General features: G+C 40.5%; 2 protein-coding genes across 2 annotated transcripts; both read left to right on the plus strand.

The window, feature by feature from the left end:
- Positions 1 to 23951: 23951 nt before the first annotated feature.
- On the plus strand, positions 23952 to 26911 carry LOC136350055 (uncharacterized). Its single transcript, XM_066301578.1, has 3 exons — positions 23952 to 24141; positions 24244 to 26581; positions 26655 to 26911. Exons 1-2 carry the CDS (start codon positions 23952 to 23954, stop codon positions 25953 to 25955), a joined length of 1902 nt encoding a protein of 633 aa, XP_066157675.1. The 3' UTR covers positions 25956 to 26581; positions 26655 to 26911.
- On the plus strand, positions 25982 to 35010 carry LOC136350056 (uncharacterized). The gene is made up of 4 exons (XM_066301579.1): positions 25982 to 28960; positions 31927 to 32209; positions 32312 to 34649; positions 34723 to 35010. The coding sequence occupies exons 1-3, from the start codon at positions 25982 to 25984 to the stop codon at positions 34021 to 34023; spliced, it is 4974 nt and encodes a 1657-aa protein (XP_066157676.1). The 3' UTR covers positions 34024 to 34649; positions 34723 to 35010.
- Positions 35011 to 72089: the final 37079 nt, after the last annotated feature.

The raw sequence follows: 72089 nt of genomic DNA on the forward strand, positions 1-72089 counted from the left end.
CACACATCTTTCGTGACTTTTCAAGCTTTGAACCTCCGTAACTTCGGTAAATGTGCTTCAAATTGCTTAAAAAATTGATCATAGAATCATCTCGGTGAGCTCTTCATAATGACTCATAAGGCTTCATTGTATCTTGGTGAGTTATCTAGAAAACGAGTAATTTATGTGCACGAACACACTTCTTTCGTTACTTTTCAAGCTTTGAAACTCCGTAACTTCGGCAAATGAGCTCCAACTACCTTCAAAATTTGACCACAGAATCACCTCGACGAGTAATTTGACACGACTAATAAGGCTTCATTGTATCTTGGTGAGATTTCTAGAAAACGAGTAATTTATGTGCACAAACACACTTCTTTCGTGACTTTTCAAGCTTTGAACCTCCGTAACTTCGGCAAATAAGTTCCAAATACCTTCGAAATTTTACCTCACAGTCAGCTCGACGTGCTCTTTAACATGACTAATAAGGCTTCATTGTATCTTGGTGAGTTTTCCAGAAAACGAGTAATTTATGTGCACAAACACACTTCTTTCGTGACTTTTCAAGCTTTGAAACTCCGTAACTTCGGCAAATGAGCTCCAAATAGCTTCAAAATTTGACCACAGAATCACCTCGACGAGCACTTTAACACGACTAATAAGGCTTCATTGTATCTTGGTGAGTTTTCTAGAAAACGAGTAATTTATGTGCTCAAACACACATCTTTCGTGACTTTTCAAGATTTGGACCTCCGTAACTTCGGCAAATGAGCTCCAAATAGCTTCAAAATTTAACCACAGAATCACCTCGACGAGCTCTTTAACATGACAAATAAGGCTTCATTGGATCTTGGTGAGTTTTCTAGAAAACGAGTAATTTATGTGCTCAAACACACATCTTTCGTGACTTTTCAAGCTTTGAACCTCCGTAACTTCGGTAAATGTGCTTCAAATTGCTTAAAAAATTGATCATAGAATCATCTCGGTGAGCTCTTCATAATGACTCATAAGGCTTCATTGTATCTTGGTGAGTTATCTAGAAAACGAGTAATTTATGTGCACGAACACACTTCTTTCGTTACTTTTCAAGATTTGAACCTCCGTAACTTCGGCAAATGAGCTCCAAATAGCTTGAAAATTTTACCACAGAATCACCTCGACGAACTCTTTAACACAACTAAGAAGGCTTCATTGTATCTTGGTGAGTTTTCCAGAAAACGAGTAATTTATGTGCTCAAACACACATCTTTCGTGACTTTGCAATCTTTGAAACTCCGTAACTTCGGCAAATGAGCTCCAAATAGCTTCAAAATTTTACCACAGAATCACCTCAACGAGCTCTTTAACATGACTAATAAGGCTTCATTGTATCTTGGTGAGTTTTCCAGAAAACGAGTAATTTATGTGCTCAAACACACATCTTTCGTGACTTTTCAAGCTTTGAACTTCCGTAACTTCGGCAAATGAGCTCCAACTACCTTCAAAATTTGACCACAGAATCACCTCGACGAGCTCTTTAACACGACTAATAAGGCTTCATTGTATCTTGGTGAGTTTTCTAGAAAACGAGTAATTTATGTGCACAGACACACATCTTTCGTGACTTTTCAAGCTTTGAACCTCCGTAACTTCGGCAAATGTGCTTCAAATTCCGTCAAAAATTGATCATAGAATCACCTCGTTGAGCTCTTCATCATGACTCATAAGGCTTCATTGTATCTTGGTGAGTTTTCTAGAAAACGAGTAATTTATGTGCACAGACACACATCTTTCGTGACTTTTCAAGCTTTGAACCTCCGTAACTTCGGTAAATGTGCTTCAAATTGCTTAAAAAATTGATCATAGAATCATCTCGGTGAGCTCTTCATAATGACTCATAAGGCTTCATTGTATCTTGGTGAGTTTTCTAGAAAACGAGTAATTTATGTGCACAAACACACTTCTTTCGTGACTTTTCAAGCTTTGAACCTCCGTAACTTCGGCAAATGTGCTTCAAATTCCGTCAAAAATTGATCATAGAATCACCTCGTTGAGCTCTTCATCATGACTCATAAGGCTTCATTGTATCTTGGTGAGTTTTCTAGAAAACGAGTAATTTATGTGCACAGACACACATCTTTCGTGACTTTTCAAGCTTTGAACCTCCGTAACTTCGGTAAATGTGCTTCAAATTGCTTAAAAAATTGATCATAGAATCATATCGGTGAGCTCTTCATAATGACTCATAAGGCTTCATTGTATCTTGGTGAGTTTTCTAGAAAACGAGTAATTTATGTGCACAAACACACTTCTTTCGTGACTTTTCAAGCTTTGAAACTCCGTAACTTCGGCAAATGAGCTCCAAATAGCTTCAAAATTTGACAAGAGAATCACCTCGACGACCACTTTAACACGACTAATAAGGCTTCATTGTATCTTGGTGAGTTTTCCAGAAAACGAGTAATTTATGTGCTCAAACACACATCTTTCGTGACTTTGCAATCTTTGAAACTCCGTAACTTCGGCAAATGAGTTCCAAATACCTTCGAAATTTTACCTCACAGTCAGCTCGACGTGCTCTTTAACATGACTAATAAGGCTTCATTGTATCTTGGTGAGTTTTCCAGAAAACGAGTAATTTATGTGCACAAACACACTTCTTTCGTGACTTTTCAAGCTTTGAAACTCCGTAACTTCGGCAAATGAGCTCCAAATAGCTTCAAAATTTGACCACAGAATCACCTCGACGAGCACTTTAACACGACTAATAAGGCTTCATTGTATCTTGGTGAGTTTTCTAGAAAACGAGTAATTTATGTGCACAAACACCTATCTTTCGTGACTTTTCAAGCTTTGAACTTCCGTAACTTCGGCAAATGAGCTTCAAATTCCGTCAAAAATTGATCATAGAATCACCTCGTTGAGCTCTTCATCATGACTCATAAGGCTTCATTGTATCTTGGTGAGTTTTCCAGAAAACGAGTAATTTATGTGCTCAAACACACATCTTTCGTGACTTTTCAAGCTTTGAACCTCCGTAACTTCGGCAACTGAGCTCCACATACGTTCAAAATTTGACCACAGAATCACCTCGACGAGCACTTTAACACGACTAATAAGGCTTCATTGTATCTTGGTGAGTTTTCTAGAAAACGAGTAATTTATGTGCACAAACACACATCTTTCGTGACTTTTCAAGCTTTGAACCTCCGTAACTTCGGTAAATGTGCTTCAAATTGCTTAAAAAATTGATCATAGAATCATCTCGGTGAGCTCTTCATAATGACTCATAAGGCTTCATTGTATCTTGGTGAGTTTTCTAGAAAACGAGTAATTTATGTGGACAAACACACATCTTTCGTGACTTTTCAAGCTTTGAACCTCCGTAACTTCGGTAAATGTGCTTCAAATTGCTTAAAAAATTGATCATAGAATCATCTCGGTGAGCTCTTCATAATGACTCATAAGGCTTCATTGTATCTTGGTGAGTTATCTAGAAAACGAGTAATTTATGTGCACGAACACACTTCTTTCGTTACTTTTCAAGCTTTGAAACTCCGTAACTTCGGCAAATGAGCTCCAACTACCTTCAAAATTTGACCACAGAATCACCTCGACGACCACTTTAACACGACTAATAAGGCTTCATTGGATCTTGGTGAGATTTCTAGAAAACGAGTAATTTATGTGCACAAACACACTTCTTTCGTGACTTTTCAAGCTTTGAACCTCCGTAACTTCGGCAAATGAGTTCCAAATACCTTCGAAATTTTACCTCACAGTCAGCTCGACGTGCTCTTTAACATGACTAATAAGGCTTCATTGTATCTTGGTGAGTTTTCCAGAAAACGAGTAATTTATGTGCACAAACACACTTCTTTCGTGACTTTTCAAGCTTTGAAACTCCGTAACTTCGGCAAATGAGCTCCAAATAGCTTCAAAATTTGACCACAGAATCACCTCGACGAGCACTTTAACACGACTAATAAGGCTTCATTGTATCTTGGTGAGTTTTCTAGAAAACGAGTAATTTATGTGCTCAAACACACATCTTTCGTGACTTTTCAAGATTTGGACCTCCGTAACTTCGGCAAATGAGCTCCAAATAGCTTCAAAATTTAACCACAGAATCACCTCGACGAGCTCTTTAACATGACAAATAAGGCTTCATTGGATCTTGGTGAGTTTTCTAGAAAACGAGTAATTTATGTGCTCAAACACACATCTTTCGTGACTTTTCAAGATTTGAACCTCCGTAACTTCGGTAAATGTGCTTCAAATTGCTTAAAAAATTGATCATAGAATCATCTCGGTGAGCTCTTCATAATGACTCATAAGGCTTCATTGTATCTTGGTGAGTTATCTAGAAAACGAGTAATTTATGTGCACGAACACACTTCTTTCGTTACTTTTCAAGATTTGAACCTCCGTAACTTCGGCAAATGAGCTCCAAATAGCTTGAAAATTTTACCTCAGAATCACCTCGACGAACTCTTTAACACAACTAAGAAGGCTTCATTGTATCTTGGTGAGTTTTCCAGAAAACGAGTAATTTATGTGCTCAAACACACATCTTTCGTGACTTTGCAATCTTTGAAACTCCGTAACTTCGGCAAATGAGCTCCAAATAGCTTCAAAATTTTACCACAGAATCACCTCAACGAGTAATTTAACACGACTAATAAGGCTTCATTGTATCTTGGTGAGTTTTCTAGAAAACGAGTAATTTATGTGCTCAAACACACATCTTTCGTGACTTTTCAAGCTTTGAAGCTCCGTAACTTCGGCAACTGAGCTCCACATACGTTCAAAATTTGACCACAGAATCACCTCGACGAGCACTTTAACAAGACTAATAAGGCTTCATTGTATCTTGGTGAGTTTTCCAGAAAACGAGTAATTTATGTGCACAAACACACTTCTTTCGTGACTTTTCAAGCTTTGAACCTCCGTAACTTCGGCAACTGAGCTCCACATACGTTCAAAATTTGACCACAGAATCACCTCGACGAGCACTTTAACAAGACTAATAAGGCTTCATTGTATCTTGGTGAGTTTTCAAGAAAACGAGTAATTTATGAGCACAAACACACTTCTTTCGTGACTTTTCAAGCTTTGTACCTCCGTAACTTCGGCAACTGAGCTCCACATACGTTCAAAATTTGACCACAGAATCACCTCGACGAGCACTTTAACAAGACTAATAAGGCATCATTGTATCTTGGTGAGTTTTCCAGAAAACGAGTAATTTATGTGCTCAAACACACATCTTTCGTGACTTTTCAATCTTTGAAACTCCGTAACTTCGGCAAATGAGCTCCAAATAGCTTCAAAATTTTACCACAGAATCACCTCAACGAGCACTTTAACACGACTAATAAGGCTTCATTGTATCTTGGTGAGTTTTCCAGAAAACGAGTAATTTATATGCACAAACACACTTCTTTCGTGACTTTTCAAGCTTTGAACTTCCGTAACTTCGGCAAATGAGCTCCAACTACCTTCAAAATTTGACCACAGAATCACCTCAACGAGCTCTTTAACACGACTAATAAGGCTTCATTGTATCTTGGTGAGTTTTCCAGAAAACGAGTAATTTATATGCACAAACACACTTCTTTCGTGACTTTTCAAGCTTTGAACTTCCGTAACTTCGGCAAATGAGCTCCAACTACCTTCAAAATTTGACCACAGAATCACCTCAACGAGCTCTTTAACACGACTAAGAAGGCTTCATTGTATCTTGGTGAGTTATCTAGAAAACGAGTAATTTATGTGCTCAAACACACATCTTTCGTGACTTTTCAAGCTTTGAACTTCCGTAACTTCGGCAAATGAGCTCCAACTACCTTCAAAATTTGACCACAGAATCACCTCAACGAGCTCTTTAACACGACTAAGAAGGCTTCATTGTATCTTGGTGAGTTATCTAGAAAACGAGTAATTTATGTGCTCAAACACACATCTTTCGTGACTTTTCAAGCTTTGAAACTCCGTAACTTCGGCAACTGAGCTCCACATACGTTCAAAATTTGACCACAGAATCACCTCGACGAGCACTTTAACACGACTAATAAGGCTTCATTGTATCTTGGTGAGTTTTCCAGAAAACGAGTAATTTATGTGCTCAAACACACATCTTTCGTGACTTTTCAATTTTTGAAACACCGTAACTTCGGCAAATGAGCTCCAAATAGCTTCAAAATTTGACCACAGAATCACCTCGACGAGCACTTTAACACGACTAATAAGGCTTCATTGTATCTTGGTGAGTTTTCCAGAAAACGAGTAATTTATGTGCTCAAACACACATCTTTCGTGACTTTTCAAGCTTTGAACCTCCGTAACTTCGGCAACTGAGCTCCACATACGTTCAAAATTTGTCCACAGAATCACCTCAACGAGCTCTTTAACACGACTAAGAAGGCTTCATTGTGTCTTGGTGAGTTAACTAAAAAACGAGTAATTTATGTGCTCAAACACTCATCTTTCGTGACTTTTCAAGCTTTGAACTTCCGTAACTTCGGCAAATGAGCTCCAAATAGCTTCAAAATTTTACCACAGAATCACCTCGACGAACTCTTTAACACAACTAACAAGGCTTCATTGTATCTTGGTGAGTTTTCTAGAAAACGAGTAATTTATGTGCACAAACACACTTCTTTCGTGACTTTTCAAGTTTTGAAACTCCGTAACTTCGGCAAATGAGCTCCAAATAGCTTCAAAATTTTACCACAGAATCACCTCAACGAGCTCTTTAACACGACTAAGAAGGCTTCATTGTATCTTGGTGAGATTTATAGAAAACGAGTAATTTATGTGCACAAACACACTTCTTTCGTGACTTTTCAAGCTTTGAAACTCCGTAACTTCTGCAAATGAGCTCCAAATAGCTTCAAAATTTGACCACAGAATCACCTCGACGAGCACTTTAACACGACTAATAAGGCTTCATTGTATCTTGGTGAGTTTTCTAGGAAACGAGTAATTTATGTGCTCAAACACACATCTTTCGTGACTTTTCAAGATTTGGACCTCCGTAACTTCGGCAAATGAGCTCCAAATAGCTTGAAAATTTTACCACAGAATCACCTCGACGAGCTCTTTAACATGACTAATAAGGCTTCATTGTATCTTGGTGAGTTTTCCAGAAAACGAGTAATTTATGTGCTCAAACACACATCTTTCGTGACTTTTCAAGCTTTGAACTTCCGTAACTTCGGCAAATGAGCTCCAACTACCTTAAAAATTTGACCACAGAATCACCTCGACGAGCTCTTTAACACGACTAATAAGGCTTCATTGTATCTTGGTGAGTTTTCTAGAAAACGAGTAATTTATGTGCACAGACACACATCTTTCGTGACTTTTCAAGCTTTGAACCTCCGTAACTTCGGCAAATGTGCTTCAAATTCCGTCAAAAATTGATCATAGAATCACCTCGTTGAGCTCTTCATCATGACTCATAAGGCTTCATTGTATCTTGGTGAGTTTTCTAGAAAACGAGTAATTTATGTGCACAGACACACATCTTTCGTGACTTTTCAAGCTTTGAACCTCCGTAACTTCGGTAAATGTGCTTCAAATTGCTTAAAAAATTGATCATAGAATCATCTCGGTGAGCTCTTCATAATGACTCATAAGGCTTCATTGTATCTTGGTGAGTTTTCTAGAAAACGAGTAATTTATGTGCACAAACACACTTCTTTCGTGACTTTTCAAGCTTTGAACCTCCGTAACTTCGGCAAATGAGTTCCAAATACCTTCGAAATTTTACCTCAATGTCAGCTCGACGTGCTCTTTAACATGACTAATAAGGCTTCATTGTATCTTGGTGAGTTTTCCAGAAAACGAGTAATTTATGTGCACAAACACACTTCTTTCGTGACTTTTCAAGCTTTGAAACTCCGTAACTTCGGCAAATGAGCTCCAAATAGCTTCAAAATTTGACCACAGAATCACCTCGACGAGCACTTTAACACGACTAATAAGGCTTCATTGTATCTTGGTGAGTTTTCTAGAAAACGAGTAATTTATGTGCACAAACACCTATCTTTCGTGACTTTTCAAGCTTTGAACTTCCGTAACTTCGGCAAATGAGCTTCAAATTCCGTCAAAAATTGATCATAGAATCACCTCGTTGAGCTCTTCATCATGACTCATAAGGCTTCATTGTATCTTGGTGAGTTTTCCAGAAAACGAGTAATTTATGTGCTCAAACACACATCTTTCGTGACTTTTCAATTTTTGAAACTCCGTAACTTCGGCAAATGAGCTCCAAATAGCTTCAAAATTTGACCACAGAATCACCTCGACGAGCACTTTAACACGACTAATAAGGCTTCATTGTATCTTGGTGAGTTTTCTAGAAAACGAGTAATTTATGTGCACAAACACACTTCTTTCGTGACTTTTCAAGCTTTGTACTTCCGTAACTTCGGCAACTGAGCTCCACATACGTTCAAAATTTGACCACAGAATCACCTCGACGAGTAATTTAACACGACTAATAAGGCTTCATTGTATCTTGGTGAGTTTTCTAGAAAACGAGTAATTTATGTGCTCAAACACACATCTTTCGTGACTTTTCAAGCTTTGAAGCTCCGTAACTTCGGCAACTGAGCTCCACATACGTTCAAAATTTGACCACAGAATCACCTCGACGAGCACTTTAACAAGACTAATAAGGCTTCATTGTATCTTGGTGAGTTTTCCAGAAAACGAGTAATTTATGTGCACAAACACACTTCTTTCGTGACTTTTCAAGCTTTGAACCTCCGTAACTTCGGCAACTGAGCTCCACATACGTTCAAAATTTGACCACAGAATCACCTCGACGAGCACTTTAACAAGACTAATAAGGCTTCATTGTATCTTGGTGAGTTTTCAAGAAAATGAGTAATTTATGAGCACAAACACACTTCTTTCGTGACTTTTCAAGCTTTGTACCTCCGTAACTTCGGCAACTGAGCTCCACATACGTTCAAAATTTGACCACAGAATCACCTCGACGAGCACTTTAACAAGACTAATAAGGCATCATTGTATCTTGGTGAGTTTTCCAGAAAACGAGTAATTTATGTGCTCAAACACACATCTTTCGTGACTTTTCAATCTTTGAAACTCCGTAACTTCGGCAAATGAGCTCCAAATAGCTTCAAAATTTTACCACAGAATCACCTCAACGAGCACTTTAACACGACTAATAAGGCTTCATTGTATCTTGGTGAGTTTTCCAGAAAACGAGTAATTTATATGCACAAACACACTTCTTTCGTGACTTTTCAAGCTTTGAACTTCCGTAACTTCGGCAAATGAGCTCCAACTACCTTCAAAATTTGACCACAGAATCACCTCAACGAGCTCTTTAACACGACTAATAAGGCTTCATTGTATCTTGGTGAGTTTTCCAGAAAACGAGTAATTTATATGCACAAACACACTTCTTTCGTGACTTTTCAAGCTTTGAACTTCCGTAACTTCGGCAAATGAGCTCCAACTACCTTCAAAATTTGACCACAGAATCACCTCAACGAGCTCTTTAACACGACTAAGAAGGCTTCATTGTATCTTGGTGAGTTATCTAGAAAACGAGTAATTTATGTGCTCAAACACACATCTTTCGTGACTTTTCAAGCTTTGAACTTCCGTAACTTCGGCAAATGAGCTCCAACTACCTTCAAAATTTGACCACAGAATCACCTCAACGAGCTCTTTAACACGACTAAGAAGGCTTCATTGTATCTTGGTGAGTTATCTAGAAAACGAGTAATTTATGTGCTCAAACACACATCTTTCGTGACTTTTCAAGCTTTGAAACTCCGTAACTTCGGCAACTGAGCTCCACATACGTTCAAAATTTGACCACAGAATCACCTCGACGAGCACTTTAACACGACTAATAAGGCTTCATTGTATCTTGGTGAGTTTTCCAGAAAACGAGTAATTTATGTGCTCAAACACACATCTTTCGTGACTTTTCAATTTTTGAAACACCGTAACTTCGGCAAATGAGCTCCAAATAGCTTCAAAATTTGACCACAGAATCACCTCGACGAGCACTTTAACACGACTAATAAGGCTTCATTGTATCTTGGTGAGTTTTCCAGAAAACGAGTAATTTATGTGCTCAAACACACATCTTTCGTGACTTTTCAAGCTTTGAACCTCCGTAACTTCGGCAACTGAGCTCCACATACGTTCAAAATTTGTCCACAGAATCACCTCAACGAGCTCTTTAACACGACTAAGAAGGCTTCATTGTATCTTGGTGAGTTAACTAGAAAACGAGTAATTTATGTGCTCAAACACACATCTTTCGTGACTTTTCAAGCTTTGAACCTCCATAACTTCGGCAAATGAGCTCCAACTACCTTCAAAATTTGACCACAGAATCACCTCGACGAGTAATTTAACACGACTAATAAGGCTTCATTGTATCTTGGTGAGTTTTCCAGAAAACGAGTAATTTATATGCACAAACACACTTCTTTCGTGACTTTTCAAGCTTTGAACTTCCGTAACTTCGGCAAATGAGCTCCAACTACCTTCAAAATTTGACCACAGAATCACCTCGACGAGTAATTTGACACGACTAATAAGGCTTCATTGTATCTTGGTGAGATTTCTAGAAAACGAGTAATTTATGTGCACAAACACACTTCTTTCGTGACTTTTCAAGCTTTGAAACTCCGTAACTTCGGCAAATGAGCTCCAACTACCTTCAAAATTTGACCACAGAATCACCTCAACGAGCTCTTTAACACGACTAAGAAGGCTTCATTGTATCTTGGTGAGTTAACTAGAAAACGAGTAATTTATGTGCTCAAACACACATCTTTCGTGACTTTTCAAGCTTTGAAGCTCCGTAACTTCGGCAACTGAGCTCCACATACGTTCAAAATTTGACCACAGAATCACCTCGACGAGCACTTTAACAAGACTAATAAGGCTTCATTGTATCTTGGTGAGTTTTCCAGAAAACGAGTAATTTATGTGCACAAACACACTTCTTTCGTGACTTTTCAAGCTTTGAACCTCCGTAACTTCGGCAACTGAGCTCCACATACGTTCAAAATTTGACCACAGAATCACCTCGACGAGCACTTTAACAAGACTAATAAGGCTTCATTGTATCTTGGTGAGTTTTCCAGAAAACGAGTAATTTATGTGCACAAACACACTTCTTTCGTGACTTTTCAAGCTTTGAACCTCCGTAACTTCGGCAACTGAGCTCCACATACGTTCAAAATTTGACCACAGAATCACCTCGACGAGCACTTTAACAAGACTAATAAGGCTTCATTGTATCTTGGTGAGTTTTCAAGAAAACGAGTAATTTATGAGCACAAACACACTTCTTTCGTGACTTTTCAAGCTTTGTACCTCCGTAACTTCGGCAACTGAGCTCCACATACGTTCAAAATTTGACCACAGAATCACCTCGACGAGCACTTTAACAAGACTAATAAGGCATCATTGTATCTTGGTGAGTTTTCCAGAAAACGAGTAATTTATGTGCTCAAACACACATCTTTCGTGACTTTTCAATCTTTGAAACTCCGTAACTTCGGCAAATGAGCTCCAAATAGCTTCAAAATTTTACCACAGAATCACCTCAACGAGCACTTTAACACGACTAATAAGGCTTCATTGTATCTTGGTGAGTTTTCCAGAAAACGAGTAATTTATATGCACAAACACACTTCTTTCGTGACTTTTCAAGCTTTGAACTTCCGTAACTTCGGCAAATGAGCTCCAACTACCTTCAAAATTTGACCACAGAATCACCTCAACGAGCTCTTTAACACGACTAATAAGGCTTCATTGTATCTTGGTGAGTTTTCCAGAAAACGAGTAATTTATATGCACAAACACACTTCTTTCGTGACTTTTCAAGCTTTGAACTTCCGTAACTTCGGCAAATGAGCTCCAACTACCTTCAAAATTTGACCACAGAATCACCTCAACGAGCTCTTTAACACGACTAAGAAGGCTTCATTGTATCTTGGTGAGTTATCTAGAAAACGAGTAATTTATGTGCTCAAACACACATCTTTCGTGACTTTTCAAGCTTTGAACTTCCGTAACTTCGGCAAATGAGCTCCAACTACCTTCAAAATTTGACCACAGAATCACCTCAACGAGCTCTTTAACACGACTAAGAAGGCTTCATTGTATCTTGGTGAGTTATCTAGAAAACGAGTAATTTATGTGCTCAAACACACATCTTTCGTGACTTTTCAAGCTTTGAAACTCCGTAACTTCGGCAAATGAGCTCCAAATAGCTTCAAAATTTTACCACAGAATCACCTCGACGAACTCTTTAACACAACTAACAAGGCTTCATTGTATCTTGGTGAGATTTCTAGAAAACGAGTAATTTATGTGCACAAACACACTTCCTTCGTGACTTTTCAAGTTTTGAACCTCCGTAACTTCGGCAAATGTGCTTCAAATTGCTTAAAAAATTGATCAGAAAATCATCTCGTTGAGCCCTTCATCATCACTCATAAGGCTTCATTGTATCTTGGTGAGTTATCTAGAAAACGAGTAATTTATGAGCACAAATACACTTCTTTCGTGACTTTTCAAGCTTTGAAACTCCGTAACTTCGGTAAATGTGCTTCAAATTGCTTAAAAAATTGATCATAGAATCATCTCCGTGAGCTCTTCATAATGACTCATAAGGCTTCATTGTATCTTGGTGAATTTTCTAGAAAACGAGTAATTTATGTGGACAAACACACATCTTTCGTGACTTATCAAGCTTTGAACCTCCGTAACTTCGGCAACTGAGCTCCACATACCTTCAAAATTTTACCACAGAATCACCTCGACGAGCTCTTTAACATGACAAATAAGGCTTCATTGTATCTTGGTGAGTTTTCCAGAAAACGAGTAATTTATGTGCACAAACACACTTCTTTCGTGACTTTTCAAGCTTTGAAACTCCGTAACTTCGGCAAATGAGCTCCACATACGTTCAAAATTTTACCACAGAATCACCTCAACGAGCGCTTTAACACGACTAAGAAGGCTTCATTGTATCTTGGTGAGTTATCTAGAAAACGAGTAATTTATGTGCACAAACACACTTCTTTCGTTACTTTTCAAGCTTTGAACTTCCGTAACTTCGGCAAATGAGCTCCAACTACCTTCAGAATTTGACCACAGAATCACCTCGACGAGTAATTTGACACGACTAATAAGGCTTCATTGTATCTTGGTGAGATTTCTAGAAAACGAGTAATTTATGTGCACAAACACACTTCTTTCGTGACTTTTCAAGCTTTGAACCTCCGTAACTTCGGCAAATGAGTTCCAAATACCTTCAAAATTTTACCTCAGAGTCAGCTCGACGTGCTCTTTAACATGACTAATAAGGTTTCATTGTATCTTGGTGAGATTTCTAGAAAACGAGTAATTTATGTGCACAAACACACTTCTTTCGTGACTTTTCAAGCTTTGAACCTCCGTAACTTCGGCAAATGAGTTCCAAATACCTTCAAAATTTTACCTCAGAGTCAGCTCGACGTGCTCTTTAACATGACTAATAAGGCTTCATTGTATCTTGGTGAGTTTTCCAGAAAACGAGTAATTTATGTGCACAAACACACTTCTTTCGTGACTTTTCAAGTTTTGAACCTCCGTAACTTCGGCGAATGAGCTCCAACTACCTTCAAAATTTGACCACAGAATCACCTCAACGAGCTCTTTAACACGACTAAGAAGGCTTCATTGTATCTTGGTGAGTTAACTAGAAAACGAGTAATTTATGTGCTCAAACACACATCTTTCGTGACTTTTCAAGCTTTGAACCTCCATAACTTCGGCAAATGAGCTCCAACTACCTTCAAAATTTGACCACAGAATCACCTCGACGAGTAATTTAACACGACTAATAAGGCTTCATTGTATCTTGGTGAGTTTACTAGAAACGAGTAATTTATGTGCACAAACACATATCTTTCGTGAGTTTTCAAGCTTTGAACCTCCGTAACTTCGGCAACTGAGCTCCAACTACCTTCAAAATTTGACCACAGAATCACCTCGACGAGTAATTTAACACGACTAATAAGGCTTCATTGTAACTTGGTGAGTTTTCCAGAAAACGAGTAATTTATATGCACAAACACACTTCTTTCGTGACTTTTCAAGCTTTGAACTTCCGTAACTTCGGCAAATGAGCTCCAACTACCTTCAAAATTTGACCACAGAATCACCTCGACGAGTAATTTGACACGACTAATAAGGCTTCATTGTATCTTGGTGAGATTTCTAGAAAACGAGTAATTTATGTGCACAAACACACTTCTTTCGTGACTTTTCAAGCTTTGAAACTCCGTAACTTCGGCAAATGAGCTCCAACTACCTTCAAAATTTGACCACAGAATCACCTCAACGAGCTCTTTAACACGACTAAGAAGGCTTCATTGTATCTTGGTGAGTTAACTAGAAAACGAGTAATTTATGTGCTCAAACACACATCTTTCGTGACTTTTCAAGCTTTGAACCTCCATAACTTCGGCAAATGAGCTCCAACTACCTTCAAAATTTGACCACAGAATCACCTCGACGAGTAATTTAACACGACTAATAAGGCTTCATTGTATCTTGGTGAGTTTTCTAGAAACGAGTAATTTATGTGCACAAACACATATCTTTCGTGAGTTTTCAAGCTTTGAACCTCCGTAACTTCGGCAACTGAGCTCCAACTACCTTCAAAATTTGACCACAGAATCACCTCAACGAGCGCTTTAACACGACTAAGAAGGCTTCATTGTATCTTGGTGAGTTATCTAGAAAACGAGTAATTTATGTGCACAAACACACTTCTTTCGTTACTTTTCAAGCTTTGAACTTCCGTAACTTCGGCAAATGAGCTCCAACTACCTTCAGAATTTGACCACAGAATCACCTCGACGAGTAATTTGACACGACTAATAAGGCTTCATTGTATCTTGGTGAGATTTCTAGAAAACGAGTAATTTATGTGCACAAACACACTTATTTCGTGACTTTTCAAGCTTTGAACCTCCGTAACTTCGGCAAATGAGTTCCAAATACCTTCAAAATTTTACCTCAGAGTCAGCTCGACGTGCTCTTTAACATGACTAATAAGGCTTCATTGTATCTTGGTGAGATTTCTAGAAAACGAGTAATTTATGTGCACAAACACACTTCTTTCGTGACTTTTCAAGCTTTGAACCTCCGTAACTTCGGCAAATGAGTTCCAAATACCTTCAAAATTTTACCTCAGAGTCAGCTCGACGTGCTCTTTAACATGACTAATAAGGCTTCATTGTATCTTGGTGAGTTTTCCAGAAAACGAGTAATTTATGTGCACAAACACACTTCTTTCGTGACTTTTCAAGTTTTGAACCTCCGTAACTTCGGCAAATGTGCTTCAAATTGCTTAAAAAATTGATCAGAAAATCATCTCGTTGAGCCCTTCATCATCACTCATAAGGCTTCATTGTATCTTGGTGAGTTATCTAGAAAACGAGTAATTTATGTGCACAAACACACTTCTTTCGTGACTTTTCAAGCTTTGAAACTCCGTAACTTCGGCGAATGAGCTCCAACTACCTTCAAAATTTGACCACAGAATCACCTCGACGAGTAATTTGACACGACTAATAAGGCTTCATTGTATCTTGGTGAGATTTCTAGAAAACGAGTAATTTATGTGCACAAACACACTTCTTTCGTGACTTTTCAAGCTTTGAAACTCCGTAACTTCGGCAAATGAGCTCCAACTACCTTCAAAATTTGACCACAGAATCACCTCAACGAGCTCTTTAACACGACTAAAAAGGCTTCATTGTATCTTGGTGAGTTAACTAGAAAACGAGTAATTTATGTGCTCAAACACACATCTTTCGTGACTTTTCAAGCTTTGAACCTCCATAACTTCGGCAAATGAGCTCCAACTACCTTCAAAATTTGACCACAGAATCACCTCGCCGAGTAATTTAACACGACTAATAAGGCTTCATTGTATCTTGGTGAGTTAACTAGAAAACGAGTAATTTATGTGCTCAAACACACATCTTTCGTGACTTTTCAAGCTTTGAACCTCCATAACTTCGGCAAATGAGCTCCAACTACCTTCAAAATTTGACCACAGAATCACCTCGACGAGCACTTTAACACGACTAATAAGGCTTCATTGTATCTTGGTGAGTTTTCTAGAAAACGAGTAATTTATGTGCACAAACACACTTCTTTCGTGACTTTTCAAGCTTTGAAACTCCGTAACTTCGGTAAATGTGCTTCAAATTGCTTAAAAAATTGATCATAGAATCATCTCGATGAGCTCTTCATAATGACTCATAAGGCTTCATTGTATCTTGGTGAGTTTTCTAGAAAACGAGTAATTTATGTGCACAAACACACTTCTTTCGTGACTTTTCAAGCTTTGAAACTCCGTAACTTCGATAATGTGCTTCAAATTGCTTAAAAAATTGATCATAGAATCATCTCGGTGAGCCATTCATAATGACTCATAAGGCTTCATTGTATCTTGGTGAGTTTTCTAGAAAACGAGTAATTTATGTGGACAAACACACATCTTTCGTGACTTATCAAGCTTTGAACCTCCGTAACTTCGGCAACTGAGCTCCACATACCTTCAAAATTTTACCACAGAATCACCTCAACGAGCTCTTTAACACGACTAATAAGGCTTCATTGTATCTTGGTGAGTTTTCTAGAAAACGAGTAATTTATGTGCACAAACACACTTCTTTCGTGACTTTTCAAGCTTTGAAACTCCGTAACTTCGGCAAATGAGCTCCAAATAGCTTCAAAATTTTACCACAGAATCACCTCAACGAGCGCTTTAACACGACTAAGAAGGCTTCATTGTATCTTGGTGAGTTATCTAGAAAACGAGTAATTTATGTGCACAAACACACTTCTTTCGTTACTTTTCAAGCTTTGAACTTCCGTAACTTCGGCAAATGAGCTCCAACTACCTTCAGAATTTGACCACAGAATCACCTCGACGAGTAATTTAACACGACTAATAAGGCTTCATTGTATCTTGGTGAGTTTTCTAGGAAACGAGTAATCGATGTGCTCAAACTTCAAGCTTTGAATCTCCGTAACTTCGGCAAATGAGCTCCAACTACCTTCAAAATATGACCACAGAATCACCTCGACGAACTCTTTAACACGACTTATAAGGCTTCATTGTATCTTGGCGAGTTTTCTAGAAAACGAGTAATTTATGTGCACAAACACACATCTTTCGTGACTTTTCAAGTTTTGAACCTCCGTAACTTCAGCAAATGAGCTCCAACTACCTTCAAAATTTGACCACAGACTCACCTCGACGAGCACTTTAACACGACTTATAAGGCTTCATTGTATCTTGGCGAGTTTTCTAGAAAACAAGTAATTTATGTGCACAAACACACTTCTTTCGTGACTTTTCAACCTTTGAACCTTCGTAACATCGGCAAATGAGCTCCAACTACCTTCAAAATTTGACCACAGACTCACCTCGACGAGCACTTTAACACGACTTATAAGGCATCATTTTATCTTGGCGAGTTTTCTAGAAAACGAGTAATTTATGTGCACAAACACATATCTTTCGTGAGTTTTCAAGCTTTGAACCTCCGTAACTTCGGCAACTGAGCTCCAACTACCTTCAAAATTTGACCACAGAATCACCTCGACGAGTAATTTAACACGACTAATAAGGCTTCATTGTATCTTGGTGAGTTTTCCAGAAAACGAGTAATTTATATGCACAAACACACTTCTTTCGTGACTTTTCAAGCTTTGAACTTCCGTAACTTCGGCAAATGAGCTCCAACTACCTTCAAAATTTGACCACAGAATCACCTCGACGAGTAATTTGACACGACTAATAAGGCTTCATTGTATCTTGGTGAGTTTTCCAGAAAACGAGTAATTTATGTGCACAAACACACTTCTTTCGTGACTTTTCAAGCTTTGAAACTCCGTAACTTCGGCAAATGAGCTCCAAATAGCTTCAAAATTTTACCACAGAATCACCTCAACGAGCTCTTTAACACGACTAATAAGGCTTCATTGTATCTTGGTGAGTTTTCTAGAAAACGAGTAATTTATGTGCACAAACACACTTCTTTCGTGACTTTTCAAGCTTTGAAACTCCGTAACTTCGGCAAATGAGCTCCAACTACCTTCAGAATTTGACCACAGAATCACCTCGACGAGTAATTTGACAAGACTAATAAGGCTACATTGTATCTTGGTGAGTTTTCCAGAAAACGAGTAATTTATGTGCACAAACACACTTCTTTCGTGACTTTTCAAGCTTTGAAACTCCGTAACTTCGGCAAATGAGCTCCAAATAGCTTCAAAATTTTACCACAGAATCACCTCAACGAGCTCTTTAACATGACTAATAAGGCTTCATTGTATCTTGGTGAGTTTTCCAGAAAACGAGTAATTTATGTGCTCAAACACACATCTTTCGTGACTTTTCAAGCTTTGAACCTCCGTAACTTCGGCAACTGAGCTCCACATACGTTCAAAATTTGACCACAGAATCACCTCGACGAGCACTTTAACACGACTAATAAGGCTTCATTGTATCTTGGTGAGTTTTCTAGAAAACGAGTAATTTATGTGCACAAACACACTTCTTTCGTGACTTTTCAAGCTTTGAAACTCCGTAACTTCGGTAAATGTGCTTCAAATTGCTTAAAAAATTGATCATAGAATCATCTCGATGAGCTCTTCATAATGACTCATAAGGCTTCATTGTATCTTGGTGAGTTTTCTAGAAAACGAGTAATTTATGTGCACAAACACACTTCTTTCGTGACTTTTCAAGCTTTGAAACTCCGTAACTTCGATAATGTGCTTCAAATTGCTTAAAAAATTGATCATAGAATCATCTCGGTGAGCCATTCATAATGACTCATAAGGCTTCATTGTATCTTGGTGAGTTTTCTAGAAAACGAGTAATTTATGTGGACAAACACACATCTTTCGTGACTTATCAAGCTTTGAACCTCCGTAACTTCGGCAACTGAGCTCCACATACCTTCAAAATTTTACCACAGAATCACCTCAACGAGCTCTTTAACACGACTAATAAGGCTTCATTGTATCTTGGTGAGTTTTCTAGAAAACGAGTAATTTATGTGCACAAACACACTTCTTTCGTGACTTTTCAAGCTTTGAAACTCCGTAACTTCGGCAAATGAGCTCCAAATAGCTTCAAAATTTTACCACAGAATCACCTCAACGAGCGCTTTAACACGACTAAGAAGGCTTCATTGTATCTTGGTGAGTTATCTAGAAAACGAGTAATTTATGTGCACAAACACACTTCTTTCGTTACTTTTCAAGCTTTGAACTTCCGTAACTTCGGCAAATGAGCTCCAACTACCTTCAGAATTTGACCACAGAATCACCTCGACGAGTAATTTAACACGACTAATAAGGCTTCATTGTATCTTGGTGAGTTTTCTAGGAAACGAGTAATTGATGTGCTCAAACTTCAAGCTTTGAATCTCCGTAACTTCGGCAAATGAGCTCCAACTACCTTCAAAATATGACCACAGAATCACCTCGACGAACTCTTTAACACGACTTATAAGGCTTCATTGTATCTTGGCGAGTTTTCTAGAAAACGAGTAATTTATGTGCACAAACACACATCTTTCGTGACTTTTCAAGTTTTGAACCTCCGTAACTTCAGCAAATGAGCTCCAACTACCTTCAAAATTTGACCACAGACTCACCTCGACGAGCACTTTAACACGACTTATAAGGCTTCATTGTATCTTGGCGAGTTTTCTAGAAAACAAGTAATTTATGTGCACAAACACACTTCTTTCGTGACTTTTCAACCTTTGAACCTTCGTAACATCGGCAAATGAGCTCCAACTACCTTCAAAATTTGACCACAGACTCACCTCGACGAGCACTTTAACACGACTTATAAGGCATCATTTTATCTTGGCGAGTTTTCTAGAAAACGAGTAATTTATGTGCACAAACACACATCTTTCGTGACTTTTCAAGTTTTGAACCTCCGTAACTTCGGCAAATGAGCTCCAACTACCTTCAAAATATAACCACAGAATCACCTCGACGAGCACTTTAACACGACTAATAAAGCTTCATTGTATTTTGGTGAGATTTCTAGAAAACGAGTAATTTATGTGCTCAAACACACATCTTTCGTGACTTTTCAAGCTTTGATCCTCCGTAACTTCGGCAAATGAGTTCCAACTACCTTCAAATTTTACCACAGACTCACCTCGACGAGCACTTTAACATGACTTATAAGGCTTCATTGTATCTTGGCGAGTTTTCTAGAAAACGAGTAATTTATGTGCACAAACACACTTCTTTCGTGACTTTTCAAGATTTGAACCTCCGTAACTTCGGCAAATGAGCTCCAACTACCTTCAAAATATGACCACAGAATCACCTCGACGAACTCTTTAACACAACTAACAAGGCTTCGTTGTATCTTGGTGAGTTTTCTAGAAAACGAGTAATTTATGTGCACAAACACACATCTTTCGTTACTTTTCAAGCTTTGAATCTCCGTAACTTCGGCAAATGAGCTCCAACTACCTTCAAAATTTGACCACAGAATCACCTCAACGAGCTCTTTAACATGACAAATAAGGCTTCAATGTATCTTGGTGAGTTTTCTAGAAACGAGTAATTTATGTGCACAAACACACATCTTTCGTTACTTTTCAAGCTTTGAATCTCCGTAACTTCGGCAAATGAGCTCCAACTACCTTCAAAATTTGACCACAGAATCACCTCGACGAGCTCTTTAACATGACAAATAAGGCTTCATTGTATCTTGGTGAGTTTTCTAGAAAACGAGTAATTTATGTGCACAAACACACATCTTTCGTTACTTTTCAAGCTTTGAATCTGCGTAACTTCGGCAAATGAGCTCCAACTTCCTTCAAAATTTGACCACAGAATCACCTCGACGAGCTCTTTAACATGACAAATAAGGCTTCAATGTATCTTGGTGAGTTTTCTAGAAAACGAGTAATTTATGTGCACAAACACACATCTTTCGTGACTTTGCAAGCTTTGAACCTCCGTAACTTCGGCAAATGAGCTCCAACTACGTTCAAAATTTGACCACAGAATCACCTCGACGAGCCCTTTAACACGACTTATAAGGCTTCATTGTATATTGGCGAGTTTTCTAGAAAACGAGTAATTTATGTACTCAAACACACATCTTTCGTGACTTTTCAAGCTGTGAACCTCCGTAACTTCGACAAATGAACTGCAAATGCCTTCAAAATTTGATCACAGAATCACTTCGGCGAGCTCTTTAACATGACTAGTAAGGCTTCATTGTATCTCGGTGAGTTTTCTAGAAAGCGAGTAATTTATGTGCACAAACACACATCTTTCGTTACTTTTCAAGCTTTGAATCTCCGTAACTTCGGCAAATGAGCTCCAACTACCTTCAAAATTTGACCACAGAATCACCTCGACGAGCTCTTTAACATGACAAATAAGGCTTCAATGTATCTTGGTGAGTTTTCTAGAAAACGAGTAATTTATGTGCTCAAACACACATCTTTCGTGACTTTTCAAGCTTTGAAACTCCGTAACTTCGGCAAATGAGCTCCAACTACCTTCAAAATTTGACCACAGTATCACCTCGACGAGCACTTTAACACGACTAATAAGGCTTCATTGTATCTTGGTGAGTTTTCTAGAAAACGAGTAATTTATGTGCACAAACACACTTCTTTCGTGACTTTTCAATCTTTGAACCTTCGTAACATCGGCAAATGAGCTCCAACTACCTTCAAAATTTGACCACAGACTCACCTCGACGAGCACTTTAACACGACTTATAAGGCTTCATTGTATATTGGCGAGTTTTCTAGAAAACGAGTAATTTATGTACTCAAACACACATCTTTCGTGACTTTTCAAGCTGTGAACCTCCGTAACTTCGACAAATGAACTGCAAATGCCTTCAAAATTTGATCACAGAATCACTTCGGCGAGCTCTTTAACATGACTAGTAAGGCTTCATTGTATCTCGGTGAGTTTTCTAGAAAGCGAGTAATTTATGTGCACAAATACACATCTTTCGTGACTTTTCAAGCTTTGAACCTCCGTAACTTCGGCAAATGAGCTCCAACTACGTTCAAAATTTGACCACAGAATCACCTCGACGAGCACTTTAACACGACTAATAAGGCTTCATTGTATCTTGGTGAGTTTTTTAGAAAACGAGTAATTTTCGTGCACAAACACACTTCTTTCGTGACTTTTCAAGCTTTGAACCTCCGTAACTTCGGCAAATGAGCTCCAACTTCCTTCAAAATTTGACCACAGAATCACCTCGACGAGCTCTTTAACGTGACAAATAAGGCTTCAATGTATCTTGGTAAGTTTTCGAGAAACGAGTAATTTATGTGCACAAACACACATCTTTCGTTACTTTTCAAGCTTTGAATCTCCGTAACTTCGGCAAATGAGCTCCAAATAGCTTCAAAATTTGACCACAGAATCACCTCGACGAGCACTTTAACAAGACTAATAAGGCTTCATTGTATCTTGGTGAGTTTTCCAGAAAACGAGTAATTTATGTGCACAAACACACTTCTTTCGTGACTTTTCAAGCTTTGAACCTCCGTAACTTCGGCAACTGAGCTCCACATACGTTCAAAATTTGACCACAGAATCACCTCGACGAGTAATTTAACACGACTAATAAGGCTTCATTGTATCTTGGTGAGTTTTCTAGAAAACGAGTAATTTATGTGCACAAACACACTTCTTTCGTGACTTTTCAAGTTTTGAAACTCCGTAACTTCGGCAAATGAGCTCCAAATAGCTTCAAAATTTGACCACAGAATCACCTCGACGAGCACTTTATCACGACTAATAAGGCTTCATTGTATCTTGGTGAGATTTCTAGAAAACGAGTAATTTATGTGCTCAAACACACATCTTTCGTGACTTTTCAAGTTTTGAACCTCCGTAACTTCGGCAAATGAGCTCCAACTACCTTCAAAATTTTACCACAGAATCACCTCGACGAACTCTTTAACACGACTTATAAGGCTTCATTGTATCTTGGCGAGTTTTCTAGGAAACGAGTAATTGATGTGCTCAAACTTCAAGTTTTGAACCTCCGTAACTTCAGCAAATGAGCTCCAACTACCTTCAAAATTTGACCACAGACTCACCTCGACGAGCACTTTAACACGACTTATAAGGCTTCATTGTATCTTGGCGAGTTTTCTAGAAAACAAGTAATTTATGTGCACAAACACACTTCTTTCGTGACTTTTCAACCTTTGAACCTTCGTAACATCGGCAAATGAGCTCCAACTACCTTCAAAATTTGACCACAGACTCACCTCGACGAGCACTTTAACACGACTTATAAGGCATCATTTTATCTTGGCGAGTTTTCTAGAAAACGAGTAATTTATGTGCACAAACACACATCTTTCGTGACTTTTCAAGTTTTGAACCTCCGTAACTTCGGCAAATGAGCTCCAACTACCTTCAAAATATAACCACAGAATCACCTCGACGAGCACTTTAACACGACTAATAAAGCTTCATTATTAGAAGGCGGACCACGGTCGAAGGCGGACGTGTGGAAGTGTGCTCCGATATAAATCGGTTTTAGTTTTCGCATCGTCGACGTAAAGCAGTGTTTTTCAACGCTAAGCCGAAGAAACAGCGGTTTTGGCAGTGCGAAAACTAATTTTTGCCCTGCACGCTGACGACGTGATTGATAAGATACTTCGGTGACTTTTTGCATGGACATTATTAGATCGGTGTCTTTTCGCGTGCCGTGTCTTCAACGTTACGTTAATTTACACCGTTAGCGTTATTTAAATTTTTCTTTTTTTTTTTTTCAGCGGTTAGAGGTGAGGTTGTGCGGAGTAAGGCCTTACTGGGGTGTGGTTAACATCGCTGAGGCACTCGGAGCCTCTGAAACCCCCGGCAACTCCATGGAGATCCAGGACTCTAAACTTGGGATTCCTTCGGGAAAAAAAGGTGCTGTAGCCAAAACAATTTTGAAGGAAAGGAGGGATGTAACTGGGAGAGTGACTATGCCGCTCGTAAGGAAGGGAAGTGTTCCGGAGAGCTTGATGAGGAAAGAGGAGGTAGAAGGAGCTGAGATAGGATTCGCAAAGAGAGGTAAGGTGCAGAGGACTCCGCCCAAGGACAAAGGAGGGGAAACAGAAGAAAATGTGGTAAGTGGGCAAAACGTGGAAGTGCATTGTCCGGTATTCTCCGTAGAAGAGGTGCCAAACAGTGCACCAAAAGGGAAGAGGAAGAGGATGGATGAATCCATTGTGGGAGGAGAGGAAGAAGGTCCCAGGGCTCTCTTGGAAGTAGCCAGGGAACAGGTAGGCGATGTCGATAGAATCCTGAAGGAGTCTTACCACCCCAAACAGGAACTAGTGGACGCTGTCTCTGTGCTGAAAAGCACGATTAGGAGCATGGTGCTGGAGAAAGAGGGGAAGGGGCAGGAGAACAGGAAACTCGAGGAGGAGAATAAAAGACTAAGGGACGAGGTCGCTCGACTAAGGGCTGGCAAGCGGGAGGGAGTGTCTGTTGAATGCCAGACGGAAACTGAGGAGAAGAGAAAAAATGGTGAGGTTAAAATGAGGCTAACAACTTTAGCTAGGGAGGGAAAGATCTTGGAGGCCATCAAGGAGAGATGGGACGATGGGATCTTTGAAGCTACTGAGATAGCTCGTGGAGACCCTATCAGTGAGGGTTTTAGGATGGACCTCGCGGTCCTGGTAGGTAAGGGAGATAGCGCGCTGAAGGAGCGATTTCTGCAGCTTCTCCCAGAGCTGAGGGAGCTCGAGGCTGAAGAAGGGAGGATGGCCAGCCTCGTGCAGACGTGCAACCTTAGGAAAGGAGGTAAGGTAGTTACGAAAACCAAGCACGTCTACTTTCAGGAGTTGGAGAGTACAGGGCCGGTAGGGGTTTTTGAAGCCCTCAAGGTCCTCGCGGGAACAATGCTGGAAGAGGGGAGAGACAGCGTATCCATCCCATTGGTTCCGGATGCCAACCCGTGGCAACTTCGGAAGGTCTGCGAACTAGCATGCTGGACCCTGAAAGAGAACATCAGGGTAAAGCTGTACTTACCTGGAGGGACATCCTCCGGGAGGGAGGCAGTACAGGGACCTGGTCCTAAAAGATCAGAAGAAGAGGTAGTCTTCGTGGCTAAACAGGAGGGGGTAAGTTACAGCGACACCCTCCGTAAAGTCCGACAACTGGTTGCCAACAGCCAAACCAAGGTTGACATCGGGACAGTCAGGGAGACGAAAAAAGGTGAGGTGCTAATCACGCTCCCTAAAGGAGGCGAACAGGGAGAGGAGCTGAAAAACATCCTGGGAAAAGGAATGGGGGAAGGTAACGTAAGGTCGGGGGCGAATAGTAAAATTGTAGTGTTCCAGCTTACGGGACTGGATGGAGTCACTACAGGGGAAGAAGCCACTAGTGCGGTGGCCACCGCGACCGGTCTGGACTCCAAGAAGCTCCGGCTCAAGGGGCTTAAGGCAAGCTATGGAAGCTGCCAAACCGCCACGTTCCTCGTTAGAGAGGGGGACGCCGAGAATCTTCGAGTAGTCACCGATTTGAGAGTCGGCATTAATATGTGCCGGCTTAAGGAGAGGAAGGACTCGGGAAGATGCTACCGGTGCTGGGAACTGGGACATCGGGCACAGGCATGTAAAGGCGTAGATAGGACCCGACTGTGCGCCCGTTGTGGGAAGGAGGGGCACAGGGCGAAGGATTGTAAAGATCCTCGCTACTGCCCCCTCTGTAAAGCGGAGGGCCACAGCGCGGGCGGACCCAACTGCAAGGGGCCAGTAAAGGCATTTGCAGGCGGTAGGGGTACTGACCCGGAAAAAACAACTGAGCCGCAACCAGGGATGTCCAAAAATAAGGACGAGATTGGGAAGGCTACCGAGGAGAGGAGCACGGAACAAATCTAGTAAGTAGATTAAATAGTATAATCGGTATGCGTGTTTTAGGAGCGGGAGTGAATGTGGAGAGTGTAAATGGCACGATGGCGGTATTTAAGGAACTCAGATGTCTACAGATCAATCTGGACAGAAGGCGGGTTGCTACCGACTTGCTGTACCAGACGATCAGAGAACAGGACATTGATGTCGTTCTGGGGCAGGAGCCTAACCAAGCCCTGAAGAATGTCATCAGGGATAATGACGATGGAGCGTTCATTTGGCTTAAAAGCGGGATGAGAGCGAAGTCGATCCACAGGGACCGGGGGTTCGTGGCGGTGGAACTGGGCCGATTTACGCTGGTCTCGGTATACTTCTCGCCGAATAAGACCACAGGTGAGTTCGAGGCCATGATTAATCGGTTAGATAATTTTGTAGGAGGCATGGACGGCAGGAGAGTCCTCATAGCTGGGGACTTCAATGCGAAATGCCAGATATTTGGTTCTGGCGTCAGGAATGCCTACGGGAGAGTCCTGGAGGAGTTCGTTGAAGCGAGAGAGCTCACCCCGCACAACAACGGGGGAGAGTGGACGTTCGGCAACAAGAATGGAAGATCTGTCATAGACGTAACTATGAGTGGCGCTATCGTAGCGCGCATGGTGAGTCAATGGCAGGTCGAGCGGGACGTGCTGAGTGGAAGTGGACACAGGTACATAACCTACAGAATTGTAGGGAATGGAACCGAAACTCTAGGAGTGAAAGATGAGAGAAATAAGAAAGGATGGATCGTGACCGAGAAAGGAATTGGTAAGTTGATTAAATACGTTAACGAGCGTGTTTTAGGGTGGGGCGGAACCGAACCTGACCAAATAGTCGAGGAAATTGGGGAAGCCTGCGACCAGTGCCTACTCAAGAAGAGTGCAAAAACAGGGGGCAAAAAGGCGGTCTACTGGTGGAACGAAACAGTAGGTACGCACAGGAAGGAATGTTTGCAGGCCAGACGAAGGATGACGAGGATAAAGGGAGCCAGAGAAACGAACGAGGAGAGAAGTGCAGCAGAAGACGAATATGGAAGAGCCAAGAAGATCCTCAAGGATTCCATTCGGAATGCCAAGAGGAACGCATGGAAAAAGCTGTGCGATGACTTGGAGACGAACGTCTGGGGTCTCGGCTACAGGATTGTGGCAGAGAAGCTCGGGCGCCTGAAACCGAGCCACTTGGCGGAGACCGACATGCTAAAGCGCGTGGACGAACTCTTCCCGAGAAAAGACAAAGTAAGATGGGACAGAATTGTTGTAGGTGCCGAGGACGTGGAACGGGTCTCGGCAGAGGAGATTCGACAGGCGGCCAGGGAACTAGGGAGCCGAAAGGCCCCAGGGTTGGACGGAATTCCCAATGAGGTCATTAAGACCTACCTTGAGATTAAGCCCCAAGGGATGGCAGACTGTGTCACGAACATCCTGGTGACAGGGCAATTCCCGAAAATATGGAAGAGGGCCCGGTTAGTTCTGGCGGAGAAGCCGAAGAAAGACCCGACAGCGGAGGCGTCGTATCGTCCCATCTGTCTCATCGACGGGCTCGGGAAGGTCGCGGAGAAAGTGATCAAGACCAGGCTGATGGCGGAGGCCATTGAGCGTGGAATGATTGATCAAAACCAGTTCGGTTTCGTGAAGGGTAGGAGCACTATCGACGCAATGCGGGCCGTAATGAAGGTCGTGGAGAGAATTAAGGAGACGAGAACCACTCATGCAGGATTGTGTGTGATGGTAACGATTGACGTTAAGAATGCGTTCAATTCTGCGCCATGGGATCTCATAGTTGAAACACTTAAGAGGTCCCAGGTTAGCAGCTATGTTGTAGGTGTGGTGCAATCGTACCTGGACGAAAGGACAGTGCAGCTGCCTAACGGGGATGTAAGGGAAATGTCGTGTGGGGTCCCGCAGGGGTCGGTGTTAGGCCCCGTATTGTGGAACCTCTATTACGACGAGCTGCTGAAGCTGGATTATCCGAGGGGCGTCACACCAGTGGCGTACGCGGATGATCTGGCGCTGGTGGTTACTGCCGGGTGCAGAAACACACTGGAGTTGAGGACCAAGGAAGCCATGGAGATGGTCATTGACACATTCAGAGCTAAAGGGCTCTGTATGGCGTCCGAGAAGACCGAAATGGTGCTACTCGCTGGGAGACGTAAGCTCACTAATATGAGTTTAGTTGTAGATCGTTTCAGGTACGAGACGACTACAAGCATTAAATATCTGGGGGTATGGTTCGGCAAAGACGCGAGGTTCGCCGAACACGCTCGAAGGACTGCCGACAAAGTGGGAGGAATAATCCAAAAGCTGGAGGGCATCCTACCCAGAGTCAACGGCATGGGATTTGAGAGGAGAAGGGTGATGGTCATGGCGGCGTCGTCGGCGCTTCTGTATGCTGTGCCGGTGTGGCACGGAGTGTTGAGGACCAAGATGTGTAGGGCCGTCCTGGAGCGGGCAAACAGAAGGCTCGCGATCAGGGTGGCCTGCGCATACAGAACGGTCCCGTGCGCAGCGGTCTTGGCGCTGGCCAAGATTCCTCCCATCAGACTGCGAGTGGAAGAGAGGAGAATGGTGTGGGAGAGAGGTAAAGGTTTTAGGAGGGAGGCCGCAGAGAGAGTGATGAGTGAGTGGGAGAGTGAGTGGGGTGTGTATGATGGATGGGTGAAGGTCTTCGTTCCGAGCATTAGACGATGGGTCGAATGCGAATGGACGAGGACCGGGTACGAACTAACGCAGGTGTTTACCGGACACGGAGTGTTCGGGAAATACTTGCACAAAATAAAGGTTGAAGAGAGTGACGGCTGCTGGTTCTGCGAGGAGCCAGGAGTTGCGGACTCCCCAGAGCACACAATCTGGGGATGTCCGGAGTGGGAGACCGATCGGACTGAGGCCAGGGGGGCGGGGCTCAACCTGGACCGTGGAACGATCGGCGCTGAACTCGTAGAGAGTGAATGTAAGTGGAGAGCGTTTGAGTGCATGGTCAAGAAGATCATGCGGAAGAAGATTGTGCGGGAACGGCACAGAAGAAGAAGGACGGACGCATAGCGAGAAGCTCTTACGAATTGGCGCCCCGAAGGAATGCCTACCAGGCGATACCGGGGCCATAAGAAGAGAGGGGGTGGTTTTAGTGGGTAGGCGGGCTCAGGCTCGAATCCCACACTACCCGACCCCGAGCGGTCGGGTGTCTTTTTGAAGATTTCCACCTCCTCGGGCACAAAAAAAAAAAAAAAAAAAAAAAAAAATAAAGCTTCATTGTATTTTGGTGAGATTTCTAGAAAACGAGTAATTTATGTGCTCAAACACACATCTTTCGTGACTTTTCAAGCTTTGATCCTCCGTAACATCGGCAAATGAGTTCCAACTACCTTCAAATTTTACCACAGACTCACCTCGACGAGCACTTTAACATGACTTATAAGGCTTCATTGTATCTTGGCGAGTTTTCTAGAAAACGAGTAATTTATGTGCACAAACACACTTCTTTCGTGACTTTTCAAGATTTGAACCTCCGTAACTTCGGCAAATGAGCTCCAACTACCTTCAAAATATGACCACAGAATCACCTCGACGAACTCTTTAACACAACTAACAAGGCTTCGTTGTATCTTGGTGAGTTTTCTAGAAAACGAGTAATTTATGTGCACAAACACACATCTTTCGTTACTTTTCAAGCTTTGAATCTCCGTAACTTCGGCAAATGAGCTCCAACTACCTTCAAAATTTGACCACAGAATCACCTCGACGAGCTCTTTAACATGACAAATAAGGCTTCATTGTATCTTGGTGAGTTTTCTAGAAAACGAGTAATTTATGTGCACAAACACACATCTTTCGTTACTTTTCAAGCTTTGAATCTGCGTAACTTCGGCAAATGAGCTCCAACTTCCTTCAAAATTTGACCACAGAATCACCTCGACGAGCTCTTTAACATGACAAATAAGGCTTCAATGTATCTTGGTGAGTTTTCTAGAAAACGAGTAATTTATGTGCACAAACACACATCTTTCGTGACTTTGCAAGCTTTGAACCTCCGTAACTTCGGCAAATGAGCTCCAACTACGTTCAAAATTTGACCACAGAATCACCTCGACGAGCCCTTTAACATGACAAATAAGGCTTCAATGTATCTTGGTGAGTTTTCTAGAAAACGAGTAATTTATGTGCTCAAACACACATCTTTCGTGACTTTTCAAGCTTTGAAACTCCGTAACTTCGGCAAATGAGCTCCAACTACCTTCAAAATTTGACCACAGTATCACCTCGACGAGCACTTTAACACGACTAATAAGGCTTCATTGTATCTTGGTGAGTTTTCTAGAAAACGAGTAATTTATGTGCACAAACACACTTCTCTCGTGACTTTTCAATCTTTGAACCTTCGTAACATCGGCAAATGAGCTCCAACTACCTTCAAAATTTGACCACAGACTCACCTCGACGAGCACTTTAACACGACTTATAAGGCTTCATTGTATATTGGCGAGTTTTCTAGAAAACGAGTAATTTATGTACTCAAACACACATCTTTCGTGACTTTTCAAGCTGTGAACCTCCGTAACTTCGACAAATGAACTGCAAATGCCTTCAAAATTTGATCACAGAATCACTTCGGCGAGCTCTTTAACATGACTAGTAAGGCTTCATTGTATCTCGGTGAGTTTTCTAGAAAGCGAGTAATTTATGTGCACAAATACACATCTTTCGTGACTTTTCAAGCTTTGAACCTCCGTAACTTCGGCAACTGAGCTCCACATACGTTCAAAATTTGACCACAGAATCACCTCGACGAGTAATTTAACACGACTAATAAGGCTTCATTGTATCTTGGTGAGTTTTCTAGAAAACGAGTAATTTATGTGCACAAACACACTTCTTTCGTGACTTTTCAAGTTTTGAAACTCCGTAACTTCGGCAAATGAGCTCCAAATAGCTTCAAAATTTGACCACAGAATCACCTCGACGAGCACTTTATCACGACTAATAAGGCTTCATTGTATCTTGGTGAGATTTCTAGAAAACGAGTAATTTATGTGCTCAAACACACATCTTTCGTGACTTTTCAAGTTTTGAACCTCCGTAACTTCGGCAAATGAGCTCCAACTACCTTCAAAATTTTACCACAGAATCACCTCGACGAACTCTTTAACACGACTTATAAGGCTTCATTGTATCTTGGCGAGTTTTCTAGGAAACGAGTAATTGATGTGCTCAAACTTCAAGTTTTGAACCTCCGTAACTTCAGCAAATGAGCTCCAACTACCTTCAAAATTTGACCACAGACTCACCTCGACGAGCACTTTAACACGACTTATAAGGCTTCATTGTATCTTGGCGAGTTTTCTAGAAAACAAGTAATTTATGTGCACAAACACACTTCTTTCGTGACTTTTCAACCTTTGAACCTTCGTAACATCGGCAAATGAGCTCCAACTACCTTCAAAATTTGACCACAGACTCACCTCGACGAGCACTTTAACACGACTTATAAGGCATCATTTTATCTTGGCGAGTTTTCTAGAAAACGAGTAATTTATGTGCACAAACACACATCTTTCGTGACTTTTCAAGTTTTGAACCTCCGTAACTTCGGCAAATGAGCTCCAACTACCTTCAAAATATAACCACAGAATCACCTCGACGAGCACTTTAACACGACTAATAAAGCTTCATTATTAGAAGGCGGACCACGGTCGAAGGCGGACGTGTGGAAGTGTGCTCCGATATAAATCGGTTTTAGTTTTCGCATCGTCGACGTAAAGCAGTGTTTTTCAACGCTAAGCCGAAGAAACAGCGGTTTTGGCAGTGCGAAAACTAATTTTTGCCCTGCACGCTGACGACGTGATTGATAAGATACTTCGGTGACTTTTTGCATGGACATTATTAGATCGGTGTCTTTTCGCGTGCCGTGTCTTCAACGTTACGTTAATTTACACCGTTAGCGTTATTTAAATTTTTCTTTTTTTTTTTTTCAGCGGTTAGAGGTGAGGTTGTGCGGAGTAAGGCCTTACTGGGGTGTGGTTAACATCGCTGAGGCACTCGGAGCCTCTGAAACCCCCGGCAACTCCATGGAGATCCAGGACTCTAAACTTGGGATTCCTTCGGGAAAAAAAGGTGCTGTAGCCAAAACAATTTTGAAGGAAAGGAGGGATGTAACTGGGAGAGTGACTATGCCGCTCGTAAGGAAGGGAAGTGTTCCGGAGAGCTTGATGAGGAAAGAGGAGGTAGAAGGAGCTGAGATAGGATTCGCAAAGAGAGGTAAGGTGCAGAGGACTCCGCCCAAGGACAAAGGAGGGGAAACAGAAGAAAATGTGGTAAGTGGGCAAAACGTGGAAGTGCATTGTCCGGTATTCTCCGTAGAAGAGGTGCCAAACAGTGCACCAAAAGGGAAGAGGAAGAGGATGGATGAATCCATTGTGGGAGGAGAGGAAGAAGGTCCCAGGGCTCTCTTGGAAGTAGCCAGGGAACAGGTAGGCGATGTCGATAGAATCCTGAAGGAGTCTTACCACCCCAAACAGGAACTAGTGGACGCTGTCTCTGTGCTGAAAAGCACGATTAGGAGCATGGTGCTGGAGAAAGAGGGGAAGGGGCAGGAGAACAGGAAACTCGAGGAGGAGAATAAAAGACTAAGGGACGAGGTCGCTCGACTAAGGGCTGGCAAGCGGGAGGGAGTGTCTGTTGAATGCCAGACGGAAACTGAGGAGAAGAGAAAAAATGGTGAGGTTAAAATGAGGCTAACAACTTTAGCTAGGGAGGGAAAGATCTTGGAGGCCATCAAGGAGAGATGGGACGATGGGATCTTTGAAGCTACTGAGATAGCTCGTGGAGACCCTATCAGTGAGGGTTTTAGGATGGACCTCGCGGTCCTGGTAGGTAAGGGAGATAGCGCGCTGAAGGAGCGATTTCTGCAGCTTCTCCCAGAGCTGAGGGAGCTCGAGGCTGAAGAAGGGAGGATGGCCAGCCTCGTGCAGACGTGCAACCTTAGGAAAGGAGGTAAGGTAGTTACGAAAACCAAGCACGTCTACTTTCAGGAGTTGGAGAGTACAGGGCCGGTAGGGGTTTTTGAAGCCCTCAAGGTCCTCGCGGGAACAATGCTGGAAGAGGGGAGAGACAGCGTATCCATCCCATTGGTTCCGGATGCCAACCCGTGGCAACTTCGGAAGGTCTGCGAACTAGCATGCTGGACCCTGAAAGAGAACATCAGGGTAAAGCTGTACTTACCTGGAGGGACATCCTCCGGGAGGGAGGCAGTACAGGGACCTGGTCCTAAAAGATCAGAAGAAGAGGTAGTCTTCGTGGCTAAACAGGAGGGGGTAAGTTACAGCGACACCCTCCGTAAAGTCCGACAACTGGTTGCCAACAGCCAAACCAAGGTTGACATCGGGACAGTCAGGGAGACGAAAAAAGGTGAGGTGCTAATCACGCTCCCTAAAGGAGGCGAACAGGGAGAGGAGCTGAAAAACATCCTGGGAAAAGGAATGGGGGAAGGTAACGTAAGGTCGGGGGCGAATAGTAAAATTGTAGTGTTCCAGCTTACGGGACTGGATGGAGTCACTACAGGGGAAGAAGCCACTAGTGCGGTGGCCACCGCGACCGGTCTGGACTCCAAGAAGCTCCGGCTCAAGGGGCTTAAGGCAAGCTATGGAAGCTGCCAAACCGCCACGTTCCTCGTTAGAGAGGGGGACGCCGAGAATCTTCGAGTAGTCACCGATTTGAGAGTCGGCATTAATATGTGCCGGCTTAAGGAGAGGAAGGACTCGGGAAGATGCTACCGGTGCTGGGAACTGGGACATCGGGCACAGGCATGTAAAGGCGTAGATAGGACCCGACTGTGCGCCCGTTGTGGGAAGGAGGGGCACAGGGCGAAGGATTGTAAAGATCCTCGCTACTGCCCCCTCTGTAAAGCGGAGGGCCACAGCGCGGGCGGACCCAACTGCAAGGGGCCAGTAAAGGCATTTGCAGGCGGTAGGGGTACTGACCCGGAAAAAACAACTGAGCCGCAACCAGGGATGTCCAAAAATAAGGACGAGATTGGGAAGGCTACCGAGGAGAGGAGCACGGAACAAATCTAGTAAGTAGATTAAATAGTATAATCGGTATGCGTGTTTTAGGAGCGGGAGTGAATGTGGAGAGTGTAAATGGCACGATGGCGGTATTTAAGGAACTCAGATGTCTACAGATCAATCTGGACAGAAGGCGGGTTGCTACCGACTTGCTGTACCAGACGATCAGAGAACAGGACATTGATGTCGTTCTGGGGCAGGAGCCTAACCAAGCCCTGAAGAATGTCATCAGGGATAATGACGATGGAGCGTTCATTTGGCTTAAAAGCGGGATGAGAGCGAAGTCGATCCACAGGGACCGGGGGTTCGTGGCGGTGGAACTGGGCCGATTTACGCTGGTCTCGGTATACTTCTCGCCGAATAAGACCACAGGTGAGTTCGAGGCCATGATTAATCGGTTAGATAATTTTGTAGGAGGCATGGACGGCAGGAGAGTCCTCATAGCTGGGGACTTCAATGCGAAATGCCAGATATTTGGTTCTGGCGTCAGGAATGCCTACGGGAGAGTCCTGGAGGAGTTCGTTGAAGCGAGAGAGCTCACCCCGCACAACAACGGGGGAGAGTGGACGTTCGGCAACAAGAATGGAAGATCTGTCATAGACGTAACTATGAGTGGCGCTATCGTAGCGCGCATGGTGAGTCAATGGCAGGTCGAGCGGGACGTGCTGAGTGGAAGTGGACACAGGTACATAACCTACAGAATTGTAGGGAATGGAACCGAAACTCTAGGAGTGAAAGATGAGAGAAATAAGAAAGGATGGATCGTGACCGAGAAAGGAATTGGTAAGTTGATTAAATACGTTAACGAGCGTGTTTTAGGGTGGGGCGGAACCGAACCTGACCAAATAGTCGAGGAAATTGGGGAAGCCTGCGACCAGTGCCTACTCAAGAAGAGTGCAAAAACAGGGGGCAAAAAGGCGGTCTACTGGTGGAACGAAACAGTAGGTACGCACAGGAAGGAATGTTTGCAGGCCAGACGAAGGATGACGAGGATAAAGGGAGCCAGAGAAACGAACGAGGAGAGAAGTGCAGCAGAAGACGAATATGGAAGAGCCAAGAAGATCCTCAAGGATTCCATTCGGAATGCCAAGAGGAACGCATGGAAAAAGCTGTGCGATGACTTGGAGACGAACGTCTGGGGTCTCGGCTACAGGATTGTGGCAGAGAAGCTCGGGCGCCTGAAACCGAGCCACTTGGCGGAGACCGACATGCTAAAGCGCGTGGACGAACTCTTCCCGAGAAAAGACAAAGTAAGATGGGACAGAATTGTTGTAGGTGCCGAGGACGTGGAACGGGTCTCGGCAGAGGAGATTCGACAGGCGGCCAGGGAACTAGGGAGCCGAAAGGCCCCAGGGTTGGACGGAATTCCCAATGAGGTCATTAAGACCTACCTTGAGATTAAGCCCCAAGGGATGGCAGACTGTGTCACGAACATCCTGGTGACAGGGCAATTCCCGAAAATATGGAAGAGGGCCCGGTTAGTTCTGGCGGAGAAGCCGAAGAAAGACCCGACAGCGGAGGCGTCGTATCGTCCCATCTGTCTCATCGACGGGCTCGGGAAGGTCGCGGAGAAAGTGATCAAGACCAGGCTGATGGCGGAGGCCATTGAGCGTGGAATGATTGATCAAAACCAGTTCGGTTTCGTGAAGGGTAGGAGCACTATCGACGCAATGCGGGCCGTAATGAAGGTCGTGGAGAGAATTAAGGAGACGAGAACCACTCATGCAGGATTGTGTGTGATGGTAACGATTGACGTTAAGAATGCGTTCAATTCTGCGCCATGGGATCTCATAGTTGAAACACTTAAGAGGTCCCAGGTTAGCAGCTATGTTGTAGGTGTGGTGCAATCGTACCTGGACGAAAGGACAGTGCAGCTGCCTAACGGGGATGTAAGGGAAATGTCGTGTGGGGTCCCGCAGGGGTCGGTGTTAGGCCCCGTATTGTGGAACCTCTATTACGACGAGCTGCTGAAGCTGGATTATCCGAGGGGCGTCACACCAGTGGCGTACGCGGATGATCTGGCGCTGGTGGTTACTGCCGGGTGCAGAAACACACTGGAGTTGAGGACCAAGGAAGCCATGGAGATGGTCATTGACACATTCAGAGCTAAAGGGCTCTGTATGGCGTCCGAGAAGACCGAAATGGTGCTACTCGCTGGGAGACGTAAGCTCACTAATATGAGTTTAGTTGTAGATCGTTTCAGGTACGAGACGACTACAAGCATTAAATATCTGGGGGTATGGTTCGGCAAAGACGCGAGGTTCGCCGAACACGCTCGAAGGACTGCCGACAAAGTGGGAGGAATAATCCAAAAGCTGGAGGGCATCCTACCCAGAGTCAACGGCATGGGATTTGAGAGGAGAAGGGTGATGGTCATGGCGGCGTCGTCGGCGCTTCTGTATGCTGTGCCGGTGTGGCACGGAGTGTTGAGGACCAAGATGTGTAGGGCCGTCCTGGAGCGGGCAAACAGAAGGCTCGCGATCAGGGTGGCCTGCGCATACAGAACGGTCCCGTGCGCAGCGGTCTTGGCGCTGGCCAAGATTCCTCCCATCAGACTGCGAGTGGAAGAGAGGAGAATGGTGTGGGAGAGAGGTAAAGGTTTTAGGAGGGAGGCCGCAGAGAGAGTGATGAGTGAGTGGGAGAGTGAGTGGGGTGTGTATGATGGATGGGTGAAGGTCTTCGTTCCGAGCATTAGACGATGGGTCGAATGCGAATGGACGAGGACCGGGTACGAACTAACGCAGGTGTTTACCGGACACGGAGTGTTCGGGAAATACTTGCACAAAATAAAGGTTGAAGAGAGTGACGGCTGCTGGTTCTGCGAGGAGCCAGGAGTTGCGGACTCCCCAGAGCACACAATCTGGGGATGTCCGGAGTGGGAGACCGATCGGACTGAGGCCAGGGGGGCGGGGCTCAACCTGGACCGTGGAACGATCGGCGCTGAACTCGTAGAGAGTGAATGTAAGTGGAGAGCGTTTGAGTGCATGGTCAAGAAGATCATGCGGAAGAAGATTGTGCGGGAACGGCACAGAAGAAGAAGGACGGACGCATAGCGAGAAGCTCTTACGAATTGGCGCCCCGAAGGAATGCCTACCAGGCGATACCGGGGCCATAAGAAGAGAGGGGGTGGTTTTAGTGGGTAGGCGGGCTCAGGCTCGAATCCCACACTACCCGACCCCGAGCGGTCGGGTGTCTTTTTGAAGATTTCCACCTCCTCGGGCACAAAAAAAAAAAAAAAAAAAAAAAAAAATAAAGCTTCATTGTATTTTGGTGAGATTTCTAGAAAACGAGTAATTTATGTGCTCAAACACACATCTTTCGTGACTTTTCAAGCTTTGATCCTCCGTAACATCGGCAAATGAGTTCCAACTACCTTCAAATTTTACCACAGACTCACCTCGACGAGCACTTTAACATGACTTATAAGGCTTCATTGTATCTTGGCGAGTTTTCTAGAAAACGAGTAATTTATGTGCACAAACACACTTCTTTCGTGACTTTTCAAGATTTGAACCTCCGTAACTTCGGCAAATGAGCTCCAACTACCTTCAAAATATGACCACAGAATCACCTCGACGAACTCTTTAACACAACTAACAAGGCTTCGTTGTATCTTGGTGAGTTTTCTAGAAAACGAGTAATTTATGTGCACAAACACACATCTTTCGTTACTTTTCAAGCTTTGAATCTCCGTAACTTCGGCAAATGAGCTCCAACTACCTTCAAAATTTGACCACAGAATCACCTCGACGAGCTCTTTAACATGACAAATAAGGCTTCATTGTATCTTGGTGAGTTTTCTAGAAAACGAGTAATTTATGTGCACAAACACACATCTTTCGTTACTTTTCAAGCTTTGAATCTGCGTAACTTCGGCAAATGAGCTCCAACTTCCTTCAAAATTTGACCACAGAATCACCTCGACGAGCTCTTTAACATGACAAATAAGGCTTCAATGTATCTTGGTGAGTTTTCTAGAAAACGAGTAATTTATGTGCACAAACACACATCTTTCGTGACTTTGCAAGCTTTGAACCTCCGTAACTTCGGCAAATGAGCTCCAACTACGTTCAAAATTTGACCACAGAATCACCTCGACGAGCCCTTTAACATGACAAATAAGGCTTCAATGTATCTTGGTGAGTTTTCTAGAAAACGAGTAATTTATGTGCTCAAACACACATCTTTCGTGACTTTTCAAGCTTTGAAACTCCGTAACTTCGGCAAATGAGCTCCAACTACCTTCAAAATTTGACCACAGTATCACCTCGACGAGCACTTTAACACGACTAATAAGGCTTCATTGTATCTTGGTGAGTTTTCTAGAAAACGAGTAATTTATGTGCACAAACACACTTCTCTCGTGACTTTTCAATCTTTGAACCTTCGTAACATCGGCAAATGAGCTCCAACTACCTTCAAAATTTGACCACAGACTCACCTCGACGAGCACTTTAACACGACTTATAAGGCTTCATTGTATATTGGCGAGTTTTCTAGAAAACGAGTAATTTATGTACTCAAACACACATCTTTCGTGACTTTTCAAGCTGTGAACCTCCGTAACTTCGACAAATGAACTGCAAATGCCTTCAAAATTTGATCACAGAATCACTTCGGCGAGCTCTTTAACATGACTAGTAAGGCTTCATTGTATCTCGGTGAGTTTTCTAGAAAGCGAGTAATTTATGTGCACAAATACACATCTTTCGTGACTTTTCAAGCTTTGAACCTCCGTAACTTCGGCAAATGAGCTCCAACTACGTTCAAAATTTGACCACAGAATCACCTCGACGAGCACTTTAACACGACTAGTAAGGCTTCATTGTATCTTGGTGAGTTTTCTAGGAAACGAGTAATTGATGTGCTCAAACTTCAAGCTTTGAATCTCCGTAACTTCGGCAAATGAGCTCCAACTACCTTCAAAATTTGACCACAGAATCACCTCGACGAGCTCTTTAACATGACAAATAAGGCTTCATTGTATCTTGGTGAGTTTTTTAGAAAACGAGTAATTTTCGTGCACAAACACACTTCTTTCGTGACTTTTCAAGCTTTGAACCTCCGTAACTTCGGCAAATGAGCTCCAACTACCTTCAAAATTTGACCACAGAATCACCTCGACGAGCTCTTTAACATGACAAATAAGGCTTCATTGTATCTTGGTGAGTTTTCTAGAAAACGAGTAATTTATGTGCACAAACACACATCTTTCGTGACTTTTCAACCTTTGAACCTCCGTAACTTCGGCAAATGAGCTCCAACTACCTTCAAAATTTGACCACAGAATCACCTCGACGAGCACTTTAACACGACTAATAAGGCTTCATTGTATCTTGGTGAGTTTTCTAGAAAACGAGTAATTTATGTGCACAAACACATATCTTTCGTGACTGTTCAAGTTTTGATTCTCCGTAACTTCGGCAAATGAGGTCCAAATACCTTCAAAATTTGACCACAGAATCACCTCGACGAGCTCTTTAACATGACAAATAAGGCTTCATTGTATCTTGGTGAGTTTTCTAGAAAACGAGTAATTTATGTGCACAAACACACATCTTTCGTGACTTTTCAAGATTTGAACCTCCGTAACTTCGGCAAATGAGCTCCAACTACCTTCAAAATATGACCACAGAATCACCTCGACGAACTCTTTAACACAACTAACAAGGCTTCGTTGTATCTTGGTGAGTTTTCTAGAAAACGAGTAATTTATGTGCACAAACACACATCTTTCGTTACTTTTCAAGCTTTGAATCTCCGTAACTTCGGCAAATGAGCTCCAACTACCTTCAAAATTTGACCACAGAATCACCTCAACGAGCTCTTTAACATGACAAATAAGGCTTCAATGTATCTTGGTGAGTTTTCTAGAAAACGAGTAATTTATGTGCACAAACACACATCTTTCGTGACTTTTCAACCTTTGAACCTCCGTAACTTCGGCAAATGAGCTCCAACTACCTTCAAAATTTGACCACAGAATCACCTCGACGAGCACTTTAACACGACTAATAAGGCTTCATTGTATCTTGGTGAGTTTTCTAGAAAACGAGTAATTTATGTGCACAAACACATATCTTTCGTGACTGTTCAAGTTTTGATTCTCCGTAACTTCGGCAAATGAGGTCCAAATACCTTCAAAATTTGACCACAGAATCACCTCGACGAGCTCTTTAACATGACAAATAAGGCTTCATTGTATCTTGGTGAGTTTTCTAGAAAACGAGTAATTTATGTGCACAAACACACATCTTTCGTGACTTTTCAAGATTTGAACCTCCGTAACTTCGGCAAATGAGCTCCAACTACCTTCAAAATATGACCACAGAATCACCTCGACGAACTCTTTAACACAACTAACAAGGCTTCGTTGTATCTTGGTGAGTTTTCTAGAAAACGAGTAATTTATGTGCACAAACACACATCTTTCGTTACTTTTCAAGCTTTGAATCTCCGTAACTTCGGCAAATGAGCTCCAACTACCTTCAAAATTTGACCACAGAATCACCTCAACGAGCTCTTTAACATGACAAATAAGGCTTCAATGTATCTTGGTGAGTTTTCTAGAAACGAGTAATTTATGTGCACAAACACACATCTTTCGTTACTTTTCAAGCTTTGAATCTCCGTAACTTCGGCAAATGAGCTCCAACTACCTTCAAAATTTGACCACAGAATCACCTCGACGAGCTCTTTAACATGACAAATAAGGCTTCATTGTATCTTGGTGAGTTTTCTAGAAAACGAGTAATTTATGTGCACAAACACACATCTTTCGTTACTTTTCAAGCTTTGAATCTGCGTAACTTCGGCAAATGAGCTCCAACTTCCTTCAAAATTTGACCACAGAATCACCTCGACGAGCTCTTTAACATGACAAATAAGGCTTCAATGTATCTTGGTGAGTTTTCTAGAAAACGAGTAATTTATGTGCACAAACACACATCTTTCGTGACTTTGCAAGCTTTGAACCTCCGTAACTTCGGCAAATGAGCTCCAACTACGTTCAAAATTTGACCACAGAATCACCTCGACGAGCCCTTTAACATGACAAATAAGGCTTCATTGTATCTTGGTGAGTTTTCTAGAAAACGAGTAATTTATGTGCACAAACACACTTCTTTCGTGACTTTTCAATCTTTGAACCTTCGTAACATCGGCAAATGAGCTCCAACTACCTTCAAAATTTGACCACAGACTCACCTCGACGAGCACTTTAACACGACTTATAAGGCTTCATTGTATATTGGCGAGTTTTCTAGAAAACGAGTAATTTATGTACTCAAACACACATCTTTCGTGACTTTTCAAGCTGTGAACCTCCGTAACTTCGACAAATGAACTGCAAATGCCTTCAAAATTTGATCACAGAATCACTTCGGCGAGCTCTTTAACATGACTAGTAAGGCTTCATTGTATCTCGGTGAGTTTTCTAGAAAGCGAGTAATTTATGTGCACAAATACACATCTTTCGTGACTTTTCAAGCTTTGAACCTCCGTAACTTCGGCAAATGAGCTCCAACTACGTTCAAAATTTGACCACAGAATCACCTCGACGAGCACTTTAACACGACTAGTAAGGCTTCATTGTATCTTGGTGAGTTTTCTAGGAAACGAGTAATTGATGTGCTCAAACACACATCTTTCGTGACTTTTCAAGCTTTGAACCTCCGTAACTTCGGCAAATGAGCTCCAACTACCTTCAAAATTTGACCACAGAATTACCTCGACGAGCACTTTAACACGACTAATAAGGCTTCATTGTATCTTGGTGAGTTTTTTAGAAAACGAGTAATTTTCGTGCACAAACACACTTCTTTCGTGACTTTTCAAGCTTTGAACCTCCGTAACTTCGGCAAATGAGCTCCAACTACCTTCAAAATTTGACCACAGAATCACCTCGACGAGCTCTTTAACATGACAAATAAGGCTTCATTGTATCTTGGTGAGTTTTCTAGAAAACGAGTAATTTATGTGCACAAACACACATCTTTCGTGACTTTTCAACCTTTGAACCTCCGTAACTTCGGCAAATGAGCTCCAACTACCTTCAAAATTTGACCACAGAATCACCTCGACGAGCACTTTAACACGACTAATAAGGCTTCATTGTATCTTGGTGAGTTTTCTAGAAAACGAGTAATTTATGTGCACAAACACATATCTTTCGTGACTGTTCAAGTTTTGATTCTCCGTAACTTCGGCAAATGAGGTCCAAATACCTTCACAATTTTGCCTCAGTATAACCTCGACGTGCTCTTTAACATGACAAATAAGGCTTCATTGTATCTTGGTGAGTTTTCTAGGAAACGAGTAATTGATGTGCTCAAACTTCAAGCTTTGAATCTCCGTAACTTCGGCAAATGAGCTCCAACTGCCTTCAAAATTTGACCACAGAATCACCTCGACGAGCTCTTTAACATGACAAATAAGGCTTCATTGTATCTTGGTGAGTTTTCTAGAAAACGAGTAATTTATGTGCACAAACACACATCTTTCGTTACTTTTCAAGCTTTGAATCTGCGTAACTTCGGCAAATGAGCTCCAACTTCCTTCAAAATTTGACCACAGAATCACCTCGACGAGCTCTTTAACGTGACAAATAAGGCTTCAATGTATCTTGGTGAGTTTTCGAGAAACGAGTAATTTATGTGCACAAACACACATCTTTCGTTACTTTTCAAGCTTTGAATCTCCGTAACTTCGGCAAATGAGCTCCAAATAGCTTCAAAATTTGACCACAGAATCACCTCGACGAGCACTTTAACAAGACTAATAAGGCTTCATTGTATCTTGGTGAGTTTTCCAGAAAACGAGTAATTTATGTGCACAAACACACTTCTTTCGTGACTTTTCAAGCTTTGAACCTCCGTAACTTCGGCAACTGAGCTCCACATACGTTCAAAATTTGACCACAGAATCACCTCGACGAGTAATTTAACACGACTAATAAGGCTTCATTGTATCTTGGTGAGTTTTCTAGAAAACGAGTAATTTATGTGCACAAACACACTTCTTTCGTGACTTTTCAAGTTTTGAAACTCCGTAACTTCGGCAAATGAGCTCCAAATAGCTTCAAAATTTGACCACAGAATCACCTCGACGAGCACTTTATCACGACTAATAAGGCTTCATTGTATCTTGGTGAGATTTCTAGAAAACGAGTAATTTATGTGCTCAAACACACATCTTTCATGACTTTTCAAGCTTTGATCCTCCGTAACTTCGGCAAATGAGTTCCAACTACCTTCAAAATTTTACCACAGACTCACCTCGACGATCTCTTTAACACATCTAACAAGGCTTCATTGTATCTTGGTGAGTTTTCTAGAAAACGAGTAATTTATGTGCTCAAACACACATCTTTCGTGACTTTTCAAGTTTTGAACCTCCGTAACTTCGGCAAATGAGCTCCAACTACCTTCAAAATTTTACCACAGAATCACCTCGACGAACTCTTTAACACGACTTATAAGGCTTCATTGTATCTTGGCGAGTTTTCTAGGAAACGAGTAATTGATGTGCTCAAACTTCAAGTTTTGAACCTCCGTAACTTCAGCAAATGAGCTCCAACTACCTTCAAAATTTGACCACAGACTCACCTCGACGAGCACTTTAACACGACTTATAAGGCTTCATTGTATCTTGGCGAGTTTTCTAGAAAACAAGTAATTTATGTGCACAAACACACATCTTTCGTGACTTTTCAAGTTTTGAACCTCCGTAACTTCGGCAAATGAGCTCCAACTACCTTCAAAATATAACCACAGAATCACCTCGACGAGCACTTTAACACGACTAATAAAGCTTCATTGTATTTTGGTGAGATTTCTAGAAAACGAGTAATTTATGTGCTCAAACACACATCTTTCGTGACTTTTCAAGCTTTGATCCTCCGTAACTTCGGCAAATGAGTTCCAACTACCTTCAAATTTTACCACAGACTCACCTCGACGAGCACTTTAACATGACTTATAAGGCTTCATTGTATCTTGGCGAGTTTTCTAGAAAACGAGTAATTTATGTGCACAAACACACTTCTTTCGTGACTTTTCAAGATTTGAACCTCCGTAACTTCGGCAAATGAGCTCCAACTACCTTCAAAATATGACCACAGAATCACCTCGACGAACTCTTTAACACAACTAACAAGGCTTCGTTGTATCTTGGTGAGTTTTCTAGAAAACGAGTAATTTATGTGCACAAACACACATCTTTCGTTACTTTTCAAGCTTTGAATCTCCGTAACTTCGGCAAATGAGCTCCAACTACCTTCAAAATTTGACCACAGAATCACCTCAACGAGCTCTTTAACATGACAAATAAGGCTTCAATGTATCTTGGTGAGTTTTCTAGAAACGAGTAATTTATGTGCACAAACACACATCTTTCGTTACTTTTCAAGCTTTGAATCTCCGTAACTTCGGCAAATGAGCTCCAACTACCTTCAAAATTTGACCACAGAATCACCTCGACGAGCTCTTTAACATGACAAATAAGGCTTCATTGTATCTTGGTGAGTTTTCTAGAAAACGAGTAATTTATGTGCACAAACACACATCTTTCGTTACTTTTCAAGCTTTGAATCTGCGTAACTTCGGCAAATGAGCTCCAACTTCCTTCAAAATTTGACCACAGAATCACCTCGACGAGCTCTTTAACATGACAAATAAGGCTTCAATGTATCTTGGTGAGTTTTCTAGAAAACGAGTAATTTATGTGCACAAACACACATCTTTCGTGACTTTGCAAGCTTTGAACCTCCGTAACTTCGGCAAATGAGCTCCAACTACGTTCAAAATTTGACCACAGAATCACCTCGACGAGCCCTTTAACATGACAAATAAGGCTTCAATGTATCTTGGTGAGTTTTCTAGAAAACGAGTAATTTATGTGCTCAAACACACATCTTTCGTGACTTTTCAAGCTTTGAAACTCCGTAACTTCGGCAAATGAGCTCCAACTACCTTCAAAATTTGACCACAGTATCACCTCGACGAGCACTTTAACACGACTAATAAGGCTTCATTGTATCTTGGTGAGTTTTCTAGAAAACGAGTAATTTATGTGCACAAACACACTTCTTTCGTGACTTTTCAATCTTTGAACCTTCGTAACATCGGCAAATGAGCTCCAACTACCTTCAAAATTTGACCACAGACTCACCTCGACGAGCACTTTAACACGACTTATAAGGCTTCATTGTATATTGGCGAGTTTTCTAGAAAACGAGTAATTTATGTACTCAAACACACATCTTTCGTGACTTTTCAAGCTGTGAACCTCCGTAACTTCGACAAATGAACTGCAAATGCCTTCAAAATTTGATCACAGAATCACTTCGGCGAGCTCTTTAACATGACTAGTAAGGCTTCATTGTATCTCGGTGAGTTTTCTAGAAAGCGAGTAATTTATGTGCACAAATACACATCTTTCGTGACTTTTCAAGCTTTGAACCTCCGTAACTTCGGCAAATGAGCTCCAACTACGTTCAAAATTTGACCACAGAATCACCTCGACGAGCACTTTAACACGACTAGTAAGGCTTCATTGTATCTTGGTGAGTTTTCTAGGAAACGAGTAATTGATGTGCTCAAACTTCAAGCTTTGAATCTCCGTAACTTCGGCAAATGAGCTCCAACTACCTTCAAAATTTGACCACAGAATCACCTCGACGAGCTCTTTAACATGACAAATAAGGCTTCATTGTATCTTGGTGAGTTTTTTAGAAAACGAGTAATTTTCGTGCACAAACACACTTCTTTCGTGACTTTTCAACCTGTGAACCTCCGTAACTTCGGCAAATGAGCTCCAACTACCTTCAAAATTTGACCACAGAATCACCTCGACGAGCACTTTAACACGACTAATAAGGCTTCATTGTATCTTGGTGAGTTTTCTAGAAAACGAGTAATTTATGTGCACAAACACATATCTTTCGTGACTGTTCAAGTTTTGATTCTCCGTAACTTCGGCAAATGAGGTCCAAATACCTTCACAATTTTGCCTCAGTATAACCTCGACGTGCTCTTTAACATGACAAATAAGGCTTCATTGTATCTTGGTGAGTTTTCTAGGAAACGAGTAATTGATGTGCTCAAACTTCAAGCTTTGAATCTCCGTAACTTCGGCAAATGAGCTCCAACTACCTTCAAAATTTGACCACAGAATCACCTCGACGAGCTCTTTAACATGACAAATAAGGCTTCAATGTATCTTGGTGAGTTTTCGAGAAACGAGTAATTTATGTGCACAAACACACATCTTTCGTTACTTTTCAAGCTTTGAATCTCCGTAACTTCGGCAAATGAGCTCCAACTACCTTCAAAATTTGACCACAGAATCACCTCGACGAGCTCTTTAACATGACAAATAAGGCTTCATTGTATCTTGGTGAGTTTTCTAGAAAACGAGTAATTTATGTGCACAAACACACATCTTTCGTTACTTTTCAAGCTTTGAATCTCCGTAACTTCGGCAAATGAGCTCCAACTACCTTCAAAATTTGACCACAGAATCACCTCGACGAGCTCTTTAACATGACAAATAAGGCTTCATTGTATCTTGGTGAGTTTTCTAGAAAACGAGTAATTTATGTGCACAAACACACATCTTTCGTTACTTTTCAAGCTTTGAATCTGCGTAACTTCGGCAAATGAGCTCCAACTTCCTTCAAAATTTGACCACAGAATCACCTCGACGAGCTCTTTAACATGACAAATAAGGCTTCAATGTATCTTGGTGAGTTTTCTAGAAAACGAGTAATTTATGTGCACAAACACACATCTTTCGTGACTTTGCAAGCTTTGAACCTCCGTAACTTCGGCAAATGAGCTCCAACTACGTTCAAAATTTGACCACAGAATCACCTCGACGAGCCCTTTAACATGACAAATAAGGCTTCAATGTATCTTGGTGAGTTTTCTAGAAAACGAGTAATTTATGTGCTCAAACACACATCTTTCGTGACTTTTCAAGCTTTGAAACTCCGTAACTTCGGCAAATGAGCTCCAACTACCTTCAAAATTTGACCACAGTATCACCTCGACGAGCACTTTAACACGACTAATAAGGCTTCATTGTATCTTGGTGAGTTTTCTAGAAAACGAGTAATTTATGTGCACAAACACACTTCTCTCGTGACTTTTCAATCTTTGAACCTTCGTAACATCGGCAAATGAGCTCCAACTACCTTCAAAATTTGACCACAGACTCACCTCGACGAGCACTTTAACACGACTTATAAGGCTTCATTGTATATTGGCGAGTTTTCTAGAAAACGAGTAATTTATGTACTCAAACACACATCTTTCGTGACTTTTCAAGCTGTGAACCTCCGTAACTTCGACAAATGAACTGCAAATGCCTTCAAAATTTGATCACAGAATCACTTCGGCGAGCTCTTTAACATGACTAGTAAGGCTTCATTGTATCTCGGTGAGTTTTCTAGAAAGCGAGTAATTTATGTGCACAAATACACATCTTTCGTGACTTTTCAAGCTTTGAACCTCCGTAACTTCGGCAAATGAGCTCCAACTACGTTCAAAATTTGACCACAGAATCACCTCGACGAGCACTTTAACACGACTAGTAAGGCTTCATTGTATCTTGGTGAGTTTTCTAGGAAACGAGTAATTGATGTGCTCAAACTTCAAGCTTTGAATCTCCGTAACTTCGGCAAATGAGCTCCAACTACCTTCAAAATTTGACCACAGAATCACCTCGACGAGCTCTTTAACATGACAAATAAGGCTTCATTGTATCTTGGTGAGTTTTTTAGAAAACGAGTAATTTTCGTGCACAAACACACTTCTTTCGTGACTTTTCAAGCTTTGAACCTCCGTAACTTCGGCAAATGAGCTCCAACTACCTTCAAAATTTGACCACAGAATCACCTCGACGAGCTCTTTAACATGACAAATAAGGCTTCATTGTATCTTGGTGAGTTTTCTAGAAAACGAGTAATTTATGTGCACAAACACACATCTTTCGTGACTTTTCAACCTTTGAACCTCCGTAACTTCGGCAAATGAGCTCCAACTACCTTCAAAATTTGACCACAGAATCACCTCGACGAGCACTTTAACACGACTAATAAGGCTTCATTGTATCTTGGTGAGTTTTCTAGAAAACGAGTAATTTATGTGCACAAACACATATCTTTCGTGACTGTTCAAGTTTTGATTCTCCGTAACTTCGGCAAATGAGGTCCAAATACCTTCAAAATTTGACCACAGAATCACCTCGACGAGCTCTTTAACATGACAAATAAGGCTTCATTGTATCTTGGTGAGTTTTCTAGAAAACGAGTAATTTATGTGCACAAACACACATCTTTCGTGACTTTTCAAGATTTGAACCTCCGTAACTTCGGCAAATGAGCTCCAACTACCTTCAAAATATGACCACAGAATCACCTCGACGAACTCTTTAACACAACTAACAAGGCTTCGTTGTATCTTGGTGAGTTTTCTAGAAAACGAGTAATTTATGTGCACAAACACACATCTTTCGTTACTTTTCAAGCTTTGAATCTCCGTAACTTCGGCAAATGAGCTCCAACTACCTTCAAAATTTGACCACAGAATCACCTCAACGAGCTCTTTAACATGACAAATAAGGCTTCAATGTATCTTGGTGAGTTTTCTAGAAACGAGTAATTTATGTGCACAAACACACATCTTTCGTTACTTTTCAAGCTTTGAATCTCCGTAACTTCGGCAAATGAGCTCCAACTACCTTCAAAATTTGACCACAGAATCACCTCGACGAGCTCTTTAACATGACAAATAAGGCTTCATTGTATCTTGGTGAGTTTTCTAGAAAACGAGTAATTTATGTGCACAAACACACATCTTTCGTTACTTTTCAAGCTTTGAATCTGCGTAACTTCGGCAAATGAGCTCCAACTTCCTTCAAAATTTGACCACAGAATCACCTCGACGAGCTCTTTAACATGACAAATAAGGCTTCAATGTATCTTGGTGAGTTTTCTAGAAAACGAGTAATTTATGTGCACAAACACACATCTTTCGTGACTTTGCAAGCTTTGAACCTCCGTAACTTCGGCAAATGAGCTCCAACTACGTTCAAAATTTGACCACAGAATCACCTCGACGAGCCCTTTAACATGACAAATAAGGCTTCATTGTATCTTGGTGAGTTTTCTAGAAAACGAGTAATTTATGTGCACAAACACACTTCTTTCGTGACTTTTCAATCTTTGAACCTTCGTAACATCGGCAAATGAGCTCCAACTACCTTCAAAATTTGACCACAGACTCACCTCGACGAGCACTTTAACACGACTTATAAGGCTTCATTGTATATTGGCGAGTTTTCTAGAAAACGAGTAATTTATGTACTCAAACACACATCTTTCGTGACTTTTCAAGCTGTGAACCTCCGTAACTTCGACAAATGAACTGCAAATGCCTTCAAAATTTGATCACAGAATCACTTCGGCGAGCTCTTTAACATGACTAGTAAGGCTTCATTGTATCTCGGTGAGTTTTCTAGAAAGCGAGTAATTTATGTGCACAAATACACATCTTTCGTGACTTTTCAAGCTTTGAACCTCCGTAACTTCGGCAAATGAGCTCCAACTACGTTCAAAATTTGACCACAGAATCACCTCGACGAGCACTTTAACACGACTAGTAAGGCTTCATTGTATCTTGGTGAGTTTTCTAGGAAACGAGTAATTGATGTGCTCAAACACACATCTTTCGTGACTTTTCAAGCTTTGAACCTCCGTAACTTCGGCAAATGAGCTCCAACTACCTTCAAAATTTGACCACAGAATTACCTCGACGAGCACTTTAACACGACTAATAAGGCTTCATTGTATCTTGGTGAGTTTTTTAGAAAACGAGTAATTTTCGTGCACAAACACACTTCTTTCGTGACTTTTCAAGCTTTGAACCTCCGTAACTTCGGCAAATGAGCTCCAACTACCTTCAAAATTTGACCACAGAATCACCTCGACGAGCTCTTTAACATGACAAATAAGGCTTCATTGTATCTTGGTGAGTTTTCTAGAAAACGAGTAATTTATGTGCACAAACACACATCTTTCGTGACTTTTCAACCTTTGAACCTCCGTAACTTCGGCAAATGAGCTCCAACTACCTTCAAAATTTGACCACAGAATCACCTCGACGAGCACTTTAACACGACTAATAAGGCTTCATTGTATCTTGGTGAGTTTTCTAGAAAACGAGTAATTTATGTGCACAAACACATATCTTTCGTGACTGTTCAAGTTTTGATTCTCCGTAACTTCGGCAAATGAGGTCCAAATACCTTCACAATTTTGCCTCAGTATAACCTCGACGTGCTCTTTAACATGACAAATAAGGCTTCATTGTATCTTGGTGAGTTTTCTAGGAAACGAGTAATTGATGTGCTCAAACTTCAAGCTTTGAATCTCCGTAACTTCGGCAAATGAGCTCCAACTACCTTCAAAATTTGACCACAGAATCACCTCGACGAGCTCTTTAACATGACAAATAAGGCTTCATTGTATCTTGGTGAGTTTTGTAGAAAACGAGTAATTTATGTGCACAAACACACATCTTTCGTTACTTTTCAAGCTTTGAATCTCCGTAACTTCGGCAAATGAGCTCCAACTACCTTCAAAATTTGACCACAGAATCACCTCGACGAGCTCTTTAACATGACAAATAAGGCTTCATTGTATCTTGGTGAGTTTTCTAGAAAACGAGTAATTTATGTGCACAAACACACATCTTTCGTTACTTTTCAAGCTTTGAATCTGCGTAACTTCGGCAAATGAGCTCCAACTTCCTTCAAAATTTGACCACAGAATCACCTCGACGAGCTCTTTAACGTGACAAATAAGGCTTCAATGTATCTTGGTGAGTTTTCGAGAAACGAGTAATTTATGTGCACAAACACACATCTTTCGTTACTTTTCAAGCTTTGAATCTCCGTAACTTCGGCAACTGAGCTCCACATACGTTCAAAATTTGACCACAGAATCACCTCGACGAGTAATTTAACACGACTAATAAGGCTTCATTGTATCTTGGTGAGTTTTCTAGAAAACGAGTAATTGATGTGCTCAAACTTCAAGCTTTGAATCTCCGTAACTTCGGCAAATGAGCTCCAACTACCTTCAAAATTTGACCACAGAATCACCTCGACGAGCTCTTTAACATGACAAATAAGGCTTCAATGTATCTTGGTGAGTTTTCGAGAAACGAGTAATTTATGTGCACAAACACACATCTTTCGTTACTTTTCAAGCTTTGAATCTCCGTAACTTCGGCAAATGAGCTCCAAATAGCTTCAAAATTTGACCACAGAATCACCTCGACGAGCACTTTAACAAGACTAATAAGGCTTCATTGTATCTTGGTGAGTTTTCCAGAAAACGAGTAATTTATGTGCACAAACACACTTCTTTCGTGACTTTTCAAGCTTTGAACCTCCGTAACTTCGGCAACTGAGCTCCACATACGTTCAAAATTTGACCACAGAATCACCTCGACGAGTAATTTAACACGACTAATAAGGCTTCATTGTATCTTGGTGAGTTTTCTAGAAAACGAGTAATTTATGTGCACAAACACACTTCTTTCGTGACTTTTCAAGTTTTGAAACTCCGTAACTTCGGCAAATGAGCTCCAAATAGCTTCAAAATTTGACCACAGAATCACCTCGACGAGCACTTTATCACGACTAATAAGGCTTCATTGTATCTTGGTGAGATTTCTAGAAAACGAGTAATTTATGTGCTCAAACACACATCTTTCATGACTTTTCAAGCTTTGATCCTCCGTAACTTCGGCAAATGAGTTCCAACTACCTTCAAAATTTTACCACAGACTCACCTCGACGATCTCTTTAACACATCTAACAAGGCTTCATTGTATCTTGGTGAGTTTTCTAGAAAACGAGTAATTTATGTGCTCAAACACACATCTTTCGTGACTTTTCAAGTTTTGAACCTCCGTAACTTCGGCAAATGAGCTCCAACTACCTTCAAAATTTTACCACAGAATCACCTCGACGAACTCTTTAACACGACTTATAAGGCTTCATTGTATCTTGGCGAGTTTTCTAGGAAACGAGTAATTGATGTGCTCAAACTTCAAGTTTTGAACCTCCGTAACTTCAGCAAATGAGCTCCAACTACCTTCAAAATTTGACCACAGACTCACCTCGACGAGCACTTTAACACGACTTATAAGGCTTCATTGTATCTTGGCGAGTTTTCTAGAAAACAAGTAATTTATGTGCACAAACACACTTCTTTCGTGACTTTTCAACCTTTGAACCTTCGTAACATCGGCAAATGAGCTCCAACTACCTTCAAAATATAACCACAGAATCACCTCGACGAGCACTTTAACACGACTAATAAAGCTTCATTGTATTTTGGTGAGATTTCTAGAAAACGAGTAATTTATGTGCTCAAACACACATCTTTCGTGACTTTTCAAGCTTTGATCCTCCGTAACTTCGGCAAATGAGTTCCAACTACCTTCAAATTTTACCACAGACTCACCTCGACGAGCACTTTAACATGACTTATAAGGCTTCATTGTATCTTGGCGAGTTTTCTAGAAAACGAGTAATTTATGTGCACAAACACACTTCTTTCGTGACTTTTCAAGATTTGAACCTCCGTAACTTCGGCAAATGAGCTCCAACTACCTTCAAAATATGACCACAGAATCACCTCGACGAACTCTTTAACACAACTAACAAGGCTTCGTTGTATCTTGGTGAGTTTTCTAGAAAACGAGTAATTTATGTGCACAAACACACATCTTTCGTTACTTTTCAAGCTTTGAATCTGCGTAACTTCGGCAAATGAGCTCCAACTTCCTTCAAAATTTGACCACAGAATCACCTCGACGAGCTCTTTAACATGACAAATAAGGCTTCAATGTATCTTGGTGAGTTTTCTAGAAACGAGTAATTTATGTGCACAAACACACATCTTTCGTTACTTTTCAAGCTTTGAATCTCCGTAACTTCGGCAAATGAGCTCCAACTACCTTCAAAATTTGACCACAGAATCACCTCGACGAGCTCTTTAACATGACAAATAAGGCTTCATTGTATCTTGGTGAGTTTTCTAGAAAACGAGTAATTTATGTGCACAAACACACATCTTTCGTTACTTTTCAAGCTTTGAATCTGCGTAACTTCGGCAAATGAGCTCCAACTTCCTTCAAAATTTGACCACAGAATCACCTCGACGAGCTCTTTAACATGACAAATAAGGCTTCAATGTATCTTGGTGAGTTTTCTAGAAAACGAGTAATTTATGTGCACAAACACACATCTTTCGTGACTTTGCAAGCTTTGAACCTCCGTAACTTCGGCAAATGAGCTCCAACTACGTTCAAAATTTGACCACAGAATCACCTCGACGAGCCCTTTAACATGACAAATAAGGCTTCAATGTATCTTGGTGAGTTTTCTAGAAAACGAGTAATTTATGTGCTCAAACACACATCTTTCGTGACTTTTCAAGCTTTGAAACTCCGTAACTTCGGCAAATGAGCTCCAACTACCTTCAAAATTTGACCACAGTATCACCTCGACGAGCACTTTAACACGACTAATAAGGCTTCATTGTATCTTGGTGAGTTTTCTAGAAAACGAGTAATTTATGTGCACAAACACACTTCTTTCGTGACTTTTCAATCTTTGAACCTTCGTAACATCGGCAAATGAGCTCCAACTACCTTCAAAATTTGACCACAGACTCACCTCGACGAGCACTTTAACACGACTTATAAGGCTTCATTGTATATTGGCGAGTTTTCTAGAAAACGAGTAATTTATGTACTCAAACACACATCTTTCGTGACTTTTCAAGCTGTGAACCTCCGTAACTTCGACAAATGAACTGCAAATGCCTTCAAAATTTGATCACAGAATCACTTCGGCGAGCTCTTTAACATGACTAGTAAGGCTTCATTGTATCTCGGTGAGTTTTCTAGAAAGCGAGTAATTTATGTGCACAAATACACATCTTTCGTGACTTTTCAAGCTTTGAACCTCCGTAACTTCGGCAAATGAGCTCCAACTACGTTCAAAATTTGACCACAGAATCACCTCGACGAGCACTTTAACATGACAAATAAGGCTTCATTGTATCTTGGTGAGTTTTTTAGAAAACGAGTAATTTTCGTGCACAAACACACTTCTTTCGTGACTTTTCAACCTGTGAACCTCCGTAACTTCGGCAAATGAGCTCCAACTACCTTCAAAATTTGACCACAGAATCACCTCGACGAGCACTTTAACACGACTAATAAGGCTTCATTGTATCTTGGTGAGTTTTCTAGAAAACGAGTAATTTATGTGCACAAACACATATCTTTCGTGACTGTTCAAGTTTTGATTCTCCGTAACTTCGGCAAATGAGGTCCAAATACCTTCACAATTTTGCCTCAGTATAACCTCGACGTGCTCTTTAACATGACAAATAAGGCTTCATTGTATCTTGGTGAGTTTTCTAGGAAACGAGTAATTGATGTGCTCAAACTTCAAGCTTTGAATCTCCGTAACTTCGGCAAATGAGCTCCAACTACCTTCAAAATTTGACCACAGAATCACCTCGACGAGCTCTTTAACATGACAAATAAGGCTTCATTGTATCTTGGTGAGTTTTCTAGAAAACGAGTAATTTATGTGCACAAACACACATCTTTCGTTACTTTTCAAGCTTTGAATCTCCGTAACTTCGGCAAATGAGCTCCAACTACCTTCAAAATTTGACCACAGAATCACCTCGACGAGCTCTTTAACATGACAAATAAGGCTTCATTGTATCTTGGTGAGTTTTCTAGAAAACGAGTAATTTATGTGCACAAACACACATCTTTCGTTACTTTTCAAGCTTTGAACCTCCGTAACTTCGGCAAATGAGCTCCAACTACGTTCAAAATTTGACCACAGAATCACCTCGACGAGCACTTTAACACGACTAGTAAGGCTTCTTTGTATCTTGGTTAGTTTTCTAGGAAACGAGTAATTTATGTGCTCAAACACACATCTTTCGCGACTTTTCAAAGCTTTGAAACTCCGTAACTTCGGCAAATGTGCTTTAAATTGCTTAAAAAATTGATCATAGAATCATCGCGTTGAGTTCTTCATCATGACTCATAAGGCTTCATTATATCTCGGTGAGTTTTCTAGAAAACGAGTAATGTATGTGCTCAAACACACATCTTTCGCGAATTTTCAAGCTTTGAATCTCCGTAACTTCGGCAAATGAGCTCCAACTACCTTCAAAATTTGACCACAGAATCACCTCGACGAGCTCTTTAACATGACAAATAAGGCTTCAATGTATCTTGGTGAGTTTTCTAGAAAACGAGTAATTTATGTGCTCAAACACACATCTTTCGTGACTTTTCAAGCTTTGAAACTCCGTAACTTCGGCAAATGAGCTCCAAATAGCTTAAAAATTTTGCCACAGAATCACATCGACGAACTCTTTTTAACACAACTAAGAAGGCTTCATTGTATCTTGGTGAGTTTTCTAGAAAACGAGTAATTTATGTGCTCAAACACACATCTTTCGTGACTTTTCAAGCTTTGAAACTCCGTAACTTCGGCAAATGAGCTCCAACTACCTTCAAAATTTGACCACAGAATCACCTCGACGAGCTCTTTAACATGACAAATAAGGCTTCAATGTATCTTGGTGAGTTTTCTAGAAAACGAGTAATTTATGTGCTCAAACACACATCTTTCGTGACTTTTCAAGCTTTGAAACTCGGTAACTTCGGCAAATGAGCTCCAAATAGCTTAAAAATTTTGCCACAGAATCACATCGACGAACTCTTTTTAACAAAGCTAAGAAGGCTTCATTGTATCTTGGTGAGTTTTCTAGAAAACGAGCAATTTAAGTGCACAAACACAGATCTTTCGTGACTTTTCAAGTTTTGAACCTCCGTAACTTCGGCAAATGAGTTCCAAATAGCTTCAAAATTTTACCACAGAATCACATCGACGAACTCTTTTTAACACAACTAAGAAGGCTTCATTGTATCTTGGTGAGTTTTCTAGTAAACGAGTAATTTATGTGCACAAACACACATCTTTCGTGACTTTTCAAGCTTTGAAACTCCGTAACTTCGGCAAATGAGCTCCAAATAGCTTAAAAATTTTGCCACAGAATCACATCGACGAACTCTTTTTAACAAAGCTAAGAAGGCTTCATTGTATCTTGGTGAGTTTTCTAGGAAACGAGTAATTTATGTGCTCAAACACACATCTTTCGTTACTTTTCAAGCTTTGAATCTCCGTAACTTCGGCAAATGAGCTCCAACTACCTTCAAAATTTGACCACAGAATCACCTCGACGAGCTCTTTAACATGACAAATAAGGCTTCATTGTATCTTGGTGAGTTTTCTAGGAAACGAGTAATTTATGTGCTCAAACACACATCTTTCGTTACTTTTCAAGCTTTGAATCTCCGTAACTTCGGCAAATGAGCTCCAACTACGTTCAAAATTTGACCACAGAATCACCTCGACGAGCTCTTTAACATGACAAATAAGGCTTCAATGTATCTTGGTGAGTTTTCTAGAAACGAGTAATTTATGTGCACAAACACACATCTTTCGTTACTTTTCAAGCTTTGAATCTCCGTAACTTCGGCAAATGAGCTCCAACTTCCTTCAAAATTTGACCACAGAATCAACTCGACGAGCTCTTTAACATGACAAATAAGGCTTCAATGTATCTTGGTGAGTTTTCTAGAAAACGAGTAATTTATGTGCACAAACACACATCTTTCGTGACTTTTCAAGCTTTGAACCTCCGTAACTTCGGCAAATGAGCTCCAACTACGTTCAAAATTTGACCACAGAATCACCTCGACGAGCTCTTTAACATGACAAATAAGGCTTCAATGTATCTTGGTGAGTTTTCTAGAAAACGAGTAATTTATGTGCTCAAACACACATCTTTCGTGACTTTTCAAGCTTTGAAACTCCGTAACTTCGGCAAATGAGCTCCAAATAGCTTAAAAATTTTGCCACAGAATCACATCGACGAACTCTTTTTAACACAACTAAGAAGGCTTCATTGTATCTTGGTGAGTTTTCTAGAAAACGAGTAATTTATGTGCTCAAACACACATCTTTCGTGACTTTTCAAGCTTTGAAACTCCGTAACTTCGGCAAATGAGCTCCAACTACCTTCAAAATTTGACCACAGAATCACCTCGACGAGCTCTTTAACATGACAAATAAGGCTTCAATGTATCTTGGTGAGTTTTCTAGAAAACGAGTAATTTATGTGCTCAAACACACATCTTTCGTGACTTTTCAAGCTTTGAAACTCCGTAACTTCGGCAAATGAGCTCCAAATAGCTTAAAAATTTTGCCACAGAATCACATCGACGAACTCTTTTTAACAAAGCTAAGAAGGCTTCATTTTATCTTGGTGAGTTTTCTAGAAAACGAGCAATTTAAGTGCACAAACACAGATCTTTCGTGACTTTTCAAGTTTTGAACCTCCGTAACTTCGGCAAATGAGTTCCAAATAGCTTCAAAATTTTACCACAGAATCACATCGACGAACTCTTTTTAACACAACTAAGAAGGCTTCATTGTATCTTGGTGAGTTTTCTAGTAAACGAGTAATTTATGTGCACAAACACACATCTTTCGTGACTTTTCAAGCTTTGAAACTCCGTAACTTCGGCAAATGAGCTCCAACTACGTTCAAAATTTGACCACAGAATCACCTCGACGAGCACTTTAACATGACAAATAAGGCTTCAATGTATCTTGGTGAGTTTTCTAGAAACGAGTAATTTATGTGCACAAACACACATCTTTCGTTACTTTTCAAGCTTTGAATCTCCGTAACTTCGGCAAATGAGCTCCAACTACCTTCAAAATTTGACCACAGAATCACCTCGACGAGCTCTTTAACATGACAAATAAGGCTTCAATGTATCTTGGTGAGTTTTCTAGAAACGAGTAATTTATGTGCACAAACACACATCTTTCGTTACTTTTCAAGCTTTGAAACTCCGTAACTTCGGCAAATGAGCTCCAACTACGTTCAAAATTTGACCACAGAATCACCTCGACGAGCTCTTTAACATGACAAATAAGGCTTCAATGTATCTTGGTGAGTTTTCTAGAAACGAGTAATTTATGTGCACAAACACACATCTTTCGTTACTTTTCAAGCTTTGAATCTCCGTAACTTCGGCAAATGAGCTCCAACTACGTTCAAAATTTGACCACAGAATCACCTCGACGAGCTTTTAACATGACAAATAAGGCTTCAATGTATCTTGGTGAGTTTTCTAGAAACGAGTAATTTATGTGCTCAAACACACATCTTTCGTTACTTTTCAAGCTTTGAAACTCCGTAACTTCGGCAAATGAGCTCCAAATAGCTTAAAAATTTTGCCACAGAATCACATCGACGAACTCTTTTTAACACAACTAAGAAGGCTTCATTGTATCTTGGTGAGTTTTCTAGAAAACGAGTAATTTATGTGCACAAACACACATCTTTCGTTACTTTTCAAGCTTTGAACCTCCGTAACTTCGGCAAATGAGCTCCAACTACGTTCAAAATTTGACCACAGAATCACCTCGACGAGCACTTTAACACGACTAGTAAGGCTTCTTTGTATCTTGGTTAGTTTTCTAGGAAACGAGTAATTTATGTGCTCAAACACACATCTTTCGCGACTTTTCAAAGCTTTGAAACTCCGTAACTTCGGCAAATGTGCTTTAAATTGCTTAAAAAATTGATCATAGAATCATCGCGTTGAGTTCTTCATCATGACTCATAAGGCTTCATTATATCTCGGTGAGTTTTCTAGAAAACGAGTAATGTATGTGCTCAAACACACATCTTTCGCGAATTTTCAAGCTTTGAATCTCCGTAACTTCGGCAAATGAGCTCCAACTACCTTCAAAATTTGACCACAGAATCACCTCGACGAGCTCTTTAACATGACAAATAAGGCTTCAATGTATCTTGGTGAGTTTTCTAGAAAACGAGTAATTTATGTGCTCAAACACACATCTTTCGTGACTTTTCAAGCTTTGAAACTCCGTAACTTCGGCAAATGAGCTCCAAATAGCTTAAAAATTTTGCCACAGAATCACATCGACGAACTCTTTTTAACACAACTAAGAAGGCTTCATTGTATCTTGGTGAGTTTTCTAGAAAACGAGTAATTTATGTGCTCAAACACACATCTTTCGTGACTTTTCAAGCTTTGAAACTCCGTAACTTCGGCAAATGAGCTCCAACTACCTTCAAAATTTGACCACAGAATCACCTCGACGAGCTCTTTAACATGACAAATAAGGCTTCAATGTATCTTGGTGAGTTTTCTAGAAAACGAGTAATTTATGTGCTCAAACACACATCTTTCGTGACTTTTCAAGCTTTGAAACTCGGTAACTTCGGCAAATGAGCTCCAAATAGCTTAAAAATTTTGCCACAGAATCACATCGACGAACTCTTTTTAACAAAGCTAAGAAGGCTTCATTGTATCTTGGTGAGTTTTCTAGAAAACGAGCAATTTAAGTGCACAAACACAGATCTTTCGTGACTTTTCAAGTTTTGAACCTCCGTAACTTCGGCAAATGAGTTCCAAATAGCTTCAAAATTTTACCACAGAATCACATCGACGAACTCTTTTTAACACAACTAAGAAGGCTTCATTGTATCTTGGTGAGTTTTCTAGTAAACGAGTAATTTATGTGCACAAACACACATCTTTCGTGACTTTTCAAGCTTTGAAACTCCGTAACTTCGGCAAATGAGCTCCAAATAGCTTAAAAATTTTGCCACAGAATCACATCGACGAACTCTTTTTAACAAAGCTAAGAAGGCTTCATTGTATCTTGGTGAGTTTTCTAGGAAACGAGTAATTTATGTGCTCAAACACACATCTTTCGTTACTTTTCAAGCTTTGAATCTCCGTAACTTCGGCAAATGAGCTCCAACTACCTTCAAAATTTGACCACAGAATCACCTCGACGAGCTCTTTAACATGACAAATAAGGCTTCATTGTATCTTGGTGAGTTTTCTAGGAAACGAGTAATTTATGTGCTCAAACACACATCTTTCGTTACTTTTCAAGCTTTGAATCTCCGTAACTTCGGCAAATGAGCTCCAACTACGTTCAAAATTTGACCACAGAATCACCTCGACGAGCTCTTTAACATGACAAATAAGGCTTCAATGTATCTTGGTGAGTTTTCTAGAAACGAGTAATTTATGTGCACAAACACACATCTTTCGTTACTTTTCAAGCTTTGAATCTCCGTAACTTCGGCAAATGAGCTCCAACTTCCTTCAAAATTTGACCACAGAATCAACTCGACGAGCTCTTTAACATGACAAATAAGGCTTCAATGTATCTTGGTGAGTTTTCTAGAAAACGAGTAATTTATGTGCACAAACACACATCTTTCGTGACTTTTCAAGCTTTGAACCTCCGTAACTTCGGCAAATGAGCTCCAACTACGTTCAAAATTTGACCACAGAATCACCTCGACGAGCTCTTTAACATGACAAATAAGGCTTCAATGTATCTTGGTGAGTTTTCTAGAAAACGAGTAATTTATGTGCTCAAACACACATCTTTCGTGACTTTTCAAGCTTTGAAACTCCGTAACTTCGGCAAATGAGCTCCAAATAGCTTAAAAATTTTGCCACAGAATCACATCGACGAACTCTTTTTAACACAACTAAGAAGGCTTCATTGTATCTTGGTGAGTTTTCTAGAAAACGAGTAATTTATGTGCTCAAACACACATCTTTCGTGACTTTTCAAGCTTTGAAACTCCGTAACTTCGGCAAATGAGCTCCAACTACCTTCAAAATTTGACCACAGAATCACCTCGACGAGCTCTTTAACATGACAAATAAGGCTTCAATGTATCTTGGTGAGTTTTCTAGAAAACGAGTAATTTATGTGCTCAAACACACATCTTTCGTGACTTTTCAAGCTTTGAAACTCCGTAACTTCGGCAAATGAGCTCCAAATAGCTTAAAAATTTTGCCACAGAATCACATCGACGAACTCTTTTTAACAAAGCTAAGAAGGCTTCATTTTATCTTGGTGAGTTTTCTAGAAAACGAGCAATTTAAGTGCACAAACACAGATCTTTCGTGACTTTTCAAGTTTTGAACCTCCGTAACTTCGGCAAATGAGTTCCAAATAGCTTCAAAATTTTACCACAGAATCACATCGACGAACTCTTTTTAACACAACTAAGAAGGCTTCATTGTATCTTGGTGAGTTTTCTAGTAAACGAGTAATTTATGTGCACAAACACACATCTTTCGTGACTTTTCAAGCTTTGAAACTCCGTAACTTCGGCAAATGAGCTCCAACTACGTTCAAAATTTGACCACAGAATCACCTCGACGAGCACTTTAACATGACAAATAAGGCTTCAATGTATCTTGGTGAGTTTTCTAGAAACGAGTAATTTATGTGCACAAACACACATCTTTCGTTACTTTTCAAGCTTTGAATCTCCGTAACTTCGGCAAATGAGCTCCAACTACCTTCAAAATTTGACCACAGAATCACCTCGACGAGCTCTTTAACATGACAAATAAGGCTTCAATGTATCTTGGTGAGTTTTCTAGAAACGAGTAATTTATGTGCACAAACACACATCTTTCGTTACTTTTCAAGCTTTGAAACTCCGTAACTTCGGCAAATGAGCTCCAACTACGTTCAAAATTTGACCACAGAATCACCTCGACGAGCTCTTTAACATGACAAATAAGGCTTCAATGTATCTTGGTGAGTTTTCTAGAAACGAGTAATTTATGTGCACAAACACACATCTTTCGTTACTTTTCAAGCTTTGAATCTCCGTAACTTCGGCAAATGAGCTCCAACTACGTTCAAAATTTGACCACAGAATCACCTCGACGAGCTTTTAACATGACAAATAAGGCTTCAATGTATCTTGGTGAGTTTTCTAGAAACGAGTAATTTATGTGCTCAAACACACATCTTTCGTTACTTTTCAAGCTTTGAAACTCCGTAACTTCGGCAAATGAGCTCCAAATAGCTTAAAAATTTTGCCACAGAATCACATCGACGAACTCTTTTTAACACAACTAAGAAGGCTTCATTGTATCTTGGTGAGTTTTCTAGAAAACGAGTAATTTATGTGCTCAAACACACATCTTTCGTGACTTTTCAAGCTTTGAAACTCCGTAACTTCGGCAAATGAGCTCCAACTACCTTCAAAATTTGACCACAGAATCACCTCGACGAGCTCTTTAACATGACAAATAAGGCTTCAATGTATCTTGGTGAGTTTTCTAGAAAACGAGTAATTTATGTGCTCAAACACACATCTTTCGTGACTTTTCAAGCTTTGAAACTCGGTAACTTCGGCAAATGAGCTCCAAATAGCTTAAAAATTTTGCCACAGAATCACATCGACGAACTCTTTTTAACAAAGCTAAGAAGGCTTCATTGTATCTTGGTGAGTTTTCTAGAAAACGAGCAATTTAAGTGCACAAACACAGATCTTTCGTGACTTTTCAAGTTTTGAACCTCCGTAACTTCGGCAAATGAGTTCCAAATAGCTTCAAAATTTTACCACAGAATCACATCGACGAACTCTTTTTAACACAACTAAGAAGGCTTCATTGTATCTTGGTGAGTTTTCTAGTAAACGAGTAATTTATGTGCACAAACACACATCTTTCGTGACTTTTCAAGCTTTGAAACTCCGTAACTTCGGCAAATGAGCTCCAAATAGCTTAAAAATTTTGCCACAGAATCACATCGACGAACTCTTTTTAACAAAGCTAAGAAGGCTTCATTGTATCTTGGTGAGTTTTCTAGGAAACGAGTAATTTATGTGCTCAAACACACATCTTTCGTTACTTTTCAAGCTTTGAATCTCCGTAACTTCGGCAAATGAGCTCCAACTACCTTCAAAATTTGACCACAGAATCACCTCGACGAGCTCTTTAACATGACAAATAAGGCTTCATTGTATCTTGGTGAGTTTTCTAGGAAACGAGTAATTTATGTGCTCAAACACACATCTTTCGTTACTTTTCAAACTTTGAATCTCCGTAACTTCGGCAAATGAGCTCCAACTACGTTCAAAATTTGACCACAGAATCACCTCGACGAGCTCTTTAACATGACAAATAAGGCTTCAATGTATCTTGGTGAGTTTTCTAGAAACGAGTAATTTATGTGCACAAACACACATCTTTCGTTACTTTTCAAGCTTTGAATCTCCGTAACTTCGGCAAATGAGCTCCAACTTCCTTCAAAATTTGACCACAGAATCACCTCGACGAGCTCTTTAACATGACAAATAAGGCTTCAATGTATCTTGGTGAGTTTTCTAGAAACGAGTAATTTATGTGCACAAACACACATCTTTCGTTACTTTTCAAGCTTTGAATCTCCGTAACTTCGGCAAATGAGCTCCAACTTCCTTCAAAATTTGACCACAGAATCACATCGACGAACTCTTTTTAACAAAGCTAAGAAGGCTTCATTGTATCTTGGTGAGTTTTCTAGTAAACGAGTAATTTATGTGCACAAACACACATCTTTCGTGACTTTTCAAGCTTTGAAACTCCGTAACTTCGGCAAATGAGCTCCAACTACGTTCAAAATTTGACCACAGAATCACCTCGACGAGCACTTTAACATGACAAATAAGGCTTCAATGTATCTTGGTGAGTTTTCTAGAAACGAGTAATTTATGTGCACAAACACACATCTTTCGTTACTTTTCAAGCTTTGAATCTCCGTAACTTCGGCAAATGAGCTCCAACTACCTTCAAAATTTGACCACAGAATCACCTCGACGAGCTCTTTAACATGACAAATAAGGCTTCATTGTATCTTGGTGAGTTTTCTAGGAAACGAGTAATTTATGTGCTCAAACACACATCTTTCGTTACTTTTCAAGCTTTGAATCTCCGTAACTTCGGCAAATGAGCTCCAACTACGTTCAAAATTTGACCACAGAATCACCTCGACGAGCTCTTTAACATGACAAATAAGGCTTCAATGTATCTTGGTTAGTTTTCTAGAAACGAGTAATTTATGTGCACAAACACACATCTTTTGTTACTTTTCAAGCTTTGAATCTCCGTAACTTCGGCAAATGAGCTCCAACTACGTTCAAAATTTGACCACAGAATCACCTCGACGAGCTCTTTAACATGACAAATAAGGCTTCAATGTATCTTGGTGAGTTTTCTAGAAAACGAGTAATTTATGTGCACAAACACACATCTTTCGTGACTTTTCAAGCTTTGAACCTCCGTAACTTCGGCAAATGAGCTCCAACTACGTTCAAAATTTGACCACAGAATCACCTCGACGAGCTCTTTAACATGACAAATAAGGCTTCAATGTATCTTGGTTAGTTTTCTAGAAACGAGTAATTTATGTGCACAAACACACATCTTTTGTTACTTTTCAAGCTTTGAATCTCCGTAACTTCGGCAAATGAGCTCCAACTACGTTCAAAATTTGACCACAGAATCACCTCGACGAGCTCTTTAACATGACAAATAAGGCTTCAATGTATCTTGGTGAGTTTTCTAGAAACGAGTAATTTATGTGCACAAACACACATCTTTCGTTACTTTTCAAGCTTTGAAACTCCGTAACTTCGGCAAATGAGCTCCAACTTCCTTCAAAATTTGACCACAGAATCAACTCGACGAGCTCTTTAACATGACAAATAAGGCTTCAATGTATCTTGGTGAGTTTTCTAGAAAACGAGTAATTTATGTGCTCAAACACACATCTTTCGTGACTTTTCAAGCTTTGAAACTCCGTAACTTCGGCAAATGAGCTCCAAATAGCTTAAAAATTTTGCCACAGAATCACATCGACGAACTCTTTTTAACACAACTAAGAAGGCTTCATTGTATCTTGGTGAGTTTTCTAGAAAACGAGTAATTTATGTGCTCAAACACACATCTTTCGTGACTTTTCAAGCTTTGAAACTCCGTAACTTCGGCAAATGAGCTCCAACTACCTTCAAAATTTGACCACAGAATCACCTCGACGAGCTCTTTAACATGACAAATAAGGCTTCAATGTATCTTGGTGAGTTTTCTAGAAAACGAGTAATTTATGTGCTCAAACACACATCTTTCGTGACTTTTCAAGCTTTGAAACTCCGTAACTTCGGCAAATGAGCTCCAAATAGCTTAAAAATTTTGCCACAGAATCACATCGACGAACTCTTTTTAACAAAGCTAAGAAGGCTTCATTGTATCTTGGTGAGTTTTCTAGAAAACGAGCAATTTAAGTGCACAAACACAGATCTTTCGTGACTTTTCAAGTTTTGAACCTCCGTAACTTCGGCAAATGAGTTCCAAATAGCTTCAAAATTTTACCACAGAATCACATCGACGAACTCTTTTTAACACAACTAAGAAGGCTTCATTGTATCTTGGTGAGTTTTCTAGTAAACGAGTAATTTATGTGCACAAACACACATCTTTCGTGACTTTTCAAGCTTTGAAACTCCGTAACTTCGGCAAATGAGCTCCAACTACGTTCAAAATTTGACCACAGAATCACCTCGACGAGCACTTTAACATGACAAATAAGGCTTCAATGTATCTTGGTGAGTTTTCTAGGAAACGAGTAATTTATGTGCTCAAACACACATCTTTCGTTACTTTTCAAGCTTTGAATCTCCGTAACTTCGGCAAATGAGCTCCAACTACGTTCAAAATTTGACCACAGAATCACCTCGACGAGCTCTTTAACATGACAAATAAGGCTTCAATGTATCTTGGTTAGTTTTCTAGAAACGAGTAATTTATGTGCACAAACACACATCTTTTGTTACTTTTCAAGCTTTGAATCTCCGTAACTTCGGCAAATGAGCTCCAACTACGTTCAAAATTTGACCACAGAATCACCTCGACGAGCTCTTTAACATGACAAATAAGGCTTCAATGTATCTTGGTGAGTTTTCTAGAAACGAGTAATTTATGTGCACAAACACACATCTTTTGTTACTTTTCAAGCTTTGAATCTCCGTAACTTCGGCAAATGAGCTCCAACTACGTTCAAAATTTGACCACAGAATCACCTCGACGAGCTCTTTAACATGACAAATAAGGCTTCAATGTATCTTGGTGAGTTTTCTAGAAACGAGTAATTTATGTGCACAAACACACATCTTTCGTTACTTTTCAAGCTTTGAAACTCCGTAACTTCGGCAAATGAGCTCCAACTACGTTCAAAATTTGACCACAGAATCACCTCGACGAGCTCTTTAACATGACAAATAAGGCTTCAATGTATCTTGGTGAGTTTTCTAGAAACGAGTAATTTATGTGCACAAACACACATCTTTCGTTACTTTTCAAGCTTTGAATCTCCGTAACTTCGGCAAATGAGCTCCAACTACGTTCAAAATTTGACCACAGAATCACCTCGACGAGCTTTTAACATGACAAATAAGGCTTCAATGTATCTTGGTGAGTTTTCTAGAAACGAGTAATTTATGTGCTCAAACACACATCTTTCGTTACTTTTCAAGCTTTGAAACTCCGTAACTTCGGCAAATGAGCTCCAAATAGCTTAAAAATTTTGCCACAGAATCACATCGACGAACTCTTTTTAACACAACTAAGAAGGCTTCATTGTATCTTGGTGAGTTTTCTAGAAAACGAGTAATTTATGTGCTCAAACACACATCTTTCGTGACTTTTCAAGCTTTGAAACTCCGTAACTTCGGCAAATGAGCTCCAACTACCTTCAAAATTTGACCACAGAATCACCTCGACGAGCTCTTTAACATGACAAATAAGTCTTCAATGTATCTTGGTGAGTTTTCTAGAAAACGAGTAATTTATGTGCTCAAACACACATCTTTCGTGACTTTTCAAGCTTTGAAACTCGGTAACTTCGGCAAATGAGCTCCAAATAGCTTAAAAATTTTGCCACAGAATCACATCGACGAACTCTTTTTAACAAAGCTAAGAAGGCTTCATTGTATCTTGGTGAGTTTTCTAGAAAACGAGCAATTTAAGTGCACAAACACAGATCTTTCGTGACTTTTCAAGTTTTGAACCTCCGTAACTTCGGCAAATGAGTTCCAAATAGCTTCAAAATTTTACCACAGAATCACATCGACGAACTCTTTTTAACACAACTAAGAAGGCTTCATTGTATCTTGGTGAGTTTTCTAGTAAACGAGTAATTTATGTGCACAAACACACATCTTTCGTGACTTTTCAAGCTTTGAAACTCCGTAACTTCGGCAAATGAGCTCCAAATAGCTTAAAAATTTTGCCACAGAATCACATCGACGAACTCTTTTTAACAAAGCTAAGAAGGCTTCAATGTATCTTGGTGAGTTTTCTAGAAACGAGTAATTTATGTGCACAAACACACATCTTTCGTTACTTTTCAAGCTTTGAATCTCCGTATCTTCGGCAAATGAGCTCCAACTACCTTCAAAATTTGACCACAGAATCACCTCGACGAGCTCTTTAACATGACAAATAAGGCTTCATTGTATCTTGGTGAGTTTTCTAGGAAACGAGTAATTTATGTGCTCAAACACACATCTTTCGTTACTTTTCAAGCTTTGAATCTCCGTAACTTCGGCAAATGAGCTCCACCTACGTTCAAAATTTGACCACAGAATCACCTCGACGAGCTCTTTAACATGACAAATAAGGCTTCAATGTATCTTGGTTAGTTTTCTAGAAACGAGTAATTTATGTGCACAAACACACATCTTTTGTTACTTTTCAAGCTTTGAATCTCCGTAACTTCGGCAAATGAGCTCCAACTACGTTCAAAATTTGACCACAGAATCACCTCGACGAGCTCTTTAACATGACAAATAAGGCTTCAATGTATCTTGGTGAGTTTTCTAGAAACGAGTAATTTATGTGCACAAACACACATCTTTCGTTACTTTTCAAGCTTTGAAACTCCGTAACTTCGGCAAATGAGCTCCAACTACGTTCAAAATTTGACCACAGAATCACCTCGACGAGCTCTTTAACATGACAAATAAGGCTTCAATGTATCTTGGTGAGTTTTCTAGAAACGAGTAATTTATGTGCACAAACACACATCTTTCGTTACTTTTCAAGCTTTGAATCTCCGTAACTTCGGCAAATGAGCTCCAACTACGTTCAAAATTTGACCACAGAATCACCTCGACGAGCTTTTAACATGACAAATAAGGCTTCAATGTATCTTGGTGAGTTTTCTAGAAACGAGTAATTTATGTGCTCAAACACACATCTTTCGTTACTTTTCAAGCTTTGAAACTCCGTAACTTCGGCAAATGAGCTCCAAATAGCTTAAAAATTTTGCCACAGAATCACATCGACGAACTCTTTTTAACACAACTAAGAAGGCTTCATTGTATCTTGGTGAGTTTTCTAGAAAACGAGTAATTTATGTGCTCAAACACACATCTTTCGTGACTTTTCAAGCTTTGAAACTCCGTAACTTCGGCAAATGAGCTCCAAATAGCTTAAAAATTTTGCCACAGAATCACATCGACGAACTCTTTTTAACACAACTAAGAAGGCTTCATTGTATCTTGGTGAGTTTTCTAGAAAACGAGTAATTTATGTGCTCAAACACACATCTTTCGTGACTTTTCAAGCTTTGAAACTCCGTAACTTCGGCAAATGAGCTCCAACTACCTTCAAAATTTGACCACAGAATCACCTCGACGAGCTCTTTAACATGACAAATAAGGCTTCAATGTATCTTGGTGAGTTTTCTAGAAAACGAGTAATTTATGTGCTCAAACACACATCTTTCGTTACTTTTCAAGCTTTGAAACTCCGTAACTTCGGCAAATGAGCTCCAAATAGCTTAAAAATTTTGCCACAGAATCACATCGACGAACTCTTTTTAACACAACTACGAAGGCTTCATTGTATCTTGGTGAGTTTTCTAGAAAACGAGTAATTTATGTGCTCAAACACACATCTTTCGTGACTTTTCAAGCTTTGAAACTCCGTAACTTCGGCAAATGAGCTCCAACTACCTTCAAAATTTGACCACAGAATCACCTCGACGAGCTCTTTAACATGACAAATAAGGCTTCAATGTATCTTGGTGAGTTTTCTAGAAAACGAGTAATTTATGTGCTCAAACACACATCTTTCGTGACTTTTCAAGCTTTGAAACTCGGTAACTTCGGCAAATGAGCTCCAAATAGCTTAAAAATTTTGCCACAGAATCACATCGACGAACTCTTTTTAACAAAGCTAAGAAGGCTTCATTGTATCTTGGTGAGTTTTCTAGAAAACGAGCAATTTAAGTGCACAAACACAGATCTTTCGTGACTTTTCAAGTTTTGAACCTCCGTAACTTCGGCAAATGAGTTCCAAATAGCTTCAAAATTTTACCACAGAATCACATCGACGAACTCTTTTTAACACAACTAAGAAGGCTTCATTGTATCTTGGTGAGTTTTCTAGTAAACGAGTAATTTATGTGCACAAACACACATCTTTCGTGACTTTTCAAGCTTTGAAACTCCGTAACTTCGGCAAATGAGCTCCAAATAGCTTAAAAATTTTGCCACAGAATCACATCGACGAACTCTTTTTAACAAAGCTAAGAAGGCTTCAATGTATCTTGGTGAGTTTTCTAGAAACGAGTAATTTATGTGCACAAACACACATCTTTCGTTACTTTTCAAGCTTTGAATCTCCGTAACTTCGGCAAATGAGCTCCAACTTCCTTCAAAATTTGACCACAGAATCAACTCGACGAGCTCTTTAACATGACAAATAAGGCTTCAATGTATCTTGGTGAGTTTTCTAGAAAACGAGTAATTTATGTGCACAAACACACATCTTTCGTGACTTTTCAAGCTTTGAACCTCCGTAACTTCGGCAAATGAGCTCCAACTACGTTCAAAATTTGACCACAGAATCACCTCGACGAGCTCTTTAACATGACAAATAAGGCTTCAATGTATCTTGGTTAGTTTTCTAGAAACGAGTAATTTATGTGCACAAACACACATCTTTTGTTACTTTTCAAGCTTTGAATCTCCGTAACTTCGGCAAATGAGCTCCAACTACGTTCAAAATTTGACCACAGAATCACCTCGACGAGCTCTTTAACATGACAAATAAGGCTTCAATGTATCTTGGTGAGTTTTCTAGAAACGAGTAATTTATGTGCACAAACACACATCTTTCGTTACTTTTCAAGCTTTGAAACTCCGTAACTTCGGCAAATGAGCTCCAACTACGTTCAAAATTTGACCACAGAATCACCTCGACGAGCTCTTTAACATGACAAATAAGGCTTCAATGTATCTTGGTGAGTTTTCTAGAAACGAGTAATTTATGTGCACAAACACACATCTTTCGTTACTTTTCAAGCTTTGAATCTCCGTAACTTCGGCAAATGAGCTCCAACTACGTTCAAAATTTGACCACAGAATCACCTCGACGAGCTTTTAACATGACAAATAAGGCTTCAATGTATCTTGGTGAGTTTTCTAGAAACGAGTAATTTATGTGCTCAAACACACATCTTTCGTTACTTTTCAAGCTTTGAAACTCCGTAACTTCGGCAAATGAGCTCCAAATAGCTTAAAAATTTTGCCACAGAATCACATCGACGAACTCTTTTTAACACAACTAAGAAGGCTTCATTGTATCTTGGTGAGTTTTCTAGAAAACGAGTAATTTATGTGCTCAAACACACATCTTTCGTGACTTTTCAAGCTTTGAAACTCCGTAACTTCGGCAAATGAGCTCCAACTACCTTCAAAATTTGACCACAGAATCACCTCGACGAGCTCTTTAACATGACAAATAAGGCTTCAATGTATCTTGGTGAGTTTTCTAGAAAACGAGTAATTTATGTGCTCAAACACACATCTTTCGTGACTTTTCAAGCTTTGAAACTCGGTAACTTCGGCAAATGAGCTCCAAATAGCTTAAAAATTTTGCCACAGAATCACATCGACGAACTCTTTTTAACAAAGCTAAGAAGGCTTCATTGTATCTTGGTGAGTTTTCTAGAAAACGAGCAATTTAAGTGCACAAACACAGATCTTTCGTGACTTTTCAAGTTTTGAACCTCCGTAACTTCGGCAAATGAGTTCCAAATAGCTTCAAAATTTTACCACAGAATCACATCGACGAACACTTTTTAACACAACTAAGAAGGCTTCATTGTATCTTGGTGAGTTTTCTAGTAAACGAGTAATTTATGTGCACAAACACACATCTTTCGTGACTTTTCAAGCTTTGAAACTCCGTAACTTCGGCAAATGAGCTCCAAATAGCTTAAAAATTTTGCCACAGAATCACATCGACGAACTCTTTTTAACACAACTAAGAAGGCTTCATTGTATCTTGGTGAGTTTTCTAGAAAACGAGTAATTTATGTGCTCAAACACACATCTTTCGTGACTTTTCAAGCTTTGAAACTCCGTAACTTCGGCAAATGAGCTCCAACTACCTTCAAAATTTGACCACAGAATCACCTCGACGAGCTCTTTAACATGACAAATAAGGCTTCAATGTATCTTGGTGAGTTTTCTAGAAAACGAGTAATTTATGTGCTCAAACACACATCTTTCGTGACTTTTCAAGCTTTGAAACTCCGTAACTTCGGCAAATGAGCTCCAAATAGCTTAAAAATTTTGCCACAGAATCACATCGACGAACTCTTTTTAACAAAGCTAAGAAGGCTTCATTGTATCTTGGTGAGTTTTCTAGAAAACGAGCAATTTAAGTGCACAAACACAGATCTTTCGTGACTTTTCAAGTTTTGAACCTCCGTAACTTCGGCAAATGAGTTCCAAATAGCTTCAAAATTTTACCACAGAATCACATCGACGAACTCTTTTTAACACAACTAAGAAGGCTTCATTGTATCTTGGTGAGTTTTCTAGTAAACGAGTAATTTATGTGCACAAACACACATCTTTCGTGACTTTTCAAGCTTTGAAACTCCGTAACTTCGGCAAATGAGCTCCAACTACGTTCAAAATTTGACCACAGAATCACCTCGACGAGCACTTTAACATGACA

This window comes from Euwallacea fornicatus, unplaced genomic scaffold, assembly GCF_040115645.1.
Source record: "Euwallacea fornicatus isolate EFF26 unplaced genomic scaffold, ASM4011564v1 scaffold_89, whole genome shotgun sequence".
Lineage (NCBI taxonomy): Eukaryota > Metazoa > Arthropoda > Insecta > Coleoptera > Curculionidae > Euwallacea > Euwallacea fornicatus.

Coding starts and splice junctions, on each gene's coding strand:
- LOC136350055 (XM_066301578.1), top strand. CDS start 23,952: ATGGAGATCCAGGACTCTAAACTTGGGATTCCTTCGGGAAAAAAAGGT. Junction 24,142..24,243: donor GATAGGATTCGCAAAGAGAG/GTAAGGTGCAGA, acceptor TATTCTCCGTAG/AAGAGGTGCCAAACAGTGCA.
- LOC136350056 (XM_066301579.1), top strand. CDS start 25,982: ATGCGTGTTTTAGGAGCGGGAGTGAATGTGGAGAGTGTAAATGGCACG. Junction 28,961..31,926: donor AGATCATGCGGAAGAAGATT/GTGCGGGAACGG, acceptor TTTTTTTTTCAG/CGGTTAGAGGTGAGGTTGTG. Junction 32,210..32,311: donor GATAGGATTCGCAAAGAGAG/GTAAGGTGCAGA, acceptor TATTCTCCGTAG/AAGAGGTGCCAAACAGTGCA.